The sequence below is a fragment of the Amphiura filiformis genome, chromosome 15 (assembly GCF_039555335.1).
Source record: "Amphiura filiformis chromosome 15, Afil_fr2py, whole genome shotgun sequence".
Lineage (NCBI taxonomy): Eukaryota > Metazoa > Echinodermata > Ophiuroidea > Amphilepidida > Amphiuridae > Amphiura > Amphiura filiformis.
The window spans coordinates 61939369-62009547 of NC_092642.1; the positions used below are offsets into that span (position 1 = coordinate 61939369).

General features: G+C 36.9%; 4 protein-coding genes and 2 pseudogenes across 4 annotated transcripts; all 6 read left to right on the forward strand.

Moving 5' to 3' along the window:
- The first annotated feature begins 1990 nt into the window (after positions 1-1990).
- Positions 1991-12741, forward strand: LOC140171925 (cytochrome P450 2J4-like; annotated as a pseudogene).
- Positions 12742-14190: 1449 nt separating this feature from the next.
- On the forward strand, positions 14191-24457 carry LOC140171092 (cytochrome P450 2J1-like). The gene is made up of 3 exons (XM_072194261.1): positions 14191-14545; positions 22930-23886; positions 24271-24457. Exons 1-3 carry the CDS (start codon positions 14191-14193, stop codon positions 24453-24455), a joined length of 1497 nt encoding a protein of 498 aa, XP_072050362.1. The 3' UTR covers positions 24456-24457.
- An 8677-nt stretch (positions 24458-33134) lies between these two features.
- On the forward strand, positions 33135-41060 carry LOC140171926 (cytochrome P450 2J4-like). The gene is made up of 3 exons (XM_072195272.1): positions 33135-33571; positions 38208-39167; positions 39696-41060. The coding sequence occupies exons 1-3, from the start codon at positions 33217-33219 to the stop codon at positions 39878-39880; spliced, it is 1500 nt and encodes a 499-aa protein (XP_072051373.1). The 5' UTR covers positions 33135-33216; the 3' UTR covers positions 39881-41060.
- A 4152-nt stretch (positions 41061-45212) lies between these two features.
- LOC140171093 (cytochrome P450 2J2-like) lies at positions 45213-51263 on the forward strand. The gene is given in 6 exon segments (XM_072194262.1): positions 45213-45633; positions 48004-48493; positions 48496-48962; positions 49449-49628; positions 50291-50602; positions 51070-51263. Coding segments are annotated over 6 exon segments (1989 nt in total). The 5' UTR covers positions 45213-45278; the 3' UTR covers positions 51255-51263.
- Positions 51264-52735: 1472 nt separating this feature from the next.
- Positions 52736-54568, forward strand: LOC140171094 (uncharacterized). Its single transcript, XM_072194263.1, has one exon. It carries the CDS (start codon positions 52736-52738, stop codon positions 54566-54568), a length of 1833 nt encoding a protein of 610 aa, XP_072050364.1.
- Positions 54569-57656: 3088 nt separating this feature from the next.
- Positions 57657-60496, forward strand: LOC140171927 (cytochrome P450 2J4-like; annotated as a pseudogene).
- The last annotated feature ends 9683 nt before the right edge of the window (positions 60497-70179 follow it).

The following is a 70179-nucleotide window of genomic DNA, read 5'->3' on the forward strand; positions in this document are numbered from 1 at the left end:
ATTTCAATTTTATATACGCCAAAATTTTTTTTTTTTTGTTCAAGAATAAGGATAGAAAAAACGTTGAAAATCCTATGTGAATATTACATTAGACCCGGCAAAAGATTACTGTTTCGTTTTTATGGTAATCTAATCTTTTATTTCGTGAAAAAACATTTGGGGTCTAAAATGGAATTTTTATGTAATTGATAAAAACATCGAACGTGTATACAAGAAAAATGGTAGGTTCCTCTATAGTATTTTACTGACCATGGAAATGTACTGACACCGTGAGAGCACGTGTCAAAATCGATATCATGTATTGTCCATATAGACGCGCATTTATCATGTTTATGGTCGGATTAACAACAATTGAGCGCTATTAATACACATTAATGTATTTAGGCAAATAAAATTCCAAAATATGGTACGTTTTCTGCTTTTGCTTGTCACGTGGTATGCCTATATTGAAGTTGCGATTATATCTTCAAATAAGTTTCAAATGAATTCCATGAAGACAAGTGGTCGAGTGGTCTAAGGCGCTAGGCTCATAGAGTATTATAAGCGGCGCCGTGAGTTCGAACCCCGCCTCTGCCAAATTTTAAAAGAAGCAGAATTTAAATTTTACTTTTTTAAATTTCATATTGGGGAAATGTGACTGGGAGAATTTATGTATGGCGTGGAGTGGTGTGCTTTCCGAGTACAAAAAATCAACAAATGATCACTCATGCCAATATTGACTGGCATATTTTGTTGCTGTTTGCTTTGTTATTACAAATGATGTGATCAATAGCACTAGAACTAGTTGAGGTGATCCTGGTTGGTTCACTTATCAAATTTTTGAGGTGAAACAATCCCAACATATCAAGATACTTTTTCAATAGACCATATGATTTAGGTGCTAATGTGTTAATGTTGAAGTTACCAAGGACCATTACCTCACAATCATATCTAATTTTAGAAATAATAAGCTCTAATCGATCAAGGAACCCACTGTCCTTGGGAGGGCGATAACAAACCCCAGCAATAATTGGTTTTGTTTTTGGCAAAAGTAAATCAATCCACACGGCTTCAACATTTGCATCAAGCAGATCAGCGTGACGTGTGTTTGTGGAACTCTTCCAGTCTATATAACCCAATCATATTTCTTAAATTTTAAGGGGCTGAGCAATAATTATGAGCCCTGGGGGAGGTTAAAATGGGGGGGCAAGAAATTCGTGGCGAGCCGAGGGGGGGCAAGCGATTTTTGGCACACATTCCCGTACGCAGGAGTTTTTTTTTTTGGTGCAGATTTTGAAAAAGTGGACTTTTTTTGAAGAGAGGGGGCGATAAAATTTGGACTTTTTTAACCCCAAAAAACGTAAAAAAACCCTAATTTTTTTGGATCGCTACGCTCGCAAATTGAGATTTTTTGGGACTTTTGTACCCCTCGCACCCCCCCCCTGCGTACGGGCCTGATTCCAATTCAATTCTTGATCCACTGAAATATTCTCAATTCAATTCCAGTTCAATTCATCGAAATGCAAAAATGACCAAAATCAATCTAAATTCAATTCTGATTCAAATGCATCGAAACCATTGGCTTTATATATAGGCTATAGGAAGATTTACATCATATTTGTGGGGCTGAAAATCGAAAAAAAATTGTGGGCCATCCTGGGGGTGCCCCCTCGGAGTCAGAAAATTTGCAAAATATAGGTCACAAACACCCATTTTTCCTCTATTTTATCTCGATTTTTTAACTTCACCTAGGTTTATTAAGGGGGCTGAAAGGTAGGCTATTCCAGCCCCCACACCAAAATTATTCAGAGGGCTGAGCCCCTCAAGCCCCCACCCTCGGTTCCTAAAATCTATGGAAACACATGAGTTTCAATTATATCTGTGATCGAAATACAACTATAAAATGCATTCACATTTGGCACACCCTGTATTAACTTGGCTTATTCATGCTACAAGTATTTCGAAGAAGAAGTGTCAAGGGGTCAGGTACGTGTAGGTATACAATGTCGTGGATAGGATTGCCATTATTTCCTATAGCATACATATAGTAATATGAAATCTGTGCTTTTTTAATAAACGTACCAACATGGGTTTCAGTATAGCTTCTCTCGACATTCAGACTGCACTGTTTTGTCTAGCTGCATTCCTTATCGTCTCTTGGTGGCTTCGAAGACCAAAGCATCTGCCACCAGGACCATGGGGTTGGCCACTGGTTGGATATCTACCAAATCTTGTGATATCTATCTATCGTACTGGACTGACAAACCATGAGTTTCTCGCTAAGTTAGCTCGCAAGTATGGCTCAGTGTTTAGCATGAACTTAGGTGGACACTTAGTGGTTGTTCTGGACAAGCATGATGCGGTGAAAGAGGCTTTCAACAATCCGGACTTGAGTGACAGACCCGAAGTAGCATTTTATAAGGATTTGGGATTAGGAGATGGTGGGTATCAGATTACGATATAATATAGCTCATTGATATTTAAGGTTATTAATTATTTTAAACTGTTGTGATTTGGTAGTTCACAGCATCTTACGAATGGTAGTGAGCTTTGGCAAAAACTGTATTGCTCAATTCATAGCGAGTGTGTTATCACATATATACTTTTATAGGTGTTGCGGTTCTTGAGTTACGTTGTAAAGAGGGCTGAAACAACAACACTTTTGTAAAACGTACATAACTCATTAACAACAATAAATTAAGCAAGTTTGCAAAGTATACGATTTGCAGAATGAATTTTTGCAAACCATCCAGGTGTTATTTTTCAATAATATATTGATCTACCCATAGCAAAAAGAAAAGTTTTCCGGTGACCACCCGATGACCATTCGGTGGTCATCAGAAACCTTTCGGGTACCTTTTCCAGAGTTATCCGAAAGTGCCCGCTAGCGGATACCTTGCGGATACCTAATTAAGTTATCCAAAAGTTTTCGGGTAGACATCCGGAAGTCTCCCAAAAACTCAAATATTTCAAATGAGTTACCCAGAAGGTTCCCAGAAACTTGATTCTTTGTAGGAGTTACCCGGTGGTTACCCGCTTTTAATTTGACCTTGAAAATAGCATTAAGCATCTTAAGAATGCATTGTGTGTGGGTGTATGGTCAAAGGTCACTGAATGAATTCAAAATGGAGAAGCTAGCTGTTGGCAGTTGAAATATATTTGTGCAGAATATTCAAGCTATTTGTGGTCCAAAATGTATGGATTTACATGTAGAACATTACAAGATGTTTACTAATTAATCTGGAACATGCTGTAGGAATTATAAAGCATTGAATGCTTGATTTCATATGACAATGCAGGTAGGAAAATTTGTATGAAATGATTTGTATTGATGCAGTCTTTATACACTATGTACCTAATATATGACACATTTGAATGTTTTAGTTTATATCTTTTCAAGTATATCATACATGATTTTGACAGTAAATTAACGTCACTTAAATTACTAATCATCAGCTAATGTAGCAATGTGTCAATTAACTGATAAGCTTTATGTTAAGCTATTGTTGTAAATAAATTATAATATTTGATATAAAAATTATAGGCTGTGTCAGTGATGTGATCACATTTAGGTGCTGTAATACATGTATATATACTTAGTATGCTAGATGTCATAATAATTTGGTTGTACATTAATTGAATGGTATGCCCATAAAGGTGTGAACCAAATTAAATCAGAAGAATATTTTTGTACAATAACTACAATTACATATTGTACACTTTCAAGTTTCTTATAGCAAGATAGCACACTGCCATGACTGCAGAGTTGTATTTCTCCAAAAACTTACTACAATTCAAATAATAAGCTAAATTGCGAATACATTTGTGCATGTACTCATGAATTTGTATTTCTGCATTCCCCAAAAGGTCAACAAGAAGTCTCCAAAGAGGTCACCAGGTATATCGTCACCAAAAGTTATCCGCTAGGTCCCCGAAAAGTTATCGGGTAGTTATCCGCTAGTTCCCCAAAAAAGTCATCGGGTGGTTACCCGCTAGTTTCCCGAAACAGTCATCGGGTAGGCATCCGGTACCTATTACCCGAAAGGTATCCACTATGGTTTCCCAAAAATTTATCGGGTAGTCACCCGCTACCTATCTAATTTGCATGTGAAATTTGCCGGTGTCTACCCGGTGACTATCGGGAAGTTATCCAAAAAGGTCTGATTTTTTGATATGGGTAGATAATGAAAATCGATTTTTAGGTTGCTTCGACCAACAACACCTCGTCTACCCTTAAAGCATGACCTATTTTGAGACGAAACTCCTCTGAGATATAATGGCAACTTATTCTTTGGTTTGACCTGAAACGTTCTTCCAAGCGTGAACAATTTGAGACTAATTTTTTATCAAAATCGGAGAATTTTAGATTTGTTTACGCCTGTGGAACCCAATATTTAGTATTTGACCTTTTTTTTACTCACTCAAGAACTGTAAATCGGAGATGTGTCAAACTATATTTTTTCTGAATACTTCAATAATGGATTAATAAAATGCCTCTTCAGGTGGCATTTTTAGACACAATATTGGAGGCTATTTTTATTATAAAACATGGAAGTATTTCAAGACTAACGGAAGCGTGTTCCTTGTGACCAAATACATTTAGTGTATATATGCCTATGCTATTTACACAATTGATTTCATGCACTCCTATATCTAAGCAGCCAATCAGAAAAGCGGTTAGAAAAGTACGCGGAGTGCATTGATTGTGTTTCATATACTTTTAGATAGCGAGAACCAATCAGAGCAAGCGTTAGAAAAAGGCAAATCATGCATTGATTATGTATGCACGGGCGCGCACTCCACTTGTTTGTCTGGGTACTACGCGCAGTGCTGTCGGACGCGTTCATTTGTCTTGTGGGTCGATGCATTTATATTTGCTTGTATTTTCTAACATTTAAGCGACAATTGTGTTCTAAAAACAGAAAAAATCACATGGTTTTTTTTCTTCTCGTGTATGAAATAGATGAACGCGTATACTAGGTAAGGCATAATCTTTATTTCCATAATAAAAAACAACAAAATACAAAGAAATTCAACATCATAAAAATAAAACAAGACAATTATGGAGGAGATGATCGAAAGGCCAATAAGGCCAGCATTGACCATCCCCTTTCAGAACTAAATTAATACAACAACAAACAAACATAGTATATTAAGCCTATCACACAAGAACAAAAACGGAGCTCCAAGAACTATAGTTGTAAAATGAGATTAGCTGTGTTTTATATTTGTTACGAAAATGTTTGACTGAGTTTGCTACTTTAAGGTTATCGTTCAGGGAATTCCATAACAGTGGGCCGGTAGTCCTGATTGAATGATCAGTGAATACTTTCTTGTTTCTTGTTTGATTATACTTATTACAGTTTCTTGTGTGATAGCTATGAATATCGGATCGTTTTAGAAAGAAACTGTCAAATGAACATGGCAGTTGTTTAATAGAATATTTATACATGTATACACCTAGTTCTAGTTTGAATATATCATATACATTGAGCATATTGAATTTATGAAATAGTGGTCCATAATGGCTTCGATAATGGCTATTTGAAATGGTTCTCATGGCCCATTTTTGGAGCAAATTTATTTTATCAAGATATGTTTTACATACATTCCCCCATGTAAGTATACCATAATTAATATAAGGCAGGACAAGCGTACAATAAAGCGTGTGCAAAACACGCCCAGGTATAAAAAATTTCAACTTGTTTATCATACCTATATTCCGTGAGATTGTTTTTGAGATTCCGTTGATATGATTTTTCCATGTGAGATTTTCATCGATAATTACACCTAAAAATTGGTTTCGGTTACCCTTTGCAAGTTTGTACCATCCAAAGTAATATCTCTGTATTACTTGTTGCTCGAGAAATTTGACACAGTAATGCACTTGCGCTGATGTTGATGCGTCTAATGCACTCCCCACTTCGGGGCTCGTACATTAGAAGCATCAACATCAGTGCGCGTGCATTATATTATTTTTGTCTAATTACTCACCCAACACGCAATACGAGTTCATTAACCTATAAATAATGCATTTTAATTCATATTCTACGGAAATTTTGGACACCATCTTGGCAGCCATCTTGAATTTCTAATATGCAAATAATTCCAACCTGGCATAAATGTTCCTTGTCACCAGAAGCATACATTCCGTTGCCTCTTAGCTCTTTCTAGCGCACTTCTGTAAAGCTGTTATTCAGTAGATTGTAGTTTAAGTCTCAAAAATAGATCAAAAATGACCCCACCCCTTACCACAATGAAAAATATTGTTGCAATCACATTTTTAGCAACTTCAGTAAACTACCAGTAAAAATACATATAACCCTAACTGAACACAAGGTTTTTTGCTATCGGAAGGGAAAGAAGAAACGGAAAAGGAGAGAAGATGAAGAAAGAAGTCACTTGGTACCCCCGGGATTCGAACCTCGGACCCCTCGTATGCCACGCAGAAGATCACTGACCTGTACGTAGCCACGGAGGTTACTCTGCCCCGGGCAGCGATTCCCTGGGTATATATGACTATGTTTTTGATGGGTCTAATGCAAGAGCCCCGAAAGGGGGATGCATTTGACGCATCAGTATCTCAGTACAAGTGTATTATTTTGTACAATTTCTCGAGCAACAAGTGATACGCATTTATTAAGGGCTGGGGTATGAGCGACCTTGAAGTTCCGGTATCTGGAGAGGGGAAGCAATGAGTTACCCGCCGAGTGCTAATATATATTTATTTTGGAAGGTTCGTGTTTGTTTTAAATTTTGGGGCGTTTTTCCAAAATTTGATATTTTGGTCATATTTCAAAAAGCGAGAATGAAAGACAACTCTTTGGGCACATAGTTTGTTATTGTTATTGCAGTTCTTTTTCTGGAAACCGGGTCTGGTACTGATTTTGGGACAGCCAATAGACTTCAGCGCCGTATCAAATCTCATAAAAACCACACGACTGACGACTATGTGTTTATGTTTCCCGCACGAAAGCTTGTGTCTACATCTATTACTATACTTCTTTGGAAACGTTGACCTTTGACCATTCTTTGTATAACGCCCTGATATGACCTTGATATGTTCGCTTGATTGGGTACGTTATAGCATCCATTTCATTGAGGTGTTAGGACTTGGTCAGTAGATAATACTTGCAGGGATACAATAGTTTAACATGGTGTGTGAGCATGGTGAAAGACTCATTATTGATTAGGCGCGGACATATTAAAGGCACAGGTCCTTTGCGTGTATAGCAGAAAATTATAATAGAATGTGTGAATAGAATGTTTGGAATTTTGCAACTAAAATACTAACTGCATTCTGCATTATGTATTTATTTATTTATTTAGGCCTATGCCTATTTATTTATTTACTGACTTATTTATTTATTTTATTTATTTGGTATATTAGTTAGTAGGCCTAGTTAGTAATATTCCATGATAGGCCTACGTCGGTTTATTATTGATTGTTGATAACTTGACAACTTGATTGATTGATCGATTGATAGTCATTTCACATTATATTCCTAGTTTATAGGCCAATTTGAATAACATCGTACATTAGATAAATAGACCTATCAGTATTGATTTATTCTATTCAGCAATATCAAGGATTACTATCAAACTTCTCATAGCTGATTGTCTGTTGGCTCAGTGGTAACGCAGTAGGTTTTACAACACCGAGGTCCCGGGTTCGATTCCCACCTCTGCCTATTTTTTGCAAGGCTGAGAAAAAAATGAAATTTCTGGACTGCAAACTTATTTGGCGCGCGATCTGAGCTGGTCCTTTTCTGGTGGCTGTGTCTGTTACAGGCACACTCCTCTGCATCCAAACCAGGTTCACGCTCATTACACCTCCCTTAACCTATTTCATATACGGCTGAAAAATCCCGTGATTTTTCATATTTTTATAACAAATTTGTCACTAAAACTGTTGGAAAGTACAACCAAAAATAAATGCATCAACCCGCAAGAAAATTGAACGCGTCCAACAGCACTGTGCGTAGTACGTTGAGTGCGCGCCCGTGCATATTATACACAATGCATGGTTTGCCTTTTTCTAACGCTGGCTCTGATTGGTTCTCGCTATCTAAGAGTGTATGAATCCAAAATAATGTGCATCGCAATGAATTCAAAACTTGGTTTTAAGCTTCACTTTTACAAGAATTAATTTCGCATTATGCACACAGAGTTGCCTAGCATCATATCAATTTGTAAGCGCTCTTTAGCAAAGTCATAGTTCATTGAATTTACAACCGACAAGATTGCTCATTCTAATGTAGCTAGTATATGGCCAATATAAGTGTGCTCTTAATAATGACATAACATTTGAAAAGTATTGTAAGGAACGCTTGAGGTTTTGATTTCACGTATATACCTATATCCAATATTGTTATCTTTGTTGTGTTAATTGTTATAGGTTTAATACAAGCATCAGGGGAGCCGTGGAAGCACCAAAGACGTTTTGCACTCACCACGTTACGTTCTTTTGGCGTTGGAAAAAGAAGCTTTGAAGAAAATATTGCAGAAGAAGCGAAACATCTATCACAAGAGGTCACCCTTTTAGAAGGGACATCTTTTGATCCACAGTGTTATTTATCCAATGCTACAGCTAATGTAATATGCTGTGTTGTTTTTGGTCAACGCTTTGAGTACACCGATTCTACGTTCAAAGGTTTGTTGCACAGTATTCATGAGATCTTCAAGCTATCTGGATCGGCTGGATTGCAAGCATTTTTCCCTGTGGCCAAGTACTTTCAGCCAACTATTTATACATGTTTAAAGCAGAACGTAGACACTGTCTTGGGGTTTATTGATAAAGCAATCGAGGAGCACCAGCAAGAATTTGATGCTGAAAATCTCAATGACTATATCGATGTTTACCTCAAGGAAATCCAAATGGCCAAAAAAATGAATGTGGAATCCTTCATTGATCGTCATAACTTAGTAACGGTAATTGGCGATCTTTTTGGAGCAGGGACCGATACAATTTCCACTACACTGCATTGGGCAATTCTTTACATGATGGCCTATCCTGAAATACAGGAAAGGGTTCAAAAGGAGCTCGATTCAGTTATTGGTAGAAACCGTCTACCAAGACTAGCTGACAAGACTGAATTACCCTTTACGTGTGCAACCCTTTTGAAGTTCAACGTATTGGATCAGTTGTTCCTTTAGGAGTTATTCATTACAGTAGAAATGACACCACTCTTGCAGGATACAATATCCCTAAAGGCAGCGTGGTTATATCAAACCTGTGGGGCGTTCATCGTGACCCGGAAACATGGCCGAATCCAGACCAGTTCAACCCAGAAAGATTTCTGGACGAATATGGTGACGTCATGGATAGGGAGGAATTAATTCCGTTTTCTATAGGTACAGGAACCATTCTGTATTTTTTTACGTTTTAAAGAATGGGTTTTTTTGCAAGGATTTAGGGGCGGCCAACAAGTGCATGAAAATAGTGTAGCTTTGATCTTGCTCTAATAAATTAAAGGTCGTGTTCGACAAGTTTTTTGTATGTACCTACAATTTGAAAGGATTGTAGGTATATAATAATAAAGGTCTCAGGGTTGAACCTTGTGGCACTCCGCATGTTATATGTCTATACTGATAAGATATACACGAATTGTAACACACATAATTATATTTTCTGTTTATATTAATGTTCAAATCCACGTTTCTAATTATGTAGTAAAATACTGTGATCAGTAGTGTCAAAGACTTTTGACAAGTGTAACAATATGCCAACTGCTGTGTCAATGTTTTTGACCGAATTACTTAATTTTATCAATAAATTTCTAATATTGGCCATAAAGGTAGATATAATGTTAAACAACGGCTGTTCTATTTTGATAATAGATGTCCTAATGTATCATTTATATTTACATTTCTTGCAGGTCGGCGGGTTTGCATAGGCGAGCATCTTGCCAAGATGGAGCTCTTCATCTTTTTTACGCATCTTCTTCATAAATTCACATTCAAGAAACCAGACAATGCCCCACCACTTTCCTTTGAAGGAGTCAACAGTGTTGTCCATTCTCCTCAACCGTTCTTGACTCATGTCTCAAGGCGCGAATAAGATGGTTGCATGCATGCAGTAGTACTATTAGCACCATCTTTCTTTACGTATTTTTCAACAGATCACATTTAAGTAGATATTACTCTTTTAGCATTAATGTGAATTTCACTACAGCTGATGTGCTGCCGAGAAACACAAATACCAGGCGGCAGCTAAATGGCCAAAGAAGACCTCTGGATAAACTTTGACGTCAGCCTTTATTGTATTACTGGGACGTTATTTGCCCTACTCAATTTCGGCATATAAGACTTAATGTTGTGATTGTCGGAGACTTCCTTTAAGTAGATATTACTCTTTAGCATCAATTAAAATTTCACTAGAGCTTCTGTGCTCAAAGAAATATCAGGCAGCAGCTAATGATAAAGTAGACTTCTGGATGACCTTGACCTCACTCAGTGTAAACAATATTATACAACTCTTGTAGGTTTCTGGCCACAATTGATAAATAGATAACCAGGGTAATTTGAACAGATGACCTCTAGACGACCTATGCCACCCCCCCATAATTGATAATAATTGCACCTTATAAATAAAGATGTTTTTAGAAAATATATCAAATAGGTTAAAGCATCAGGAAAGTTAAAATCCAGCCAAGATTAGTAGCAATAGTGTTATGACAGCCTTTATACAACCCCATTACCAATCCAAAATATAATTATGTCGACATCAGGCTGCAATTGGGTTATTCTATTTGAAATCCATATACCCTCTATGGAAGACATGACCTTAATCTTCCACAAAGGGAGTGTGAATTTCAAATGGGGTTACCTGAATGAGTAACTCCATTTGCAATCTACATCCCCTGTGCGGGAGATTAAGGTCATGTCTTCCATTGGGTGTATGGATTTCAACTGGAATAGCCAATTACTCCAACAAGTCAACATGAAAACAACCATCCTAACAACAGCACAATGTCAAATACAAAACCACAAATGTTTGATGAAACTAACACTGATTGCACTGTAGAACTACGTCTGATAGCGCTGTGGATGAAGTAGCACTACCTCTGGTAGCACTATGGATGAAGCTTAATGAAGTAAACCTGCATCTGATAGCGCTGCTTCTGATAGCACTGTGGATGAAGTAGAACTACCTCTGATAGCATGTGGATGAAGTAGAACTACTTCTGATAGCACTGTGGATGAAGTAGCACTACTTCTGGTAGCACTATGGATGAAGCTTAATGAAGTAAACCTGCATCTGATAGCGCTGCCTCTGATAGCACTGTGGATGAAGTAGAACTACCTCTGATAGCATGGTGGATGAAGTAGAACTACTTCTGATAGCACTGTGGATGAAGTAGCACTACCTCTGGTAGCACTATGGATGAAGCTTAATGAAGTAAACCTGCATCTGATAGCGCTGTGGGTGAAGACGAGATACTTCTGATACCACTGTGGATGAAGTAGAACTACCTCTGATAGCATGGTGGATGAAGTAGAACTACTTCTGATAGCACTGTGGATGAAGTAGCACTACCTCTGGTAGCACTGTGGAAGAAGCTTAATGAAGTAAACCTGCATCTGATAGCGCTATGGGTGAAGACGAGCTACTTCTGATACCACTGTGGATGAAGTAGAACTACCTCTGATAGCATGGTGGATGAAGTAGAACTACCTATGATAGCACTGTGGATGAAGTAGAACTACCTCTGATAGCATGTGGATGAAGTAGAACTACCTCTGATACTACTGTGGATGAAGTAGAACTACCTCTGATACTACTGTGGATGAAGTAGAACTACCTCTGATAGTACTGTGGATGAAGTAGAACTACCTCTGATAGAATTGTGTATGAAGTAGAACTCATACCTTCCACTGATTGGACTCTGTATGAAGTTCAACTACTTCTGATAGCGCTGTGGATGAAGTATTAATATTATACCTCTGATAGTACTGTGGATAAAGTCAAACTACCTCTGATAGTGCCAATGGTACTACCATGTATCATCCAATTACACTATAACGTGCTATTTTGTACATTGAGCCGTGTAATTAACGATCCTGCGGCTCAAAATTTCATCTTTCGGAATGCAATCATGCATTGTGAAAAGAAAAATAGTTTCTCTGGCTTCCATGGGACTCGATCCAGCGTTGTTACTTTCATCCTCCATGATTATAAGTCCGGCGCCTTACCGACTGTCCAAACTAGCAGAACTAGGCAGTTGAAAAAGCAAATTAGAATATAGAACATAAACTTTTTTTTTCTTTTGTTTGCATGAAAATAACAAATTTGGTAAATATAGATCGGGATTTTACGTATGAATAGCACGGATGTTTGCAGAAGACATGAAACAAAATAGACATTGATACGATGATGACATTGCACATGTTGCATAAGACCTAAAATCTCTGCGTCGTAACGTTTTGTGCAAGTTGCATGGAAGTTGGCCGGAAAATAGACTATTGTCCGAAGGTCTAATATTATCACTTTGAAAAAAAAATATGGCTACATTATTAGAGTGTTAGAAAATGTATCCGAAATAACATCAACAATGGGTAGTTGGTTCATAGTAAAAACGGTATTGATAAAAAAAAAGATCATGAAATTATCTTTGAATCGTTTTTATGAACTTGGGCTAAAATAATTTGCTCTTTCAAAATTTATTGATTTTTATTCAGAAAAAAGCAGAAATTAAGACAATTAACAACAAATCACACACAAAACAAAAACAAAACAAAAAAAAGAGTAGCAAAAATAGTTATACACATTATGCAGTCACTTCTACCCAGACACAGCTATAACATGCGTATATGCACAAGGTCACAAAATAATCCAGAAACATAGTCTACAAAATTTTATAAATAAAACAAAATTACCAGAAATCTAAATGTCAAATCTCCATTTACGAAAGTGGCATGAGAGTTTGTTTTTCTTTTTAGCAATGAAGTACTCTGAATCTCTGTTTATTTTAATAAAAGCCTTTATGTATTGGGAGTTTTGTTTTGAAATTTACACACATAGATATAGTATTTGACACTCAAGAAGAAGTATGTCAAAAACATATCATCGGGCACCCCAAAAATTTTATCAAAAGTTGAAATGTCAAAATCAATATCATCTTTATTTCTAATAGTTTTAACAATACTTGGGCTAAATTTAAAAATTATATAGGAAATTAATACTCCCCCAGTGGAAGATATTTCCAAAAACCTCCACAGGGGTAGGCCTAGTGTGGATTTTAAATGGAATAGCCCACTATTTAGTCCAAGACGTCTTTCGTGATTTCTTTTTTTTTTATTATGATAAAGTGAATCCTCCTTCCCTCTACACTGTACTCAAAAAGAGTAATCCACAACCTCGTCTCCACTTCGAAAACAGTTTTTTACCACCAGAAACCTCTGGCTATAAAATGTTTATGTGCAAAATATTTCTTGCAGATTCTTGCGCTTGGCAATAATAACGCCAAATTTAATTTACGATTTGATAACACCGCCGCGGCCCATTCAAAATTGGGGTACATTCGTGGAATGTTTCAAACATTTTACCTACAGATCTCATTTGAAGTATATCATCCTCCTGAGCATTTGACACCTTATTTTTTGGTATGAAAATCAATAAAAATTTCTTGAACTCAAGAGACAGTGTTTTCAAATCCATGCTGCACGTCAATGATCAAACCACTTTTTGGGGTACCCCAGTATATACCAGGACCTCAAGCGATACCGGGATATGTACACATTTTGATTTTAAATAACACGCTCTAAAAAGGCTTGGAAAAGCAGTACAGAAACGTTGAAATGATATGAAACATTTCCTTTTCGCTACGCTCACATTATTTAGACTATCATGTAGGCCTATAAAAGGCGCGAGGAGCTGGGAGGCAAAGATTTGTGGAAGGCCAAGGGGCGGCAAGCAATTTTGGCAGGCCGAAGTGGAGTAAGCAATTTTTGGCAGGCCGTTTGGACCCCCCGGCTGATAATAATATTAATTATTATTGCACAGCCCAGAGAGGAAGTTTCTGTGAATAAATTGTACCTTTTGGCACCCCCTGCATAAACTAAACTTGGCCTTTCTCAGTTTATTTTATTATTCTGCAGCTCAGCTTAGAGTCAGCTTGGGGTCAACGTAAACACTGCCGTATGCGGAATGCTATATACTAATATTATAATATTCTTTATCCGTGCTTTTAAAAATAGATATAAAAAATGATGGCTGTTGGTATAGCTTCCCTCGACATTCAGACTGCACTGTTTTGTCTAGCTGCATTCCTTATCGTCTCTTGGTGGCTTCGAAGACCCAAGCATTTGCCACCAGGACCATGGGGTTGGCCACTGGTCGGAAATCTACCAAATCTTGTGATATCTATCTGGCGTACTGGACTGTCAAACCATGAGTTACTCGCGAAGTTATCTCGTAAGTACGGCTCAGTCTTCAGCATGTACTTGGTTGGAAAATTGGTGGTTGTTCTGGACAAGCATGATGCGGTGAAAGAGGCTTTCAACAAACCGGACTTGAGTGACAGACCCAAAGTAGCTCTTTATAAGGAGGTGGGATTGGGAGATGGTGAGATATATCAGATAGAGATATTTTGATATGTCAGTTTGCTCGAGCCCCAAACACATCATTTAATTAAATCATAATTTCTCGGGTTTGCATCGTTTATTTCCGATCCTCGCATATATTAATTTGTGTCTCACATTGTCTTACGCCCTGCTAGGGTGAAGCATATAGGCCGCCTCCTTCTTCAATATTAAATAAAACTCGTGAACACTTGATATTTAAAGCATACATGACTTATTTTGTGACGAAACGCCTGAGATATGGCAAACTATTCTCTGGTTTATAGGCCAAAAATCTTCTTCCAAGTGGAACAATTTGAGACCAATTTGATTTTTTAATCCCGATACCAAAATTTTGCATTTCGTCAGCCTACTACGATTTTTTTTTATCTTTTGACATAGTATGTCAGGCAAAATGCCTTTTATTCACATTAAATACACTATAAATATTATAACAACAAAAGTTATTGCACTGCACATAATCCATATATAATAGTAGATGTTATGAAACAAATTTACATACATGTATATAATAAGAAAATCAAAGAAATAATTTAAGCAAAATGACAGAGCCAAGAACAGACACGGAAGTCATCCAAGTAACTGTTCATCTGCGATCAACTAGCTAAAGTCATCGCAGACCAAACCTCTCATACGAAGTTCCTGCCTAAAGAGGAACAGAAGACAAGGATGATCCCCGTATCTGTATTTGCCAATGCACATTTTGCCAACACATACAGGGTGTAACAATAAAATTTATACAATTGCATTTTGACTTCGCAGGAAAAAACTAAAAGAGTTATGGCACAAATGTTATATGCAACACAATCAGTAATATCTTGGCTAAAAGAAGACGTTTAGTTGGTTTCTTTACTACCTTGGGTTCAAAAGTTATGTCCGATTAATTAAAACGTCCAGAAATTGGGCCACTTTTGCCATGTTTGCGCACATCAAGTTTGTACCGCGTAGATATGCTTATCGTGCATTAAGGGGTTGTTTGGAATGACAGGTGAGTCAGGGGTCAAAAACAAATTTTTTACCTTTTTGACCTCAGCACATGTGTATGTATGATCTGCCATACAAAAATTAAAAAACAATACCTCAAAGTATCATTTTTTAATGTTTTTGTCATAATCACGCTTTTCTACAAATTTCATCTGTTTGTACCGGGGGCGTGTCTGTTGCCAGGTAGGCCTACATGACAGCATAGACACACGTTACAACCTTGAATAATAATACAGAATGACGTTATATTCTTCTTAACCTATCTTAGAACTGCCTATTATTTCAATTGTTATACTGTTCTGGTTGGTTTATTGCATATACTGTATAGAAATTATGCAATATGACGTCGAGCATGACAGAGTCATCTTCATTCAAATAAAATTCAGGTACCCGTAAGGTACCACGGAGCAATTCGCACGATAATACAATAAAACAGATGAAAGGTATGAATGGTTGTGGAATCGAATTGCAGACCTGTCCCTCTGTCACCTTAGAACTGCATCTCGTAGGCAATGGTAGGTAATAAACCAACCGGAACGATATAACAATTGAAATAACAGCATGTCTTGGTCTCAATTCAAGATGTGCAATTTGGACACACCTACTCGTTGGCTGATTTATACTTCAACAGTTCCTCAAAGTGATATCAGAAAAGCCACTATCTCATTGTTCATTGGCCCGCAGTATGCATGCTCGCCCCGGGGCACTCAACTTTAGAATTGATGGGTATATGTGCCTACATTTTGTACAAGCGTCGCGAAGTAGGCGCATATCAGTACAAAACGTTGGGGTTTTTTTTAAAAAAAAAGGGTCAATTATGTACAATCAAAATGAAAAAGGGGTCATTGGGTATAATATTTTGAAAACTGAAGGTGCCTGGTCATCGGGTATAGTCGGCTTCAAAAGAGGGGCATATATTGACAGGCACATACCGTCACCTCTAAAGTTGATGCCCCCGGTGCTCGCATTATATTTTGTTCATGGCTCGGCTTTTAAAACTCCCACACATCACAATAAGGCTATTGAAAAGTGTATAGAATAGCTAATGATAGACTGGTCCCTGCGATTAGTCGCGGACCCGAGCGACAATATAGTAAACACATCGAGTTTATAACACAAGTGACAGTAGTCGTGAATTATGGAGGGTTTCATTGAACTTCTACCAGCAAAATATGGAATAATACTAACACAAGACACCAATCGAGATGATGATACCAGCCATAATGGAAGGCTTGTATTTGACCTTCTTATGAATCCAATTTCGTGGCGAGAAGTTAAAAGGTAATGTATATTTCAAGAAATTTGGGTTCAAAAATTCCGTATCAGCTCGTATCATCAATTCCGTAAATATGGCGTATAGAGGCACAACTTGACAATAAACTGAACTATTTAAACGTAAAGGACGCACTGGATACACATAAATTTGTGTTTCCTTGCTGGCGGAATAGTTGTAAAACTCTTTTTGTCAAAAAAGTTGGACAATTTATGAATTATGATTGGCAAAATAGCGAAAGGAAATAGACTTTTCCAACCATGTAAAACTACACTGGGTTGTTGACATGGTCGACATACATTAAGACATACGCATGTTCCTAAAGTAGGAGGTAAGTACTATAATTAATTGTTTAAAGTGCTCAACATACCAGCAAAAAGTCATAGGGTCATCAGAGTACAGGGACTTTGTGAAATACTGGGTACAAAAATAAAGTGCGTGAGCCGATATGCAACATCAAATATAAAAGCCGATTTACATAATTTCCCATGACCTTACAGAAGTGATCGTGCTCAAATATAAAACTATAGAGTTTGGTCCTTGATATGCACCATCAATTGTGTACTTGTGATCAATATTGCTAGGCAAACAATCACAGCAAACATGCCAAAATCCTCCCATTTCTCCTCCATTTACACACATATAAACCCATCCCTTAAACATCAAAGAACTGACACAAAAGAATTATAAGTCGTGTTTCTTCATATAATTAACATGAACTTAATGATGATATGATCTTTCTTTAAAATCTATAAATGAAGTTATGACATTTCTTTCAAATTATCTTATAAATAAAGTAATTTCTCATATCCCTGAGATATCGTTGGTAAAACTGAGAACAGTTTTTGCATCCATAAGTACAAAACAATATGATTTTGAAATTAAGTTCAGCTTGGCTTATAGCTTCTTCTGGGGCGACCACTATTGCCAGCATTTCTGTTAACAAATTCCACATAGGCCTACTTCTCATAGTTATATATAATTGTATGCCTTGATGGAAGACATGAGTTTGGATAATGAGCTATAAACAATCTTATGGTTTCTGCTTGACTCCATGTGCTACCGAATGTCACAATCATAAAAATACGCTCTTCCAACGTGAATTGGGGTTGAAGTGGTTGAGCTGCAGCCACGATTTCTAGTAAATGAGGTTGTTATGTCAGTGATTAGTTGTGACTTTATGTAATCATTTCTACCACTTCGAATACCCCATTGTTTAAAACTACCTATCATAAGAGCATCGTCCATGGTTCCAACTCTATTCAGTCACTTTTGTAACAGTTTAGACAAAAGTGGCCCAAGCGGTTTTAAGACTAGGTTACATAATTGGCCATATCTTCCCTTTTATACCGTCGTTTTAATTGAAACAAAGCTTAGCTGGTGGCTAAAGAAATTATCTTGATAGACATATAAATATCAAACCACAACATAGGCGGCATACTTATGTCATTCTATTTTCAAAATTGTACAAATTTTATTGTTACACCCTGTATAACATAATTGATATATTTTGACCGATCAATGGTAATGTCATTATGATAATTAAATAAAACATTTTCAACAGAAAGCCTAAAGTTTTTACCAAGCCTTTGTGTAATAACCCTGTTAGCAAATTCCCAAATAGGAGTGGTCTTATTACAATGAAAAAAGAAGTGCTCTGGATGATCAACAGCATTACAGGAATTGCACAAATTGGTATCTTCTTTCCCCATTTTACATAATAAAACTTTTGTAGGATAAATGTTATGAATAATTTTCCAATTAAGTGAAATAAGTCTGGCCTCACTGGTACAACATGGTATTGAACCCCAAATCTTTTCCCAATCAAAATTATAATTGGGGAATCTTCTACACCAATAGTTCATACAAATTGGTGGAACATAAATCTTATCAACCATGGCATGTCTAAAAAACTTTGAAGAACAGGCTTCTATAGGGACTGCATTAAAGACAATTGATTCAGTCCTAATTTGGTATAGAATTGGTGCATTCTTCCAATCATTCGGCAGAGCATTGCAAAGAGCGAAGTACTGAAAAAGAATGTTGCCAGTGCGTGGAATGCGGTGTCTAAAATACTCAAGTGAGTAGATTGAACCATCATCATCAAAAAGATCTTTTATAAAAATAAAGCCAGCTTCAATCCAGTCTCTATAGAAAAGTGTTTTCTTGTTAACAGTTACAGCATCATTGTTCCAAATGATTTGATTGTAGTAATCAGATATGTCAGCTTTATTTGAAGTACATTTAGTATTGAACCAGACTTTAAACATGTTGTTATAAAAAACAGAAAATTAAACACATTCATACCCAAACCAAACTTGTTGACATAGTAAAGTGGAATGTTCTTCCAGCAAGCAGGACTAGAATTGTTTAGTTTTTTGATCCAAGACATCTTTAAAGCATTGAAAAACATCTCAACCTGAAATATGTTTATACCACCTCTTTCATAATCTGCAATAATGGTGTTCCGCTTCACCGCTTCCACTCTATTCCAAATAAATTTAAAAAACATAGTGTTTAATTTCTTTACAACTCTCTCAGGAAGGTCTACAACTGGAGCAATGTATGAAAGTTGTGAAGCCAACAATGTTTTCACGATCAAGTTTCTACCAACCATTGATAGGCCTCGCATCTTCCATGCACGGATTGAACACTCGATCTTATTCATTTTATCCTCCCAATTACAAGACAAATGATTTATTGAGATACTTGGGAGAAATACACACCAAGGATTTTAACAGTGTTATTTGGCGCTAATTTCCAGTTAACATTTCCGATGCCGAAATTATTATTTTTCAAGGACCCAATCCATACGGCATCACTTTTGGCATGATTTACTGAAAGACCAGATAATCTTGAAAAGTTATCAAATACATCCATAACCGTTTTAACACATTCAGGGTCTTTTACAAAAATGGTAGTATCATCTGCAAAAGTAGAGATGCGAATTTCTTTACGCTCATACTTCTACCCTGGATTTGCTTGGATTGACGAATTTTACAAGCGAGCAACTCCACACTAAGGACGAAGATCAAAGGCGAAATCTGACAACCCTGACGTACGCCACAATTTACATCAAAGGAACTTGAGATGTGACCATTATTAATAATACAATTAGTGGTATTGGAAAAAATAACTGAAATCCATTTTCTGAACATTGAACCAAAATTCAATTTTCTGAGCGCATAAAATATAAAGTCACGTTCTATACTGTCGAATGCTTTTTAAAATCAATACACATCATAACACCAGGTAAATTATTATTATCAACATATCTTAAAACATCTTCAATAAGGCGGATATTTTCGTGTATACTTCTACCCTTAACAAAACCATTCTGATCAGTATTCACAACAGACTGAAGAATGTTTTTAATACGAGCAGCCAATGCTTTAGTGGCTATCTTATAATCAATATTCAACAAAGCAATTGGACGCCAGTTATTAAGGGAGTCCCGGGGAAGCCCTTTACCTTTATGAATGAGGGAGATTATGCCACGATTCTGACAGGTGGTAAGTGACCCAGAAAGATACGCATCATTAAGCACCGTAACAACAATGGGACCAATCTTTGGCCAAAAGTGCTGATAGAACTCTACCGTGAGACCATCATAGCCAGGGCTTTTATTTTTTGCCATAGAATTGAGCGCACCTACACATTCTTCTGCTGTCAAGATACCCTCACAGCTTTCACTCTGTTCATTAGTCAGAGTAGGAAAAATTGTATCTCGAAAAAACTCATCCAATTCTATTTCAGACACATCAACTTTGCTTTTAAACAAATCAGAAAAATAGACAACCTCTTCATTTAAAATAACAGATTGATCAGTTGTCATCACACCATTACTACACTGAAGTTTGTTGATTGACTTCTTAGAAGCATTTTTTTTCTCCAAATTCAGAAAATATTTAATACATTTCTCACCTTCTTCAATCCATTTCTCTTTAGATCTTATTTGTAACCCTTTCATATAATGACTGTACATAACTTCATACTCCAGTTTACAAGCATTATACTGCAATTTCAGGTTCTCATCATCCGTCTGATTGATGCAATTTTCATAAAGCTTTTGTAGTTTACATTCAATTTGCTTTAGCGCACTCATCCTCTGCTTTTGTGAGCCTTTTGCAAAATCAATTGTAAAACACCGGATTTTAGTTTTACATAAGTCCCAGAAATGTTTAGGGGACAATACATCACCATAATCAACAACACATTCATCAATAAGTTTGTTAATGCCATGGTCGTAATCAGAATTTTGTAACCATGTGTTGTTCAGTTTCCAATAACCATTACCTTTCACAATATCATTGTGACAAATAGTTAAAAATACAGCTAAATGGTCTGATCTAGGTGCAGATATGATATCAATTTTTCTCACTGTGTGCTCAATAGCATTAGGAATAAACCAATAGTCAAGTGTGCACTTAACTGGAGGAGATTTTTGTGCCCAGGTGAATCTTTTTTATCACCATTTCTTAGCCTCCAAATATCATTTAACTCATAATCATCCAACATTGTTTTAATAATATCAGAACAAGCACGATTTGGAATATTACCACCTATTTTGTCTAACAGTGGGTTCAGGACAGTGTTGAAATCACCACCCAAAATTGTGTGACCCCCCTACACTGTATTTATCAATAATATTGCGCACATGCTCAAAGAATAATTTTCTATCTGGAATATCATTAGGTGCATACACATTCCACAAATTGTAATTGACATCATTAATAGAAAGTTTTATACCAAGTATTCTACCTTCATTATCAGCATAGATTTTTTCAACATCAGTTGGTAAATCAAATTTATTAGAAATACCAATCAAAATACCTTTACTATGATTTGTACCTGTACTACTATAAAAGGTACCATTGTATTCTTTTTCCCAGGTATCAATATCATTTTGACAGCAATAGACTTCCTACTACGATTGCTAAATGGTCAATTTTTGATAATTTTGAGAATAAATTAAAAAATATGGTTCAAGAATGTATTTAAACACATTTATTCACCAATCTTTTTACAATAACAAAATGAAAATAAGACAAAATGATTAAGGGAATAATCATAAGTAATTAGGTGATTACGCTACTGGTGCATGCTTGATCTTCGTTAAATGATGGAATGCATTAAAATGCATCTTCGAACGGCAATTTTGGCCATAATATTGGCAGCCATCTTTATTTTAAAACATGCAAGTATTTCAAGACCAACGGAAGTGTACCCTCTTAAAAAACGATTTTGAATAGAAACTTGTCAAATTTGACAACGGAAACTTTTCAGATGAATCGGATATTCTCATCAAAATTACAAGAAACTCATCAAGTTTGATCATGTGATTGCCTTGTCATTTATAAAATGAATAGGTTCTTGTTAAAAATGACCCAACTGATCAAATATGAGTAGTTTGTCTTGTCAAAAATGACCAGGAAATTAAATTTGGTATACCTGGCTCGAATCTTACAAAATTTGAATAGTTTTGTCTAATCTTGTCAAAATGAAATGGGTAATCTTGTCAAATAATGAGTTGGAGATTTTGTCAATTTGAATAGTTACTTGTTAGACTAATACGGAAACTATTCATTTTAATAAGATTGTCGGTTCAAAGTGATAGTAATTATACCTAATGAAAATGAACAATATATCTCATCAAATCGAATAGTTATGGGATCAAAAATAAATGAATAGGGATTCTATTTAAGAAATGAATAGTACGAAATCATAGTGTGTTCATTACTTCCTTGAGACCAAATACAAACCAGTCATTTCAGGTACTAGTGTATGCCTATGCTATTTACATATTGATATCATAGATTTTAACTTAGAAACTCTACTTCTGGCGGCCATTTTGGACACCGTATTGGGAGCCATCTTAAATTTCTAACCTGCAAATAATTCCAAACCGGAATGTACATGTCACCAGATGCATACTGCACACACCGGCATACATTTTCTTTGCTTTTTGTTCATTTTAATATCACATATTATAATGGGGGTCATTTAAAACATTTTAATACCATTTATGGCAATTTTCTGCACCTCTAGCTACCTCTGGCATGCTGTGATTTTTCCTTTCGCTAATATTGTTATCTTTATTGTGTCAATAGGTTTAATACAAGCATCAGGGGAGCCGTGGAAGCACCAAAGACGTTTTACACTCACCACGTTACGTTCTTTTGGCGTTGGTAAAAGAAATTTCGAAGAAAATATTGCCGAAGAAGCGAAACACCTATCACACGAGGTCACCCTTTTAGAAGGGACATCATTTGATCCACAGTGTTATTTATCCAATGCTACAGCTAATGTAATATGCTGTGTTGTTTTTGGTCAACGATTTGAGTACGACGATTCTACGTTCAGACTTCTGCTGCACAGTCTCCAAGAGGCCATCAAACTATCTGGATCGGCTGGATTGCAAGGATTTTTCCCTGTGGCCAAGTACTTTCAGCCAACTATTTATACATGTTTGAAGCAGAACTTAAACACTGTCTTGGGATTTGTTGATAAAGCAATTGAGGAGCATCAACACGAATTTGATGCGGAAAATCTCAATGATTATATCGATGTTTATCTTAAAGAGATCCAAATGGCCAAACAATTGAATGTGGAATCCTTCATTGATCGTCATAATTTGGCAGCCGTCATTGTTGATCTTTTTGCAGCAGGGACAGATACCACTTCCACAACATTGATTTGGGGAATACTCTTCATGATGGCCTATCCTGAAATACAGGAACGGGTTCAAAAAGAGCTCGATTCAGTTGTTGGTAGAAACCGCCTACCAAGACTTGCTGACAAGACTGAATTACCCTTCACGTGTGCAACCCTTCTTGAGATTCAGCGTGTTGGATCCATTGTCCCTTTAGGAATTATTCATTACAGTAGTAACGACACCACTCTAACAGGATACAATATCCCTAAAGGCAGCGTGGTTATATCAAATCTGTGGAGCGTTCATCATGACCCGGAAACATGGCCGAATCCAGACCAGTTCAACCCGGAAGGATTTCTGGACGAATATGGTGACGTCATGGATAGGGAGGAATTGACTCCATTTTCTATAGGTACAGGAATTATTTTGTCAATCTTCATACTTTTTTTTTTCTTCATTTTTTTTAAAGTTTTAAGATGAGTTTTCTGCTAAATTTTAGGTTATTTCGGGTGGAAGCAGAATTTTTTGAATGACCGTCATAATTTATGTAATAAATAATGTGCCTGTGATCAATAGTGTCAAATGCTTTTGACAACGTAAGAATATCACAAAAGTTGTTGACAGGTGTAAAAATATCACAACAGTTGATTATTTTTCGACCCAGACTTATTTTATTAATAAATTCCAATATTGCCCATATAGGTAACTACATGTAAAATCTAAAGACAGAGCCAGCCTTACATCATTTTCTTGGTACGATGTATGTCTTAATTGGTCATTATTTCATTTCACACAGGTCGTCGGGTTTGTATTGGTGAGCATCTTGCCAAGATGGAACTCTTCATCTTCTTTACGCATCTTCTTCATCAATTCACATTCAAGAAACCAGACGACTCACCACCACTTTCCTTTGAAGGAATCAACACTAGTGTCATCTACTCACCTCAACCTTTCTTGACTCGTGCCTCAAGACGAGAATAAAAGACGACACAAAAAGGGACAATTCTACAACACTTCGCACCGAATAATACCACGAATACGGGTAATACGTGTACAATAGACAGCAACGGTACAGCACAAGGCGCTATGGCGGGTAATACGAACAATGAACAGGCCGCCGTGTTAAATTCAGAACTCAAGGACATAATGTTACGCATGGAGTCAAATTTGACAAAGCGAATGGACGATTTTCAAAAAGAAATGAGTGACATGAATAAGAAAGTAGAAGAAAACAAGAACGATATTACAGATTTGAAGACATCGGTGGAAAACAACGCAGATGAAGTACATGACATTGTGAATAATGTCATACCACAACTAAAAAAACACATGAAGAATTTGTTGCCAAGCTTGACAAGGAAAACAAGCTCAAGGAACTACACGACAGAAAAATGAATCTGCTGTTTTATGGTGTGCCGCAAAATCCCGGAGAGACAGTGGAGGAGCTAGGAGATAAGATGAGGGATATCTTTCGTACAGACTTTGGTGTATCGGAAGAGCAGATTGATTACATATACTTTGTTGCGGTACATAGGATACCACGAAAGCATGGGGAAGGTGAAGATAACCGAAGTCATCAACCAGATCCTGTGATCATCCGATTCGGATCTATGTTCGACAGGGATGGGATCTTGCTTCAACAGCGAATCAGGCCCTTTTTTAAGGATAGGAAACCGGTTATGGCTTACACGGATCTTCCAAGAAGTATGAAGCAAGACCAGTAGCGTAGCCAGCAGGGGGCAGGGGGGCAGAGTGCCCCCCTGACAAAAAATGAAAGAAAAAAAAAGTGCCCCTCTGACAAAAAATGAAAGAGAAAATCAAGAGGGCAAAGGAAAAGAAAAAGGACAAGGAGCCCCTTTTCTAGCAAAATTCAGGGCCAAAATAGTGTAAAATACAAAATTTTTCCGCGCTACGCGCGCACATTGTAACAATAAAGCCTTTTTTAGCCGGATAATGGGCGAAAATAGTGTCAAATACCATTTTTTTCGCGCTACGCGCGCACATCATCCCAATACGGCCCTTTTCGGGAAGCTCGAAGACAGACAATCTCTATGTATTGTATGATGCAACTGTAATTTTTTTCGTCTGTGCCCCCAAAATTTTATTTTGCCCCCCCTGACCAAGAAAGCTGGCTACGCCCCTGAGCAAGACAGAGGTAAGCTGGTCCAACATGGAAAGACTTTACGACGAGAAGGGAATCTTACACGTATTCGAACCATCGGACTGGATGTGATCCTGGAATTCAAGGACAAGGGAAACAGAAGAGGAGATTGGAAGAGATTTAACCCTAACAACTAAATGAAGGAAACTTTCAAACTTAGGTTTTCAGCTTAATATAAGACTTTTCTACAAGAGGCAGTTGAAACTCAGTCATGTGAATATAATGGTCTAAACTTGTGATCAATTTACTTCGTTTTGTTATACTCCTATGATGTCTGCGATATGAATTATTGCCTTGATGTGCTTTTGGTTTCTTATTTTGATGTCATATTTGCTGTAATATAAAGTTATGTAAACGCAAAAGCTACCCATGTAATCATATTGTTTTTGAAGCTCTTTTGATTTAATTCGTTTTGAATAGATAATTTTTGGGAATATGCATGCGTGCCTATAGAGGATTTTTAAAAAAAGAAAAGAAAAAAGGGGATACAAAAATTGAAGATGATCAAAACGTTTTTCTCACACTTTGATGCAATTTGATATGTATGAATATTAGATGTTTACATGTAATGCTTTATTAACAGTCGCTTATAGCTATAATATAAAGGTATGTTAAACGCAAAAGCTACCCATGTAATCATATTGTTTTTGAAGCTCTTTTAATCACGTTTTGAATATATAATTTTTGGGTATATGCATGCGTGCCTATAGAGGATTAAAAAAAAAGGAAAAAAGGGGATACAAAAAATTGAAGATGATCAAAAACGTTTTTCTCATATTTTGATGCAATTTTGATATGCATGAATTAGATGTTTACATGTAATGCTTTATTAACAGTCGCTTAGAGGCGACAATTTTTGTGTACGCTCATATTGACGGTCATACTTTCCTTGACAATTGAATATATGAATACAAAAGCCACCTAAGTCCATACTTTGGCCAAATTGAGTTAAGCATGGGAAATTGTTGCTATACATAGGCCTGTCATATGCATGAAAGAACAACTCAAATTCATTCTCTGTGTCTATTAAGCATGTGAAAAATAGCATGTATGAAAGAATCACCCAATTCCATGATTTGAGTCTTGTAACACATTGATTGAAATCCATTATGTATAAAAGTCCACTTGTAACACATTCATTGCTAGAGAGTGACTTTTGAACAAAAAATGGGTTTAATAAAGGAAAGTGTGTGGTTTATATTACATGGCAGAATGCTTATCAACATTATACATACCTGTGTGCTTTATTTTGTATTATCTTACTAGTGGTAATCTCATTCTAACATTGTTGTCTTTGTATATGATTCAAAAAACCACCCAAGTCCAAAATTTAAAATGAACCCCACGAAGTCCCTGAAATGCTAATCGTCATACCTAATACAGGTTAATCCACTCATTTGCACGTAAAACTTACCATATTGACCAGGTAAATCTAACTGAAGGAATTAAAATGATACACAGGTTTTTCTCTCAAAATCACTTCCTATGGACTTAGGTGGCTTTTGTATTCATGTATTCAATTGTCAGTTGATTTTGGGTTCAATTTTTGTTTTGACCTACCTTTTGGTTTTTGTATTTTGACTTTGTCCTTTAATTTATTTTGTTTTTTTTTGTTTTTTCTCTGGTATCAGAAAGCGACAGCTTAATTTATATGAAATGTACTATACGCAGTTTTGGCTTCTTATACATGATCAGTCTAAATTAAATAAATGTTTTGCATATGGATAGCTCAGTTAAAATATGTTCTGTAAATTGCAGGGGATTGAATGATAAAGTCAAGAGACGTGATGTTTTTAATTATCTAAGGAAAAAGAAATTTTCGATATATTGTCTTCAGGATATACATTGGGATCAAAAATTTGAAAATATGGTCAGGTCTGAATGGGGTTATGAGATTTATATACCAGGTCACACTACGAACTCAAGAGGTGTGGCAGTTTTGATGAACAATAATTTTGATTTTAAGGTGCGGAATATACAGCGTGATCATGTTGGAAATTGGATTGTGCTCGATATTACTTTGTTATCTATAGATATCACTTTATGTTGTTTATATGGGCCAAATGATGATCAGCCATATTTCTATAGTCGTGTAAAAGAGGTTGTAGAAACTTTTGGAAACCCTTACTCTATTATATGCGGAGACTTTAATTTAGTCCAGAATCAAGAAATGGATACTTTCAATTATGTAAATATTAATAACCCGAAAGCAAAAGAAATGGTTCTTAATATAAAAGAAGACATGGAAATATGCGATCCATGGAGAGTTCTGAATCCAAATATTAGACGTTTTACTTGCAGAAAAAATGATCCAATAAAACAAGCCAGATTAGATTTCTTTTTGATTTCATCTGAATTGCTAAATTTGATCGATTTTGCTGATATAACACCTGGTTACAGAACTGACCATTCTATGGTGATCATTGGCCTAAGTAAAGGTAATAATATTAAAAATGGTCGGGGATCTTGGAAATTGAATAATGAATTGCTTAAAGAAGAGGAATATGTAAATATTGTTAAAGATTCGATTACTAAGGTGTAGAAAATATATGCGGCCTCTCCTTATGATAGAGAATATATAAATGATATTAATCCGACGACGTTAGTTCTTACTATCGATGACCAGCTGTTCTTCGAAACATTATTATTGGAAATTAGAGGTGCTACTTTGGCTTTTTTCATCCAAAAGAAAGAAAGACTTAGATAAAACAGAAGAAACACTTGACAATTTGATACAGCATCTGGAGAAGATATGTGAAGAAACGGCTTTAAATAACCAAAACGTCGATTCAGAAATGAGGGAACTTAATGCCGCTAAACAAAAGCTTGAAGAGCTGCGTACTAGAAAAATTAAAGGTTGTTTTGTTCGATCAAAAGCTAAATGGATAGAAGAAGGGAGAAACCGTCCAAATATTTTCTTAACCTTGAAAAAGAAACTTCGTAAATAAACAAATATGTAAAATTACTAAGAAAGATAACACAGAGGCAACATCTCAGGAGGAGATTGAAAAAGAAATTTTGTTATTTTACAAAACTTTGTACAAAGAAAAGGAAGAAAAAAACAATGTCAATATTGATGATCTAAGTTTATGTTTCAATAAATTAACGCAAATGCAGTCAAATAATTTAGAAGGTGAGCTGGATTTGTCTGAGCTCTCAATTGCTTTGAAAAATATGAAAAATAACAAAACTCCTGGCCCAGATGGTTTTACAGTAGAATTTTATAAAATGTTTTGGGACGACATTTCCATTTTTCTTCTTCGGTCGTTAAATGAAGGTTTTAGGAAAGGTTCTCTTACAAAAGAACAAAAATTGGTCATGTTACTCTTCTACTAAAGGGGATAAACCTCGTCATTTCCTAAAGAACTGGAGGCCTATATCACTCTTAAATGTTTCCTATAAGTTAGCATCTGCTTGTATTGCTAACCGCGTAAAATCAGTTTTAAACCATCTAATTTCGGAAGACCAGAATGGTTTTGTTCCAAACAGATTTATAGGCGAAAATATTCGCCTTCTCTATGACTTGTTAAATTATACAGATATTCATAAAATACCTGGTCTGCTATTACTCATAGATTTTGAAAAAGCATTTGACACGGTATCACATGATTTTATATTTAAAACTCTAAAAGCTTTTAATTTTGGGACAGATATTTGTAGATGGTTTGAAACCCTATATAAAAAATGCTTCTTCGTCAGTAATAATAAATGGGAATATTTCAAAACCGTTTCAAATTCAGCGTAGTTGTAGACAGGGCGATCCGCTTTCGCCATATATTTTTGTTTTATGTGCGGAAATTTTAGCTTTAATGATAAAAGAAAATAAGAATATAAAAGGAATAAAAGTAAAGGACATGAATTTTAAAATTACACAATACGCAGACGACACAACCTTGATATTAGATGGCACAGAAAAGTCGCTAAAAAGCGCATTTGATACTTTGAATATTTTTCGTGAAATTTCTGGTTTGAAAATTAATACTGATAAAACAGTGGCAGTATGGATAGGATCATATAAAATAGAATCACAAAAATTTGTAAAAATAAAAACTAACTTGGAATTTTGAGGGCAATTTTGATTTTTTAGGAATTTCTTTCAATACTGATTTGGTGCAAATGGTTAAACAGAACTATGAAAAATCACTTGTACTGATGAAAAAGATGATTTCCAATTGAAAAAAAAAAGGAATCTTACTGTATTGGGTCGAGTTGTAGTGGTAAAATCGTTGGTTCTTCCTAAGATCAGTTATATTGCGCAGATGCTTCCAAATCCGAGCAAAGATTTTATCAAAACAGTTAATGACATCATTTTTAAATATGTTTGGAATGGGAAGCCGGACAAAAAAAAGATCTCAGTTTGTACAAGATTATGAGAATGGAGGAGTTAAAATGCCAGATGTCGAATCTCATATAAATGCACTAAAAATAAATTGGACTCGCAGGGTTATTCAAGGTGACAAAAAATGGATAAAATTGTCAAAGTTATGTTTGAATGTGAACACTAACGATATTTGCTGTACAGGTCTACTCCGATTTAATGCAACGAAAAATAAGGTAGACAATAAGTTCTGGTATGACGTATTTTTTCTTGGTCCTCTTTGATAAATATTGTTAATTATGGTGAATTAGATTTCAATCGTATTGCAAAGCAGTATCTGTGGTGGAATGATAAAATCAAAATTGGTGGTAATTCAATTCATTATGTTCATTGGAAGGAAAAGGGGGTTCTTTTTATAAATGATTTACTGTCAGAAAATGGGACTTTTATTTCAAAAGATGACTTTGGAGAAATGTATAATGTGAAAACAAACTTCCTTGAATACAATGGTATTATAAGAGCAATTCAGTCAAATTTCAATATTAACAAGTTAAAAGGGACAAAATTAGTTTCACCTTTTAGATCGAGTAATATGGACTTATTGTTTAAATATCGTAAAGGTTGTAAGTTATTCTACGATGTCTTTGTAGGGGCTAAGAGAATGAAACAATCAGGTAATAAGTGGAAAATAGATGTTGATATAGAAAATGAGGAGTGGAAACAATTATGTCTTTTAAATTTCAAGTTTTCTGTTGATTCGAAGTATAGATGGTTCCAATATAGAATTAACCAAAGGATTTTAGGAATAAATAGTCTGTTGCTGAAATTTAATGTAAGGGAGGATGATTTATGTACATTTTGTAAGGGGAACCCGGAAACAATTAAACATCTTTTTGTAAATTGTCAGGTCTCCCAAATATTTTGGAATACCATTAAATTATGGATAAAAGAACAAACTAATGTGGAATTGGAAATGTCTACTTTGACAATTCTATTTGGTTCTAAATTTGATTTGACTTTAACCCTTATAATGACAATGGCAAAATTCCACATCTATAGAGCAAAGATGATGGAACAATACCCAGATTTAAAAGCTTTTAAACAAGAAATTAAACATTATTATAATATCCTGAAATATCAAGCAGCATGTAATTTAGAGCGTAACAAGTTTTCGAAAAAATGGCAACTATGGCGAAGTCTCTGCACTGGTTAATTGGTTTAAAAAAAATCCTTTGTTAATCTTTTTTGTTAATCATTTAAGTAAAACATGTGTAATAATTATAGTATAGGCCCTATTTAAAGGTTTTATATGTATAACTATATAATATATAATAATATATAACAATTATAGTCTTTGCTGTCAGGAAAGTTTTGTGAAGGGTCCGGTGGTTATTTTGTATGTTTTCTTCCCCCCACCGGACTCAAGTACAGGGAATAAACCATAGACAGTAACACCATGGCTGTCAAAAAAAAAAAAAAATGCAAAACACTTCGCATCACCACCAAAAGAAACCCGGTAATTCATACTCGATGGCTACAGATTACCTTGAAACCGTGAAACACCTCCCATATTTCGAATCGAAGTGACTCATAAACTCAAATGGGCTGAACACATTAATAATATTGCAACTAAGGCCAACAAAGCTCTCTGGTTTGTAAGACGTAACCTCTGGCGATGCCCTTCATCAATCAAGCAACAAATGTATTTCAGTTTCAGTTTCAGTTTTATTTACCAAAAATCATATAAATCAAAACATACGCTATTACAATAGAGGGATGACCAAAAAAAAGAGCACAAGGCCGTATACAGTATACTTCTATGTGATCGCAGCCTTAGGGGATGTGCAATAATTACTATAATTATAATGAGCCCGCCCCGGGGGTAAAATTGTAAAATTTGGCCCGCCAAAAATCGCTTGCCCCCTCTTGGCCTGCCAAAAATTCTTTGCCCCCCCCCTGCGCATGCAAAATTTTTGGGATCCCAATTTACAAACCTTAAATGGTCTAGATGTTGCGAGCGCAGCGAGCAGGAAAATTTGCATATAAGCGTTTCCGTACTGTATCCTATTCATTTTAAGATCGTTTTATTTAAACGGCGCCCCATGAATATGTGCCAAAAATCGTTTGCCCCCCCTCCCGGCTTGCCAAATATTGCTTGCACCCCCCTCCCCTTTCGGCTAGCCAACAATATCTCCCCCCCCCCAGTTTTACCCTCCCCAGGGCTCATAATTATTGCACAGCCCCTTACTAAAACATTTAACGGTGTTAGGCCTAGAGTTATTGAGATCAATAACATTCCAACTTAATGGGCCTTGTCTTTTTTTAATTGTGTTATTTGTAAGATCTGTTCTGAAGTTGTGAGGTCTATACAGTTCAGCTGACCTGGTTCCATAGGAATGGAAGGTATTACTCTTCTTAAACTAATCAGTGAAAATATTTGGGAGTAAACCAATTTTGAATATATACATAAAGAGGGAAATTTGTAATTTGTAAATATCAATGTCATATATGTGCTAACTTAGTCTGCTAGTGGTCCAGCCAAAAACCGTGTATTTAAAAAAACAAGGTCTTTACATGAATCTGCAAATGACAATTTGAATGACATATCCTTCACTTTTTAGCCTTGGTCAAGGCTTCCTCCTTACTTTTTCTCTATTCATGCTCTTCATAGGACACATGTACATGTATAATCAGTGGTAGAAGTATTATTATACTGGACTCTCTCAAATTTTCAGTCAGGTCAGATTTTTTGTGTAGGTAGCTTGCAGGTTATTAAACAATTTTTTTACACTTGTGCTGGGATCACTGAATGGGCAAACTTGCAAGTTGCAACTATTTGTAGCCAACTGAATTGAATTGGAATCGAAATGTACTAAAATTATTTGATACCAATTCGATTCTCTGTTGATTATTTTTATGCTATTCCAATCAACTTTTCAAGTTATTTTGATTTGATTCCAATTTAATTCTTGATCCACTAACATATTTTCAATTCAATTCTAATTCAATGCATCGAAATGCACAAATGATCAAATCAATTTAAATTCAATTCTTATTCCAATGTGTCAAAATAGCACTAGAATGAAGTCACATTTGGCACACCTGTATAAACTTGACCTTTCTCCGTTTATTATTTCGCAGAATAAGGGTCAAGAGGTCATGTACTTGTAGCTATACAATGTCGTGGAAAGGAATGCCATGCATGATTTCCTAGTCGTCTATTTAGCATAGTAATCCGTGCTTTTTAAAAGAAATAAACCACCATGGGTTTCAGTATAGCTTCTCTCGACATTCAGACTGCACTGTTTTGTCTAGCTGCATTCCTTATCGTCTCTTGGTGGCTTCGAAGGCCAAAGCATCTGCCACCAGGACCATGGGGTTGGCCACTGGTTGGATATCTACCAAATCTTGTGATATCTATCTATCGTACTGGAATGACAAACCATGAGTTTCTCGCTAAGTTAGCTCGCAAATATGGCTCAGTGTTCAGCATGAACTTAGGTGGAAACTTAGTGGTTGTTCTGGACAAGCATGATGCGGTGAAAGAGGCTTTCAATAATCCGGACATTAGTGATAGACCCAAAGTAGCACTTTGGGAGGAGATGGGCTTAGGAGATGGTGAGTATCAGATAAAGATAAATTATATTAATTAAATAAAGCTAGTCAACACTTGATATTTAAAGACCTATTTTGTGACGAATTCATAAAAGAATATTATAAATATAATAAAGTATATTTCCCCACCCGGGGTGAAATTCATGATAAGACAGGGCAGGGGTCAATATTCATATTTGGAGTCCTTTTCGTATAAGGGGTGGTGCAATAATTATGTGTACCCCGGTCTGGTGAATTATAGGGGGGCAAAGATTTTTGGCAGGCCAAAGGGGGTGGGGGCAAGCATTTTTTGGCAGGTCGAAGGGGGGGGCAAGCGATTTTGGCACAGCTATTTTAGATACCATTTCGTCGGTCTCAACACATAGTGGCGTACGTGAAGGACAAAATACGTCTCCGAGCAAAACGTTTTTGAAGGATATATGCTACTAGTAACTGAGTCGATACTCGTCCATTGTTATCTCTCAGTGGCCCGATTCCATTTGAAATTGAAGTTTAAGGTTCAAACTATTACACTGTATCTTTAATAGTAAATAAAAATAACTATTACAGGATTATAACCCTAAACCTGTACGCCACTATGTGAAACGGAAAGTTTGAAAAATCACTCTACGCCACTATATGTGTTGCGACCGACTATTTCTATATTACGCCCTAAAAAGGTGTAGGAAAACGTTAGGAACACATTCATGAAGCATGAGACACTGAAAAACACTTGGATCATCACCATGAGAATATTAGAGAGCTCAAATTGGCCAGGAAACCCTATAGTACTGTCATAATTCGGACATGGTGTTAGCTAGAGAAATGTAATTGAACCAAATGATACTTTTAACATTAATTTTGTTTTGTTTTTTCAATTAAAAAAAACGGGTTTGAAATAAACATGATAAAGTTTTTCCTATTTTTCTATGACTTATATTATAAAAATACAACTAGCATAATCATATGTAGGCATGAATCTGACAAGCTTGTACATAGACAATTGAATGGTCTATGGTTTATATTAGGTCTAACGATCTTATCTTTTGTCATGTTTGTTTTAAAATAATGTTCCTACATTGCTCTCTTTCCTTTTGAAATAATGCTCGAGGGGCACCTAACTAAATGGCCATACGGATATATAAGAGAAACCCCAGCTTTTGGACAGCGCAGTTCCCACAGACCCCTGAATTAAAAAAAAAACAGCGCGCTGAAAGACTCTTAATTTCAGCTCTAAAAGATCCCTAAATTGATCTAATGCGATCAGTTATAGCTATTTATAAACTATAAAAGTCACAGTCTACTTCTTAAACATGTTTAATACTATTAAACATTGATAAAAGATAGAAAATACATTTAACATTAATACTATATTAAACTTTAGTAAAAGACAAAAAATGAAAAGACAAAAAAGTTTGGAGTTATAAATTAGAGACAGAAACTTTTAGGATAAGAGTTTATGTTTGATTTGTTGTTGAAGGGTGCATGTCCCATTATTGATGACCTTTTGGACTGTCATGGTAGATAAAATCGTGAAAATGTCATAGATTGTCGTGAAACTTTACTTGATGTTATTTACAATCGGAGCGCCCACAATCTAAAGTCATGTCAAGGTCATGTGGTTAATTGAGCATTTCATGAAATGTGGTGGATGTGATCACCATGAAGCGCCAAACATATTCAAGGTCATGTCAAGGTCATCTGATGTCTGCTGTTGGATTGTTGGACGGTAATGAAACTTGGTGGGTGTTATCATCTTTCAATGGGGAACATTTTCCAGGTTATCTGAGGTCAACTGAATATTGATTGTTGGATTGTCAGGAAACTTGCTTGGATTGATATGCATGGAGATTTTTGTTATACAATTCTGAATTAGATATGCTAACATTAATACTATATTAAACATTAGTAAAAGACCAAAAATTAAAAGACAAAAAGTTTGGAGTTATAAATTAGAGAGTTGACAGAAACATTTAGGATAGGAGTTTATGTTTGCTTTTTTGTTGTTGAAGGGTGCATGTACCATTATTGATGACCTTTTGGACTGTCATGAAATATGGTAGATGAAATCGCGAAAAATGTCATAGATTGTCGTGAAACTTTACTTGATGTTATTTACAATCGGAGCGCCCACAATCTAAAGTCATGTCAAGGTCATATGTGGTTAATTGAGCATTTCATGAAATGTGGTTGATGTGATCACCATGAAGCGCCAAACATATTCAAGGTCATGTCAAGGTCATGTCAAGGTCATCTGAGGTCTGCTGTTGGATTGTTGGACGGTAATGAAACTTGGTGGGTGTTATCATCTTTCAATGGGGAAAATTTTCCAGGTTATCTGAGGTCAACTGAATATTGATTGTCGGATTGTCAGGAAACTTGCTTGGATTGATATGCATGGAGAATTTTGAATTAGATATGCTTAGCACACATTTTAAGAATAAAATTGTATTTCTTATATCCTTGGTGGTATTTACCAATAAATACCCATATGTCCCATCCGGAAATTAATTTACACATAAAACAAATTACCAGCATATCATGGACTATCAATGCAAATTATGAAACATGGTCTTCATCCGTGGCATTGTCTTTTTAAAGACATTTCTTGTTTCCTTTTTAAAGCAATAGTGGTGTATCATTCATGTATTAGTTATGCATCAAATGGAGATAAAAAATATTGGAGTTTAAATGCAAACCTGCCTTGCCGAATTCGGTATACTTTGAATGAAATTGCATGTGAGATTGATCTTAACACGTGATCGATATTGGACCCCAAAATATTTGGACGGGCAGTTTCTGAATCCTTGCTAACACTCGTATTCGGTCGGATCCTTTAATTTCTTTTAAAGTAGTGTAAAATGGGGTAGTTTTAACAAGTAATACACATATAGGGGTCACTTAAAACATTTAAGGGATCTGGAATGAGCGTTTCGACAGTATTTTTGTGGGACATGAGAGCACATCAGACATATCGAATTGTATTCTGAATACGAAGAATGTCTTTCTGATATCAAATAATTTTCATTTTTTGAAATTCACGATATAATACAAATTTTATGACAGATCATTAAAATTTGATATTTTCACATTTTGATATATAACAGTCCTCGAAGTAAATTTTATAAATCTAATGATATATTCTTAAAGTGTATGTAGCTGGGAGGAAAAGCCGACGATCAATTGAAAATTTGGATTTGTTTCCCCCAAAAGACCTCATTTTGTTGGTGTTTTGGGAAAAAAATCCATATCTTCAATACGAAAGGTCAAAATTTTCAATTGATCATCGGCTTTTCATCCCATCTACATAGACTTTAAGTATAAATCATCAGATATATAAAGTTTACTTCGAGTACTGTTAAATATCAAAAATACCAATTTTTAATCATTTGCCATAAAATGTGTATTACATCGCGAATTTCAAAAAATCTAAATTATTTGATATCAGAAGGACATTCTTCGTATTCAGAATGCAATTCGATATGTCAGATGTGCTCTAATGTCCCACAATAAATACTGTCCAAACGTTCATACCCCATCCCTTAAGGAAATGTTCATAAATACTTTTTAGAACCCCATTCTTAATGGACTTAAAACTTTTTTGACCCCCATTTATATACACCCAAACTTGTGTACACCACCCCCTCAAAACACACACCCACCCGCACATTTAATGAATTTATACTTAAAATACCCTGCTAATGTTTCCACTATAGGTAATGGACGGTTTATTTTACTAGTGGATTAAACTTATTTACAAATGCACATTTGGAGAAAACCTTCTGTTAATAAAATACTATGAGCCACCAGCCTGGGTGGCTCACGCTTCAGTAATTTCAGATGATTGACCTCAGTAATACATCAAAGAATGTCTTCCAATTCATGAAAACAAATAGATAATATCAGCTTATCGGATTAAAAGCTTAGAGGGAAGGTCTTGCTGCTCAGCGAGTGTTTGAAATTATCAGAAAGTTTTCTCCAAATTCATTCTCTAATGAGTTTCAACTTTGTTACAAATTCAAAGAAAAACAGATCTCCAACACCCTTATCAATTATCAGTGTCACTCTTACAGGCCTTATGTCTATAATAGGCCTAAATTGTCCATAAGTTCATGACATCATAGAAAATATCGCTTTCGAACCAGGTCTCATAAGTGCAGGAATTTATCAGGGGCGTGGCCAACTTTCTTGGTCGGGGGTAAAATAAAATTTCGGTGTCACAGACGAAAAACAATTGCAGTTTCAAAAAATGGCTTAAATTTTATATTTTACACTATTTTCACCCATGATCGGGATGAAAAGGGCTTTATTGTGATCGACAATGTGCTCGCGTAGCACGCAAAAAAAAAATTTATTTTACAATTTCGGCCAATGGAATTGATATTTAAAAAACAAAACCTTTTTGACCCCCCTTATGGGTGTCAAAAACTTTCTTGACCCTTACCCCTTTTGCCACGTCAACTTTTTTGACCTCCCCCTTGTGGAAGGTCAAAACTTTTTTAGACCAGCCTGAAATTTTCCAGCCTCCTCCTTCCCCCTGCCCCCCCCCACCAAGGTATTTATGAACGTTCCTTTATTGCCATTTATGGCAATTTCCTGCACCTCCGGCATGCTGCGATTTTGACTTTCTCCAATATTGTTATCTTTATTGTGTCAATAGGTTTAGTACAAGCATCAGGGGAGCCGTGGAAGCACCAAAGACGTTTTACGCTCACCACGTTACGTTCTTTTGGCGTTGGAAAAAGAAATTTCGAAGAAAATATTGCAGAAGAAGTGAAACATCTATCACAAGAGATCAGCCTTTTAGAAGGGACATCTTTTGATCCACAGTGTTATTTATCCAACGCTACAGCTAATGTAATATGCTGTGTTGTTTTTGGTCAACGCTTTGAGTACACCGATTCTACGTTCAGAAGTTTGTTGCACAGTCTAGATGAGGTCCTCAAGCTATCTGGATCGGGTGGATTACAAGCATTTTTTCCACTGGCCAAGTACTTTCAGCCAACTATTTATACATGTTTAAAGCAGAACATAAAAAATGTCAAGGGGTTTGTTGATAAAGCAATCGAGGAGCACCAGCAAGAATTTAATGCGGAAAATGATCCCAATGATTATATCGATGTTTATCTTAAAGAGATCCAAATGGCCAAAAAAATGAATGTGAAATCCTTCATAGATCTTCATAATTTGGCAGCCGTCATTGTTGATCTTTTTGGAGCAGGGACTGATACAACTTCCACTACACTGCGTTGGGCAACACTCTACATGATGGCCTATCCTGTAATACAGGAACGGGTTCAAAAGGAGCTCGATTCAGTTATTGGTAGAAACCGCCTACCAAGACTTGCAGACAAGACTGAATTACCCTTCACGTGTGCAACCCTTCTTGAGATTCAGCGTATTGGATCCATTGCTCCTTTAGGAGTTATCCATTACAGTAGTAACGACACCACTCTTGCAGGATACAATATCCCTAAAGGCAGCGTGGTTATATCAAATCTGTGGGGCGTTCATCATGACCCGGAAACATGGCCGAATCCGGACCAGTTCCACCCGGAAAGATTTCTGGACGAATATGGTGACGTCATGGATAGGGAGGAATTGACTCCATTTTCTATAGGTACAGGAATCATTTTGTCAATCTTCATATTTTTTTTCTTCATTTTTGTTAAAGATGAGCTTTCTGCAAACATTTTAGGTTACTTTTCGCTAAGAAAAGTTCTTGTCGAGAGTTCTTAAAACATATTGACAGACAATGCAACTTATTATTGCACATTGCAATATCTGAGGTAATATGCCGGCCAAAAAGGGTCAAGAGAAAAGTTCACGAAGCTTTGATTGTACTCCAAAGAATACCGGAAAGGTCCTGTTTGACAATATGCTTACCGGTATGCACCTTATTTTAAAATATCTGTATAGGTACATGCAAATCCATAATGCCCTTAGGATTGAACCTTGGGGCATTCCACATATGTCATATGTTAATATTAATTTTTACAGGAATTATAACACACGTATTATTTCCGTTTATACATTATTGTCCATATAGGTAGCTACAGGTAGAATGTTATTAAACATGTTAAACAAAGACTGAGCCGTATTCATTTTCTTGGTACGTTCTAACTGGTCATTATTTCTATTCACACAGGTCGTCGGGTTTGTATTGGTGAGCATCTTGCTAAGATGGAACTCTTCATCTTCTTTACGCATCTTCTTCATCAATTCACATTCAAGAAACCAGACGACTCATCACCACTTTCCTTTGAAGGAATCAACAGCAGTGTCATCTACTCACCTCAACCGTTCATGACTCATGCCACAAGACGAGAATAAAAGATGACTGCATGCAGTAGTCCTATATTCCAGGGGCGTAGCCGTGTAGCCAGCTTTTTTTTGGTGGGGGATCAAACTTTCGAGGTAAAGACGATTCTTGGTTGTATCATTTTGACTCGATATTATCGGTGGGATAATAACATAACAAATGACAAGTATTTATATGCGCCTTTGCCTAGGGATTCAAAGCGCAAGAGAAAAAAATACAAGAATACAGAAAGCAATGGCAGCAAAAATTATGGAAATAAGTGAGTTTTGATCAATGAGTCCATCCTGATGGCAGTCACTGAAAAGGCTCTATCCAATTCCTGGTGCGAGGAATGATAAAATTAACACTCTTACTAGTACTCATAGTATATTATGGAGCTCTTGACCGTGAGACAGTTGGAAATGTACTGAGGAGAGTGTCCATTCGCGGACTTGTACACAAGCGTGAGTGTCTTGAACTTGATTCTCTCATGAACTGGTAGCCAATGAAGATGTGGGCTCACATGATCAGACTTGGGCTTACGATATATCAGCTTGGCACATTTGTTCTGTAATTTCTGTAGTCTGGAGATGTCTTTGTGATATTCCATGGAGCAAAATGTTACAGTTATCAAGACGTGAGAGAATGAGGGTTCCGACAGTATTTTGACATAGTTTTTTACATAGTTGGATGATGTGAGATGACATACATATTTTGATAGTGTACATAATTATTATTCGGCATAGCCTAAAACAGCCTGGAAAAGGGGATGATGTTTCAGAAACCTTAGGGGATGGTCTTATTTTAAGCCTCTCATCCTCCTGAGCTAATATTACCATGTAAAATTCACTTTTGGTCAAAATTTAACCAAATCACCGAAATAATATGCATTTCCCCTCAAATATTTTATCAAAAATATAAAGATGCAATTTGTTTTGTTAACGAATATTGGATATTCATGTGACATGTATTCTCCAAAGCTAACACTTTAATCTTTGGGGTTGTGCAATAATTATGAGCTGGGGGGGAGGTAAATTGCTTCCCACCTCGTCCTGCCCAAAATCTTTGCCCCCCCCTTTGCACATGCCATTTGCAAACTTTAAATGGCCTAGGAAAATTTGCATATCAAGCGTTTCCGTACTGTTTTCCTTAGCCTTTTTAAAGCGTTATATATAAAAGGCGCCCCCCGCCCCGCGGCTTGTCAAAAATTGTGCCCCCCCCCCTTTCGGCTCGCCAACAAATTTTGCCCCCCATTTTACCTTCCCACCAGGGCTCATAATTATTGCACAGTCCCTTAAATCATAGACTTGTTAGGCCAAAAAAAAAGTATGTCTCAGACACATTTGGTAAAAAAGCTAAATGCTATGCGTTTTTTTTTAAAGAAAATGAGCTATGCGATATGCGATTTTTTTTATTACAGTCAAGGCACGATATTTATGTAGTTTTTGATATTTAAATACAGAAACATAGTAATATACATACACAATGAATGGTTTTGTTTGTCTCTTTTACAATCATGGCGAAATGTGTACAAAAATTAACACCAAACAGCAAAACAAGACAAAATTGGATCGCTATACGATACTGAAAAATATCAAACAAACAAACAAAAAAAACACATGGGCAAAAAAAAAAAAAAATCGGCGCTAAATCAGATTTCTCATAGCAATGCGCGCGGGTATCTATAGACATACATACTTTTTCTCTTGGCCTAATAGCCGCCTTCCTGTTTTATAGGTCTACAATGCATTTATAATTATGTATAAAAGTGGAAAAATCCAAATAAAATGTATTTCATGTTGAAATGGCCCATGGTTTTCTGGAGGTTATAGGTCAAAAACTATGGGTCACAGAAATATATCACTTTCAACTTTTTCAATTCAAACATCCAGCTCAATACATTGATATACATTTCTTGTCAAATAAATGAATTTTTGCAACAAAAAGATGGCGTAAAATGGGCATTTTTTTTAAAATATGATAAAAATCATGAAAAAGGCATGTTTAACCCAAACTTTGCCTCAATATGGTATGATGGGATACTTTTGTTCACGGAACTGTAAACATATATGCTCTCTATTATTCAGAGCAAAAATTGAAGAGGATGTAAGATGAATGAAAGTTTTCCAGATCTGGATTGTTCAAAGCTTGTTCTGTGCCAGTTTATATATTCAATGGTGTTAAGTGTTATTCCTTGAAAAAACATTCTTTTTCTTATTTTTATTTTATTTTTCTATCAAAAGAAAAAACAATCTATATATTGGCTTGCTTCTGGACATGTTCAACTGTCAATATCAAGCACAAACATACATTACATTTGAATAAGGGTTAATCCCAACACTGCCACCAAGTGACTAAATTTGGTCAGACTAACTAAATTCAGTCACTTGGGGGCAGTGTTGATGTCAACCCGAATTCAAATAAATGTATGTTTGTGCTTTAATATAGACAGTTGAAAGATGTCTAAGTTGAAACACTATGACCATTTAACAAGCCAAATATATAAAAATTAATAACAATGAAAGAAGTTAACAAAATCACAAAAGAAATAGTGAAAAATAGCATATTTTACAATAAATACCACTTAACACCGTGGAATATATATATTTGACAGTGAACAAGTATTGCAAGCGCTTTTGATCTGGATCTGGTGCATATGACCTCTGTGTCGAAAGCGCCACCAAACTCTACAAAAAACAGAAACAGATCTGGATCTAATCCGCTTTAACCGCTTTAATCCGCTTCAACTTTTTCAATTCAAACATCCAGCTCAATACATTGATATACATTTCTTGTCAAATAAATGAATTTTTGCAACAAAAAGATGGCGTAAAATGGGCATTTTTTTTAAAATATGATAAAAATCATGAAAAAGGCATGTTTAACCCAAACTTTGCCTCAATATGGTATGATGGGATACTTTTGTTCACGGAACTGTAAACATATATGCTCTCTATTATTCAGAGCAAAAATTGAAGAGGATGTAAGATGAATGAAAGTTTTCCAGATCTGGATTGTTCAAAGCTTGTTCTGTGCCAGTTTATATATTCAATGTTGTTAAGTGTTATTCATTGGAAAAAACATTCTTTTTCTTATTTTTATTTTATTTTTCTATCAAAAGAAAAAAAACAATCTATATATTGGCTTGCTTCTGGACATGTTCAACTGTCAATATCAAGCACAAACATACATTACATTTGAATAAGGGTTAATCCCAACACTGCCACCAAGTGACTAAATTTGGTCAGACTAACTAAATTCAGTCACTTGGGGCAGTGTTGATGTCAACCTGAATTCAAATAAATGTATGTTTGTGCTTTAATATAGACAGTTGAAAGATGTCTAAGTTGAAACACTATGACCATTTAACAAGCCAAATATATAAAAATTAATAACAATGAAAGAAGTTAACAAAATCACAAAAGAAATAGTGAAAAATAGCATATTTTACAATAAATACCACTTAACACCGTGGAATATATATATTTTGACAGTGAACAAGTATTGCAAGCGCTTTTGATCTGGATCTGGTGCATATGACCTCTGTGTCGAAAGCGCCACCAAACTCTACAAAAACAGAAACAGATCTGGATCTAATCCGCTTTAACCCATTTAAAAATCATCATTAAGGTTACAGTGAATTTTCTTTTGAAGATATGGCTACTTTGACATTTGACATTTTTGGGTAAAAATTGGGGGAAAAGTCACAAAAAATAAATTTTTCAACCAAAATATCTCAGTCCACATCGCTTTTTAGAATTGCCATCCGGGTTAAATTGGAATATTGGAATGTCATCTTTTCCTGACCAGACCACGGTCAGAGCCTGGGTAACATGAGTAAGTTTCTTTCACCTTGAAGGCAAGGATAGTCTTGCAAATATGGGCTAACTTTCCCCTAGGCCATCCAATATGCCATTAATTAGTAGGACTACTGGTCAGTTTATACTCCTATTTCCACATCTGTTCTTTATTAAAGACTTTAAGCAGACGATAACGATTATTGTAACCCGGCTGGCACCTTTTATCAAACCAAGCAACTATTCAGTTGATAACATATAGCCTATGTACAAGAGACAGCATTTTACCTCTTACCGGAACCTCTTACCAGTATACAGTATCTGTATCATAATTTACTATTCAAACAAGTGTAACAAATAGAGGATGTGCTGAAAACTGGTACTGCAAGGATATTTTGATCAGTGTAGCCGTCATATCAGTTATAATTCCTGCGGAACAAAACCCAGGTAACTTGCCAAATCACACCCAAAAAATATCGTCCAAATGATATAAATAATTGACTCTAACTTTAACCAATATACTGTTTCTGCCCTGGTTTCTGTGAATGCCGCAAACTTCGCCTTCCTGTTATTCAGCAATTAAAGGGGCACTTCGTGATCCACAGCCTCATCCCCACTTTTCTCAAAAAAAGTTGAGATTTTTATATCACTGGAAACCTCTGGCTACATAATGTTTATGTACAAAATATTTCTTGCAGATTAATTCGTTTAGCAAAGATATCGTGAAATTTGAATTTCGTTCTGGTGCACCAGAACGAAATTACAACGTAATGTCTATGGAGCAGTGTAATACACATAATCATGCATAACTCGCAAACGCAATATCGGAATCAACTGAAATTTTGGGAATATGCTTTTTTCGTGGATATGTACTGAAAAATGTCATAAAAACAGGATGCTAGGATCACGAAATACTCCTTTAACATGGTAAAGAGCCAACTTCCTGGCGTCGAGTACAAAGTACTGAACATTGCATGTACAAGCTCAGAGCTAGCACAAAGTTCAGTTTGCGAAGTGTTGTGAAAACATAAACCGTTAATAACGCATGACATATAGTTCCTTGCTGCCCACGCTCACTGACCTGTATTAAAGCCATATTATAACATTTGCTGAGGATGATTATATTGTACTTTATTAAAATAATAATAACATACCCTGCAAAAAATAAGACAATTGGTGCTCTAGTTTTGTCAAAATCCGAGATATTGAATAAAACGCAGGAACCGTCGTTTTATTATTACGATGGAAATATTAGTCGAACGTACACACGATGTTCATAACACAGCTACGTTCATGGCGTGCGGGACGGATACACATCAAAGGACAGTACCGTACAACCGACGGAGTGATACACATTGGCGACATCGGCGCTGGTAGTAAATTCCAATTTACTTTGCTTTTACTTTTTAAGTTGTTGGCTCAAAATTAAAAGGGGGCATATCTGATAATAAAAGCTATCATTTTGTGGCAAATAAATACTAATCTATTTTGTATTGAAATGTTATAATATGGCTTTAAAGGTCAGTGTCCATGCCTAAATGCACATATATAATCAATTTCTAGGGTCTATTATCGGGTCCATGATATAATCATGATAACAGCCATCCGTGCTTAAAAAGAAATATAAACCAACATGGCTTTCGGTATAGCTTCTCTCGACATTCAGACTGCCCTGTTTTGTCTAGCTGCATTCCTTATCGTCTCTTGGTGGCTTCGACGACCAAAGCATCTGCCACCAGGACCATGGGGTTGGCCACTGGTTGGATATCTACCAAATCTTGTGATATCTATCTATCGTACTGGACTGACAAACCATGAGTTTCTCGCTAAGTTAGCTCGCAAGTATGGCTCGGTGTTCAGCATGTACTTAGGTGGAAACTTAGTGGTTGTTCTGGACAAGCATGATGCGGTGAAAGAGGCTTTCAACAATCCGGACTTGAGTGATAGACCCGAAGTAGCAATTTATAAGGATTTGGGATTAGGCGAAGGTGAGTATCGGATAAAGATATAATAAAGCTCGTCAACTTAACCTATTTTGTGATGTTACCCAGGCATTAAAACCCCTAAGATCACATGATTCTTTGGTAAAAATTAGTCCAAGCGGAACAATTTGAGACCAATTTGATCACAATCGGAGTCATTTTGGATTTGTGTACCCCTTTGGCGACCAACATTTTGCATTTGACCTATTTGCTTGTAACTGTAGATGGGTCAAACTATACTTTTTCTGATACTTTTTTTTACAAATACGTTGTTCAGGATAAGAGAGTGCTTAAAAGATCAGGAGCGTACTGGCCAGCGAATGCAATTTGTCCAAATCATGGACTTGGACTTATTGCTTTCCTCCCTCGGATCCTGGAGGGAACCTTGGAGCTAGCAGCACCATGGAAGTTCATATGCCTCCGTTTGTGATACTCCTTGCGTTGTAAATTGATGTAATCCCAAGTTCTTTGCAGCTGCTTTTTATGTTGTCAAGCCAGCGTTTTGGAGGTCTACCTGTGTCCTGCTATACTACCTACTAGGGCATTTTTAGGGTATCGGTCCTTTGGCATCCGTACGATGTGTCCAAAGTAGAAGAGTTGTTAGGCTTTGATTTTGTCTATGATTGTGACCTGGCTATTTGTTGTCTCTCTGATTGATCATAAGTCGATCTCTTCTAGAGACTCCCATTATCTTAAACAAGACATCTCGAACACCAATAATCTCCTATCATCTCTTTTCTTGAGCGGCCAAGTTTCTGAGCCATATGTTGCTATTGACAAGATTAACACCTGGTAGAGTTCCATTTTTGTGTCTGTACTGATTTCTTTTGACTTCCATGTTGTGGTTGCATGCTACCCATTGCCAGTCCAATCCTCCATTTGATGTCTTCCGGCCGTACTGGTTGAGTTCTCTGTAATAATTCCTCCCAAGTAGGTGAAGGTTTGAACTTGTTTCAGTTGGTCTCTTCCTATAAAAAAATGGACATTGGGTGGCTGACTTTGTTGATTATCTGAACTTCAGTTTTCACCTTGTTTATAGTGAAGCCAACGTTCTTGCTTTGAGTGCGGACTAGAGTTACAAGTGATTGTAGATCTTTCTCGGCATCTGCCATTAACACAATGTCATCGGCAAACCGCAGGTTGTTGAGGGTTCTGGATCCGCAGGTCCTGGATTACTAAGCTGGTGACTAACTCGAGCAGCATGTTAAACTGTGGCAGTAGGATGCAACTTTGTCTTACTCCTGTGGCGGTCCTGAACCACTGTGATATCTTTATCAACCCTCACTGCACTTGTCGATGTACCGTATGGGGCTAAGAGTCATACTATCTTGTCCAGGTTACCTAGGTGCCTCATTGCTGCCCATGGTCCCTCTTACCACATGGTGTCAAAGGCCTTCTGGTAGACTTGTTCAATATTGGGTATGTCTGGCTTTGTGCCAAATGCTATGAATAAAATATAAGTGATTATCGCTCACATTTAGCAGTGAAATTGAGAATAGAAAATACGAATCGAACATACGTGTCTTGCATGGATACTTAGATTGCATATCACTGGGCATAAGCTGTAAATAATTGAGAAAAAATAGGCATGATAAAGGCATCATAATGATTGAAGGCCATGTGTACTCTTTGACTTTAAAATCCAACCAAGGTGGCTCTTGCTTTATTTCAGCTTTGCTACTGGTGAAATCTTATAAAGTCAAACTTGACTCTTAAGGCGTGGGGTATGGGCGAACTTGAAGTACAGGTATCTGGAGAGGGGAAGCAACGAGTTACCCCAAATCACGGGCCAAATCACAGCGGCAGGTAGTCACAGGGCCGCCGAGTGCGAATATCCATTTATTTTACTCGTGTTTGTTTCAAGTTTTGGGGCGTTTTTCCCAAATTTGATATTTTTGGTGATATTTCAAAAAAGCGACATGCCAAAGACAACTCTTTGGGCACATAGTTTGTTATTGCAGTTCTTTTCCACATACCTACGTTACCATTTGCTTTGGTGATTTACTAATATTATATATTTTGTGACTGCAATTTGGCGTTTCAATGCGTTTTAAGCTTATCATGAAATTAACGCGAATATATAGTCACGCTGCTTTTAGAATTTTTACCTGATCGTCGACGTTTGCAGGCAACATAATGCAGATTGGCTCACGATAGATTCCTCTTTGTAGGTCACTTGATGATAAAATTACTTTGAATTCCTTGTAACAACATACAAATTTGCGTAATTGCTAATACGTAGGGTCATTTTAAAATGTTGGCACATAGGGGTCATTTTTAAAATATTTCACTATTTTATGTTAAATTTCGGCACCTCTGGCATGCTGTGCGTTCGAGTTTCTCTAATATTATTATTTTTATTTTGTCAATTGTTAGGTTTAGTACAAGCATCAGGGGAGCCGTGGAAGCACCAAAGACGTTTTACACTCACCACGTTACGTTCTTTTGGCGTTGGAAAAAGAAGCTTTGAAGAAAATATTGCCGAAGAAGCGAAACACCTATCACAAGAGGTTACCCTTTTAGAAGGGCTGTCTTTTGATCCACAGAGCTATTTAACCAACGCTACAGCTAATGTAATATGCTGTGTTGTTTTTGGTCAACGCTTTGAGTACACCGATTCTACGTTCAGATGTTTGTTGAATACCCTACGTGAGGTTATGGAACTAGCTGGATCGGGTGCTTTGCATATGTTTTTCCCCATAGCCAAGTACTTTCAGCCAACTATTTATAAACGTTTAAAACAGTGCTTGAGCACGTATCATGAGTTTATTGATAATGAAATCGAGAAGCATGAACAAGAGTTTGATGCGGAAAATGATCATAATGATTATATCGATGTTTACCTTAAAGAGATCCAAATGGCTAAAAATTGAATACGGAATCCTTCATTGATCGTCATAACTTAGCGCCTGTAATTGGCGATCTTTTTGGAGCAGGGACTGGCACCACTTCCACCACGCTGCGTTGGGCAATACTCTATATGATGGCCTATCCTGAAATACAGGAAAGGGTTCAAAAGGAGCTCGATTCAGTTGTTGGTAGAAACCGCCTACCAAGACTTGCAGACAAGACCGAATTACCCTTCACGTGTGCAACCCTTCTTGAGATTCAGCGTGTTGGGTCCATTGTCCCTTTAGGAGTTATTCATTACAGTAGAAACGACACCACTCTTGCAGGATACAATATCCCTAAAGGCAGCGTGGTTATATCAAATCTATGGAGCGTTCATCATGACCCGGAAACATGGCCGAATCCGGACCAGTTTAACCCAGAAAGATTTCTGGACGAATATGGTGACGTCATGGACAGGGAGGAATTGACTCCATTTTCTATAGGTACAGCCACCTTTTTGTCAATCTTCATACACTTTCCTTCCTTAATGTTTTGATAGGAATCATGTGAGCGGAGCAAGTAGGAAATTTGCATATTTGTGCATCATTTCTACACCTTTTACAACGTAATATCTCACCATGCAGTGGGGTTTTCCACTTTAAATTTAAAACTTTTGCAAAATGATATATTAAATTTCACCCGTAAGCTATTAAAATGCTATAGACCCTATACTTTGGTGTGCTATATACCCTACTACTTTGGTGTACCATATTAATGATAAGATTTTGAATATTGTGATTTAAAAAATAGTATTTTGGGGCAAGATTAAGGTTATAGGGATTATAATTAGAGGATGCGAGGCATATCCCTTAGGGATTTTTTTATTATCAATACATTCCAATATTGGCCATATCATAGGTAGAGCTAGGTAGGTAGAATGTTTGATAATAAATGTCTTATTTTATTATTTCTATTTAAATTTCCTGCAGGGCGTCGGATTTGTATTGGTGAGCATCTTGCCAAGATGGCGCTCTTCATCTTTTTTACGCATCTTTTTCATCATTTCACATTCAAGAAACCAGACGGTTCCCCGCCATTTTCCTTTGAAGGAATCAATGGCATTGTCTATTCTCCTCAACCGTTCTTGACTCATGCCTCAAGACGTGAATAACCCAGCAAACACAAAACGTTTTTAAAACATTTGATACAGGTTCTATTTTGGTTTTGGTAAAAACGTTTTAATAACATTAAAATTAATATCGGGTTATAATGGTCATGAAAACGTTTCAAAACTTTTAGAATGAAAACACACTACAAAATTGTTGGTAAAATGTTTAAAAAATGTTTGCAGTAAGTTATCATAAAAGGTTTTTGAATGCTATGAAAACGTTTATGAACAGTCTTATCAGTTACTAATTGCTGGAATGCAGTGGCGACGCCACGGGAGGGGGCATAGGGGGGAAATCTCCCCAGTCAGAACTCTTTCCCCCCTGTTGCCCCAGGTAAAAACCCAAAAATGTCCTTTGCATCAATTTTGCGCAAAATTTGTTGATTTTGCCCCCTCCTGAAATCACTTTTCCCCCTCAATGCCGCGACTGCTTGGAATGACAGTGTATCTAAATGTACATGTAGATACCAATAGTGTAATGGGGGAGGGGGTACTCGAGTACAAATAACCATATGGGGATTGGGAATGGGCGGCAAACATTGGTCGCATTTTTGGTATATCTATGACGTAATAACTCTTCTAGACTAATTTTGTTATATGGATATGGGTCATCTTTCCTAAATTGTCGCTGGGCGGAAAAAACATTTTCACTGTTACTGTAAAATTTTGGTAGAAACCGCCTACCAAGACTTGCAGACAAGACCGAATTACCCTTCACGTGTACAACCCTTCTTGAGATTCAGCGTGTTGGGTCCATTGTCCCTTTAGGCATGTTAGGAGTTATTCATTACAGTAGAAACGACACCACTCTTGCAGGATACAATATCCCTAAAGGCAGCGTGGTTATATCAAATCCCTGGAGCGTTCATCATGACTCAGAAACATGGCCGAATCCGGACCAGTTCAACCCGGAAAGATTTCTGGATGAATATGGTGACGTCATGGATAGGGAGGAATTGACTCCATTTTCTACAGGTATATGAACCATTTTCTCACCATCTTCATACTTTTTTTCTGCAAAATTGTAGGTTAATTATCAACAAAAGTTCTTGTCGAGAGTTCTTGAAACATATCGACAGACATTGTAACTTACTATTGCACATTGCAAATATCTGAGGTAATATACCGACCAAAAAGGGTCAAGAGAAAAGTGCACAGATCTTTTATTGTACTCCAAAGAATACCGGAAAGGTCCAGTTTGACAAGATACTTTAAAAGTATCTGTATAGGTACATGCAAATTCATAATGGTCTTAGGATTGAACCTTGGGGCATTTCACGTCTGATATATTAATATTTATTTCACGTCTGATATATTAATATTTATTTTTACAATATTCGCGTATTATTTCTGTTATTACAGGTAGGAAGTTATTAAACAAAGACTGAGTCTTATTTATTTTCTTGGTATATCCTAATTGGTCATTATTTAAATTTACACAGGTCGTCGGGTTTGTATTGGTGAGCATCTTGCTAAGATGGAACTCTTCATCTTCTTTACGCATCTTCTTCATCAATACACATTCAAGAAACCAGACGACTCACCACCACTTTCTTTTGAAGGAATCAACAGCAGTGTCATCTACTCACCTCAACCGTTCATGACTCATGCCTCAAGACGAGAATAAAAGATGACTGCTTGCTTCTCCGTAGTCCACTTGCCCATTGTGCATACTCTGGCTACTGCATTTAAGCTTAAAGCTCCGATTTAATTAATTTGTGCACAATTGATAGATTATCACTTCTGATCTTAGTCACCGTACACCTTTGTTCCATAACCATTAAGGTATAGGACATTTTTTTTTTTTGCTATAGCCCCCGAATGAAATGTATTTTATTATGTTTGTACTCACTCAGGTAGCATTGTGTGTGAATTTTACATTCAAACTAAGTGCAAATTTTTATGGGCATTTTAGTGTCTAAAATGGCCCAAAATTAGGGTTTTTCAATATTGCCGTCCATTTCTAATCGTCACCCCCATAGGCTTTACATGTAAAATAAAAAGGCTCATAAAAATTTAATAGCACCTAGTTCGGACGTAAAATTCACACAAAATACCTTTTGAGTGATTACAAATATGATTAAATACTTTTCATTCGGGGGCTATGTGGATTGTTTTTAATGTATTCCTTGTACAATGAAATTTCACTATAAAATGTCCATTGGAAACAAAGGTGCGTGCTCCCTCTGTTTGTTAGCTTCCCAAGTGGACTACTTACTTTGGATTGCGGTTAACATGCTTATTAACACAGTTGTCAATGGATGAGATTGTCGGATTTCTGGCCTACTAAAATTGGCCATGATGTAATGCATCCTTAAATGGATATGGCTTGTGATTGGTCGCCCAGAACTATGCTACCCTTTGTGCTACATGGTACACAACTATGCCGCCTTTTGTGTTGGCGGGAACATGAAACTCTCAGTAGGTGTATGAACGCGTCTTGTATTCCCAGGATTTGTGCTTGCGGTTAAATTGCATTGACAAACAAGTATGATTGACAGTGTGTGTGTTAGGGACTTTGCCCGTTCAAAGTCCCGTTTGAAATGCAATGTACATAGTCGATTTTTAACTCGGGCTTTCGCGATTAATTAACTGGCAGATCCTACAATCAGATTTGTTCAGTATTGAAGTGCCACGGGTGGTAGAATAGACTATATGATGCGCCAACTTCAACCTCCTGCTTTGCTCCTATTCCTTCTCCCTTTTTCCTACTGCACGCTCTTAACCTCCTTCTGCATGCTTCCTTCCCTCTTTGCTTGCTTTGCTATTTCTTACTATAGGATAAAGGTTGTAGGTACAGGTGGCATTACCATCAGCCCACCTGTCCCTAATCGCCTCTCTGTAGTTACCCAACCCCACGTTCTCGAAGATTGCATGTCAATCGCGTATCACCTGTTACGGCTCAGAACTTTTTCTGAGTTAACAGACGGGGCTCTGGGGGCAGTGGACTGTAGCCTGATAGGTTATTGGAGTAGCCTAGATGACTGCAGGACACTGCTTTGTCTGCATCCATCGTGAGACTAAGGGTGAGGTAACCCGGACTTCAACCTCTACTGACAACTCGCCCAGCCAGCGTGTCAGTATATGGCTAAAACCCAAAGAATCAATATGGAAGTGAAAGTAAAAAGAGGCCGTAATGCCCGAGGCCAATACGGGCGCAACCACCAGAGAAAAGATGGTTGCAGATTGCCCAGTCATGACTCGGAAGCCAACACTTCGTATGACGTTTTGCAGCCAAAGCCGAAAGGACGCTGCAAGATTGATGAGAGCCATATGAGTGGGCAAAGAAGTATTAATATATGTACATATAATACCAGAACTTTAAGGACCGAAGAATCTCTGGAATCACTTATAGATGAACTGAGAGATCTCAAGTGGGACATTATAGGACTGTCAGAGACAAAGCGTGCTGGAGAGGGCATTGAAGAATTGAAAGGAGGAGCATGGCTTTATAGTCATGGGAAAACTGAGGACAACAGGAATGCGAAAGGAATTGGATTCATGATCCATCCAAAATTCAAAGACTATATCAAAGAAATAAAATACTACTCAAATAGAGTTGTTTCACTTAATGTACAACTGACAGCAAACAATCACCTATGTGTAGTGCAAGTGTATGCACCTACCAGCGAATATGAGGATGAAGCAGTAGAAGAAATGTATGAGGATGTGAGTAAGGCGATGGAAGAAAGTAGAGCAACCTACACCATAGTAATGGGAGATTTCAACGCCAAGATAGGTAGACGTCAATCCGGAGAGGAATCAATCATGGGAAGGTATGGAATTGGCGAAAGAAACAGAAGAGGAGAGATGCTACTTGTATATGCTACACAACAAAACCTGGTTATTGCCAACACTTTCTTCAAAAAGAAAGAAAACAGATACTGGACATGGGAAAGCCCAGGAGGAAAGATCAGGAATCAGACTGATTTTGTACTAAGTAGCCAGAGAGGCATACTACAGAATTGTGAAGTGATCACGAATGTGGACATTGGCAGCGATCACAGGATGATTAGAGCTAAGATACTACTGAACAAGAAACTGGCAAGACTCAAATTCATCAAGAATTCTAAAAAGACCAAACTAAATATAATGCGGCTGAAAGAAAGGAGGGAAGAATTTCAACTAACACTCAAGAATCGATTCACAGCACTGGATATGGAAGATATGGATATGGACTCGAGATCTACACTTATATCCAGCATAGTGACAGAGGCTGCTGAAGAGATAGCACCACAAGAAAGAACAAAGAAACAAAAAACCAAAGAAGATATTGAGATTGAGGAGCTAGATATTAAAAGAAAGATACTCAGAGAAATCATAGACAAAACTACTACTCAGAAAGTAGAGTACAAGGAAACTGTGAAGGAAGTTAGAAAGAAGAGACGTCAGAGAAGTAGAAGAAAACGAAGAGAACACATTGAGTCCATCCTAGAAAGTGGTAAAGGACCAAAACAGATGTCCAAAATGAACAGTAAGAAAACTAGAATCAGCCAGATGAAAGACAAAAATGGTATTCCTACATCTAGTAGAGAAGAAATACTCAATATCTGTGCAGAGTTTTACCAAGACCTATATAGCTCTCATTCTAACCAAAGTAAACCAAACTTCCTGTCTCCAGATCAAACAGACATACCAAATGTAACTGTTAGAGAAGTAGAGACAGCAGTAAAACAAATGAAAGACAACAAAACACCTGGCACTGATGATATATCCAGTGACGTGTATAAGATAGGAGGTGCGGAAATCATCACTCAATTGACAAGACTTTACAACCAAATATTGACAGAAAAGAAGATACCAGCCGCCTGGAAGGAAGCCAAGATTATTCTTCTACATAAGAAAGGAGATAAAGAGGATATCAAAACTACCGACCTATTAGTCTGCTTTCACATGCATATAAAATCTTCACACGACTCATTCAGAATAGAATCAAGATAATATTGGATGAGAATCAACCTAGAGAGCAGGCAGGTTTCAGAGAGGGCTTTTCAACAACTGATCATCTGCATGCTTTGAACCAACTGATTGAGAAAGCAAATGAGTATCAGCTGAAGCTTTGTATAGGCTATATAGATTATGAGAAAGCTTTTGATTCGGTGGAACATAGTGATCTATTTGCAGCCTTAAGGAGGATTGGAGTTAACGAAGGGTATGTTAAGATTCTAGAAGAGATCTACACAAACGCCACAGCTACAATCCACATAGATAAGGATGTCTCCAAGCCTATCCACATACAGAGGGAGTACGGCAAGGGGACACAATCTCTCCAAAAATATTCACAACTGCAATGGAGCAAATTTTCAAACAACTAGATTTAGAAGAAAGAGGCATCAACATTGATGGAGAATGGTTAACTGACCTGAGGTTTGCAGATGATGTAGCCCTTACATCACCATCAGTCAAAGAATTAGAAGTTCAGCTAAATAGTTTGAACACTGAGAGCAGGAAAATTGGACTAAAAATGCACAAAGGGAAAACGAAATACATGACCAACTTTGACACTAGAGAGTCCATTGAAATTGACAACGAACCGATTGAGAAAGTAGATAGTTACAAGTATCTGGGCAAGACAGTCAAAATGGAGGACAACACAAGAGAGGAAGTTTTATTGAGAATCAAGGCTGGCTGGTGTTGTTTTGGCAGGTACAAAGACATCCTTTGTGACAAAAAGCTACCAATGACATTGAGGAGGCGTATGTACGATCAATGTGTGTTACCAACCATGACTTACGGCGCTGAAACCTGGTCGACTACCAAAGATCTGGAACAAAAACTCACCACGTATGTTAAACATAACTTTACGTGACAAAATCAGAAACAGTGACATAAGAAGTAAAACGGGAGTCAAAGACATCATGCAAAGGATTGGGGAAGCAAAATGGAGATGGGCGGGACATGTGGCAAGAAAAACGACAACAGATGGACAAAAAGAGTCACCGAGTGGCAACCAAGAACAGGAAAGCGTAGAAGAGGAAGGCAAAGACGAAGATGGCGAGACGACTTAACAGCATATAGAGGCACCACTTGGGCAAGGGATGCGCAAGACAGACAGAAATGGAAGATTCTTGAAGAGGGCTTCATACTACAGAGGATGAAACAGCCTAGGTGAGGTGAAGTGCCATTATAGTTATGCCATTATGATTTGTTGCATTCATTAATATAAGCCTACGTATACTTTACTTCTGTCACTAATATAATTATATAAACTTTTTCATAACAATTTTATACAAGTATTTTGATGTAATAAATATCAGTATAATTTCAAGTTCAACTGAATGCGTTCATCATGATTAATAACGTGTTTTTATGTATCAAAAATCGACTATGGCATAGTCTAATATTCCTTGGGCGTAACCAGCATTTTGGTGGTGGTGGGGGTCAAAATTTCGGGGTTGAAGACATTTTTCCGGTTGTATCATTTTGACTCGGTAGTATATACCGTACAGAATTAAAGAATTTTTTCTCTTTCTTATAGAGAGACTACATGTAAATAAGTCGTCGAGCTTCCAAAAAGGGCTTTATTGGGACAATGTACGCGCGCACTACGCAAAAATTTGGTATTTTACACTATTTTGGCCCATGCTCGGTATGAATTTTGGTGGGAAAGAAACGAGCTCCCTTTTCTTTTCCTTCGGCTTTCCGATTTTCTCTTTAATTTTTGTCAGGGGCACTTTTAGCAGTATTGTCAGGGGAACTCTACCCCACCCACTCTCCGGCTGGGTACGCTAGCACGCTACTATTATATACATATTCTTATTACTACACGTGATAAATAAATCGTATATTACTCGTCAATTAATCGTAAACCATCAAGATCAAGGTTTGTGTTTAGTTAGGGCACTAGCCAAAGTGTTCATAGTACAAGGCTATGGGCTTGATATTTTATATTCCTACATTAGTGGAACCAATGTTTTTTGGTATCCTTAAACCGGAAATGATAAAAATTTGATTGGTTTCATTTTTTCTATGCCCCCTTGTGGTTCCCACGAGGGGTAAAAAGTCAATTGTCATATTTTTCTACGGTGCTTATTTCAGCAATAATAGGTCAATGTCAAAAACTTCATAGTTCAGGGATCAAAATAAAAAAAATGGTCCGTTGAAACTGGTCTCAAATTACTCCACTTAACATAAGAAATCTCAAACATATTAACATTTGATATTTTTAAATTTTTTGATATTTAACAGTCCTGAAAGTAAACTTTCTAAATCTAATGATATGTACTTAAATTAAAGTGTCTGTAGCTGCGATGAAATGCCGACGATCAATTGAAAATTTTGACCTTTCGTATTGAAGATTTGTGTCCCAAAACAATAAAATAAATTAGGTCATTTTGGGAAAAAAATCCATATCATGATAATGATAAAACCAAGCAACTATAGAGTACAAGAGACAGCATTTTACCTCTTACCAATATCTATATTTATATCAGTGTACACTTATAAGTTATCATAAGGAGGGCGAGTTAGCGCCAGCGGTAATTCCCTCGCTTTGCACCACCCGGCGCGGCCCAAGGACTCACATGCACTTGGTTTATCCCGATTCCATGCTCGCTCTCGCAGGTTTTCTCCGGGATCTCCGGTTTCCTCCTGTATTGCAAAAATCGGTGATTAGTTGTTTGGTTATCAAAAACTTCCTTCACCCAATGGAATTTGGGGAGCTGCACAGATAATTGGTGTTACAATCTAAATGCGGATAGGTGCGCGCCGTTCGGCAGCAACCTAGTTGATGCGATCTGATTGTGATGATTCACCATTGCAGCGAAATTACAGCGCAGGCTCTAAGTTCGGGAAAAAGGCGCTTTATAAATCCAAAATTTATTATTATTATTTATTATATTTAATAATATAGTTCCTGCGGAACAAACCACTAACTTGTCCAACCATACCAGCAAAATATCGTCTGGATGAAGTCCAAATGATATAATTAATTGACTCTAACTTAAACCAATATACTGTTTCTGTGAATGCCGCAAACTTCGCCTTCCTTTATAGTTTATTATTCAGCAATTAACATGGTAAAGAGTACAAAGTACTGAACTTTGTATCACACTTTGTATGTACTAGTACAAAGTTCAATTTGCGAAGTAGAGTGTTGTGAAAACACTGATTAACGACATCGCATAATACTCTCTTGTTGTCCATGCCCACTGACCTGTAAGGTCAGTATCCATGCCTAAATGCACATAATATAACATAGCCATCCGTGCTTAAAAAGAAATAAGCTGAAATATAAACCAACATGGCTTTCGATATAGCTTCCCTCGACATTCAGACTGCACTCTTTTGTCTAGCTGCATTCCTTATCGTCTCTTGGTGGCTTCGAAGACCAAAGCATCTGCCACCAGGACCATGGGGTTGGCCACTGGTTGGATATCTACCAAATCTTGTGATATCTATCTATCGTACTGGACTGACAAACCATGAGTTTCTCGCTAAGTTAGCTCGCAAGTATGGCTCAGTGTTCAGCATGAACTTAGGTGGAAACTTAGTGGTTGTTCTGGACAAGCATGATGCGGTGAAAGAGGCTTTCAACAATCCAGACTTGAGTGACAGACCTGAAGTAGCAATGTATAAGGATTTGGGGTTAGGCGAAGGTGAGTATCAGATATATAATAAAGCTCGTCAACATAATCATAACCTATGTTACCCAGGTATTAAACCAAACACCTGAGATCATTCTTTGATTAAAATGTTAATCAAAATCAGAGTATTTTTGATTTGTTTACCCCTGTGGAGCTCGAGTCCAAAATTGTCTGCATTTGACCCATTTGCCTATAACTCAAGAACCGTATATCGGAGATGGGTCAACTCAAACTATAATTTTCCTGAATCCTTATGAGAGGAATACATCCAGATTTAGACATTTGAGCCCTGCTTAAAAGCGACCTGTTTTGTTTTATGTCAATCAGCATTTCATTCTATATACTACCTTTGTCTACTTTTTTGATATATATGTTGTCCAGGATACGAGGGTGCTAGACCAGGGGCGTAAGAGGCCAAATCAAATCGGCTGCCCTTTCGACTTTCTTCATTGATATATTTTTATTTTGTCAATTGTTATAGGTTTAATACAAGCATCGGGGGAGCCGTGGAAGCACCAAAGACGTTTTACACTCACCACGTTACGTTCTTTTGGCGTTGGAAAAAGAAGCTTTGAAGAAAATATTGCCGAAGAAGCAAAACATCTATCGCAAGAGGTCACTCTTTTAGAAGGGACATCTTTTGATCCACAGAGTTATTTAACCAACGCTACAGCTAATGTAATATGCTGTGTTGTTTTTGGTCAACGCTTTGAGTACACCGATTCTACGTTCAGATATTTGTTGCACACTCTACGTGAGGGCATGGAACTAGCTGGATCAGGTGCTTTGCACATGTTTTTCCCAATAGCCAAGTACTTTCAGCCAACTATTTATAAACGTTTAAAACAGTGCTTGAGCACGTATCATGAGTTTATTGATAATGAAATCGAGAAACATCAACAAGAATTTGATACGGAAAATGATTCCAATGATTATATCGATGTTTATCTTAAAGAGATCCAAATGGCTAAAAAATTGAATGTGAAGTCCTTCATTGATCGTCATAACCTAGCACCTGTAATTGGCGATCTTTTTTGGAGCAGGGACTGATACCACTTCCACTACATTGCGTTGGGCAATACTCTTCATGATGGCCTATCCTGAAATACAGGAAAGGGTTCAAAAGGAGCTCGATTCAGTTGTCGGCAGAGACCGTCTACCAAGACTTGTTGACAAGACCGAATTACCCTTCACGTGTGCAACCCTTCTTGAGGTTCAGCGTGTTGGGTCCATTGTCCCTTTAGGAGTTATTCATTACAGTAGAAACGACACCACTCTTGCAGGATATAATATTCCTAAAGGCAGCGTAGTTATATCAAATCTATGGAGCGTTCATCATGACCCGGAAACATGGCCGAATCCGGACCAATTCAACCCGGAAAGATTTCTGGACGAATATGGTGACATCATGGATAGGGAGGAATTGACTCCATTTTCTATAGGTATAGGAATCATTTTGTCAATCTTCATACGTTTTCTTAATCTTTTGATTTCTGCATGTACATTTTTCTACACCTTTTACAACGTAATATCGAAAAGGTGCCCAAACAATCTGTGCAAATTTCCGCTGATTTTTTATTATCAATAAATTCCTATATTGGTCAGGGGCGTAGCCTGCTTTCTTGGTTTGGGGGTGGGGATAAAATGTTCGGTGCACAGACGAAAAACATGAAAAAATTGCAGTTGCATCAAACAATACATTTACCGGTTTTGTTTTTAAGAGAGATGATGTGTGCACGTAGCGCGCAAAAAATATATTTTACACTATTTTTGCCCCTGGTCGAGATGGAAAGGGCTTTACTGTGACAATGTGCGCGCGCAAAAATTGTGTATTTTACACTATTTTGGCCCATGATCATGGTGAATATTGGTGAAAAAGGGACTCCTTTTTTTGCCCCTTTTCTTTTCCTTAGCCCTCCAGATTTTCTCTTTCATTTCTTGTCACGGGGCACTCTGCCCTCCCGCTGGCAACGCTACCGATATTAGCCATATATCATAGCTAGACAGGTAGAATGTTTAATAATGACTGATCTAGATCTATTTTATCATTCTTATTTAAATTTTCTGCAGGCCGTCGGGTTTGCATAGGTGAGCATCTTGCCAAGATGGAGCTCTTCATCTTTTTTACGCATCTTCTTCATAAATTCACATTCAAGAAACCAGACGATGCCCCGCCACTTTCGTTTGAAGGAATCAATGGTGTTGTCTATTCTCCTCAACCGTTCTTGACCCATGCCTCAAGACGCGAATAAGACATGCATACATGCAGTAGTACGTATACCAGTAGTACGTATACCAGTAGCACCACCTTTCTGTACGGTATTATATTGTTCAACATATCACAAAGAAGAATTACGCATCGCACACTAGCACAATTAAAGAGGAAGCCCCGCCAGAGCAGTTCTTCTGGGGTGAACCAAATCTTCCTGGTTATTAAATTAATCATTGACATTATATTGATGCAATAACATTAAAACATCAATTAGCTCCTGTCAAATTCAGAGAAAATCAGCTTATCACGGATTAATTTGATAAGACAGGTTTGATTCACCCCAGAAGAACTGCTCTTTAAACATGAAATTACAAGACACCTATCATGCATAGGCAGATATGCCAGAGCAAAAACTCCGGACATACCTGCCTGTGCGGGGACTTGAACCCCAGACCTCTCGCTTGTCGGGCGAACGCTCTTACCACTGAGCTACACAAACTGTCCCTGATAAACAGGACTCGAGTCTGGTACTTATGGATATGAGCAGTTAGGGTAGTACAAACAACACATTACATACCAGTGTACGAGATCAATAAATGCTTATCCGCCAGCCTAATATAATCACACTTATAAAATATTTTAAAATATGTTTGCAAAAAATGCGTGAAAAAAACTTGTGCCTAATGCATTTAAACGTGTTAATTGGCCTTGGATCAATCTATGGTGGAAAGTCCGGTGGAAAGTACAGAAATGAAACTACGGGAAGTGAAATTGCGTTTTACAAAACTAACGTCCATTTCTTCGAACCTATGAGTTTTACCTCGTAAATAATTTTTCACTTATAGAGCTTTGTTTGATGGGATCATTTATTAATTTTTCTAACAAAACATTATAATGTTCAATTCTAGACCTGAATTAATTACATTAATAATATCACATTAATAAACTGTATAATACACGTATATTTTGTAGCAATTTTTAACATAGATTTTCGTTTCTATATCAAATTATTAATCTTTTTCTGCTTTTTTGTGGTAATTTTAATTCTATAAACTATACATTTGTGTACAAATATTTTTTTAATTTAAACTAGCCAAATAATATGAGTTATACCTTACATTTCATGATAAAGAGTTTTTTGAAAATTCCTTTGTCATTTTTTTACCTGTTTGCTGATGTTTTAATACAATTTTACAAGTTATCTACCCCTTGTAAAGATTTTAGGATTTTAGATAAATAGCGCCATCATTGTTCAACTTTTCTTTAAAATTACTCAGTTTTACATGTCATCAAACAATTATAGGTGGGTAAAATTATCTCGAAAAAAGAAAGAAACCGGAAAGGTTTAATATGACCGTGTCCGCATTTGGCTCGATTTGAAAGTCGTGACTGTAATAATCGAAAATATACTAATATATTAGAGTCAAGCGGTAGCATGACCAGCAAGTTTTAAAAAAAACGACTGATAAAGAAGAATAAACAGATGCACCGCGAGACTATATTTACACGGAACAAAACGCTATTGTTCTATGATATTTTTCGCTGGGTATAAAATATATCTAAAACCATGCTAAATCTTATTTACTGTCCAAAGTGTCATATTTCAATAACTCATTATTTCAAAAAGTTACACCAATCTTACAGTCAATCCGATTGTTTGATAATAAACAAACATTCTTGCTTTATTTCACGCGGTATTTCATAGCCAAAATTAGTGGCAAATCATAGCTAATCACACTGATATCCACAATCTTTCGTCACTGCTACAGCCATACCTGGCTGTCACTGTCGCACTACTTTTTCAGATTCACTTTCAAATATACCCTAGCATTTTCCTGGATACCCTACATACAAATTCTGGATCCCATTCGCCAACAAATCAAGTTTTTCACAATTCTTTTATTCTTTCCGGACCACAGCATGCATTCATATTAATAAATACTCCACTTTCACAACTCGTTATATCGGGACGTTCCTGTGGCGAAGCGGTTAAGGCCATGGACTTCTAATCCATTAATGATTTTTTGCTCAAGTTCGAAACTTCCCACCACTTTTTTTTAAATGTTTTATTAACCAATTTATTGTCATAAATCAAGAATAACACCATTTCGAACATCCATTGCTATTATGATATTATATTTTTTTCATCAAACAAACATGTTTGATTTTTTATTCACATTTAGGCCTAGGCCTAGGGCCTACTTTCACCATCCAGATACTTTCAACATGCCTGACTATCAGGACATCTTCGTCATTTAAAACACATTTATCAGTGTCTCTGTTCACAGCTCAGATTGAAATTATATTTGGAATAAATATTATAAATTGTCACAAATTAAAATCACAAACCGCGAAAGATCGCCAACAACTGCCGCTGAATATTGATATTGAGAACCACAAACCGCGAAATTTGGATATCCAACCAGATTGCCCGCTGGCCTATCGATTATAAAGAACAACAAACCGCAAAATATGGATATCTAACAAATTAAGACTTCAAACCGCGAAAGATCGCCAACAACTGCCGCTCAATATTAATATCCAACTAGATTGCCCCGCAGGGCTATAAAGAACCACAAACCACGAAATATGGATATCCAACAAGCTTAAACTATAAATTAGCTCCCGATAGAGGGCATGGTTTGATGAGGGAAATTAAAACCACAAACCACGAAAGATCGCCAATAACCGCCGCTTAATAGGGATATCCAACTAGATTGCCCCGCAGGGCTACAAAGAACCACAAACCGCGAAATGTGGATATCCAACTAGATTGCCCGCAGGCCTATCGATTAAAAATAACCACAAAACCGCGAAATATGGATACCCAACAAATTAAGACCACAAACCGCGAAAGATCAACAACAACTGCCACTCAATATTGATATCCAACTAGATTGCCTCGCAGGGCTATAAAGAACCACAAACCGCGAAATTTGGATATCCAGCTAGATTGCCCCCGCAGGGCTACAAAAGAATTACACACCACGAAATATGGATATCCAACAAGCTTAAACTATAAATTAGCTCCCGATAGAGGGCAGGGCTTGATAAGGGAAATTAAAATCACAAACCGCGAAAGATCGCCGACAACCGCCGCTTAATATGGATATCCAACTAGATTGCCCCGCAGGACTCCAAAGAACCACAAACCGCAAAATTTGGATATCCAAGAAGATTGCCCGCAGATTGCCTATCTATATAAAGAACCCCAAACCGCGAAATTTGGATATGCAACAATTGCCCCACAGGGCTTCAAAGAACCATAAACCACGAAATATGGATATCCAACAAGCTTAAACTATAAATTAGCTCCCGATAGAGGGCAGGGCTTGATGAGGGAAATTAAAACCACAAACCACGAAAGATCGCCGATAACCACCGCTTAATAGGGATATCCAACTAGATAGCCCCGCAGTGCTACAAAGAACCACAAACCGCGAAATTTGGATATCCAACTAGATTGCCTGCAGGCCTATCCGATTATAAAGAACCACAAACCGCGAAATATGGATATCTAACAAATTAAGACCACAAACCGCGAAAGATCAACAACAACTGCCGCTCAATATTGATATCCAACTAGATTGCCCCGCAGGGCTATAAAGAACCACAAACCGCGAAATTTGGATCTGCAACTAGATTGCCCCACAGGGCTACAAAGAACCACAAACCACGAAATATGGATATCCAACAAGCTTAAACTATAAATTAGCTCCCGATAGATGGCAAGGCTTGATGAAAACCAATATCCATTGCCCGGAAGGGCTACAAAGAACCACAAACCGCGAAATTCGGATAGCCAAGTAGATTGCCCCGCAGGGCTACAAAGAACCACAAACATTAAAACACGATTATCTTACCTAGTCGGGACATTTAGACGCTTATGCGCATTTACCAGTTCCGACTTGAAGTAGGCCTAAATCGGACTTACTCTCTGTGTCTCTCTGGCATTGTCAACATTGGGTGTGTGTTGTTCATATTTACATTTTCTTTACATATTTACGTTGCCTTAAATAATTAAAGTATATTAAAATGTATCATTGTTTACGCCTCCATTAGAGTCACGCGTGACGAGCAAGTTTTAAAAATAAACGACTGATAAAGTTTTGTTCAATTATTTATTGTCATGAATCAAGAATAGCAACTTCAAACATCTATTTTTCGTTTTATTCGTTTTATCATGGAGCACTTTGTAACCTGATGACTTTCCAAGCTTGAAGCTGCTTGGCTACATTCATAAAAAGAAAAGAAATCTACCAAAAAACGTTGACAACGTAAAGAAATCAGCAAGTTTAAAAAACCCACCTCGGCTCACTTTTTGAAACTTGGTCCCATTTTGAACACCAACAGCAAATCAGTGTTTTTATCTTATTTCAACAGAATACAGCGTTTTCAACAAGATTACAAGCCTACTTGTTATTCGTTTAATTCAATCATTAATCATGATTATTATAAAACAAAACACAATAGGACACTGGCTTACCATGCAAGAACAAGATAATAACCTTTCAGGTCGTTCCAGAAAGCTTACAAATTAATATCGCATCTGCACATTAAAGATACATAACAGTTCTGGAAATGTTTTAGATTTATATAAATGTGATAAAGTTTAAATCAGTACCTTTTACAAATGGGACCAAGTTTCAAAAAGTGAGCCGAGGTGGGTTTTTTTAAACTTGTTGATTTCTTTACGTTGTCAACGTTTTTTTGGTAGATTATATATACATCATATATCAAAATTTTAATAGCATTTTTAAAATTTAAATTTAAGACATGATAAAATGTACTTTTGTCCTACTCGTCTGAAATTATCAAGTCTGTAGCTTATACTTTTAAGATACAAAAAACACGATCATTCTTGGAAAAGTTGATAATAAATTGTGTGTGACTTCTTGAAGTGAACGATTTTACGGGCTCCGCGCTTTATTGAACAGCGTTTCTATGAATATTAATGACGCAAATTTAGCCTTCCTTCAGCAGTGAAGGCTGGAGTGAAGGCTGCTCCGGTAGTTGAATGAACAAAAGTATATAGTTTTGAAACTTTCAACGGAAACTAATCATGCTAATGAAGGGCATTTTTAGGGTATCGGTCCTTTGGCATCCGTACGATGTGTCCAAAGTAGAAGAGTTGTTAGGCTTTGATTTTGTCTATGATTGTGACCTGGCTATTTGTTGTCTCTCTGATTGATGTGTTCATAAGTCGATCTCTTCTAGAGACTCCCATTATCTTAAACAAGACATCTCGAACACCAATAATCTCCTATCATCTCTTTTCTTGAGCGGCCATGCTTCTGAGCCATATGTTGCTATTGACAAGATTAACACCTGGTAGAGTTCCATTTTTGTGTCTGTACTGATTTCTTTTGACTTCCATATTGTGGTTGCATGCTACCCATTGCCAGTCCAATCCTCCATTTGATGTCTTCCGGCCGTACTGGTTGAGTTCTCTGTAATAATTCTTCCCAAGTAGGTGAAGGTTTGAACTTGTTTCAGTTGGTCTCTTCCTATAAAAATGGACATTGGGTAGCTGACTTTGTTGATTATCTGAAGTTCAGTTTTCACCTTGTTTATAGTGAAGCCAGCTTTCTTGCTTTGAGTGTGAGTTACAAGTGATTGTAGATCTTCCTCGGCATCTGCCATTAACACAAAAAGAGCTCGATTCAGTTGTTGGTAGAAACCGCCTACCAAGACTTGCTGACAAGACCGAATTACCCTTCACGTGTGCAACCCTTCTTGAGGTTCAGCGTGTTGGGTCCATTGTCCCTTTAGGGGTTATTCATTACAGTAGAAACGACACCACTCTTGCGGGATATAATATCCCTAAAGGCAGCGTGGTTATATCAAATTTATGGAGCGTTCATCATGACCCGGAAACATGGCCGAATCCGGACCAGTTCAACCCGGAAAGATTTCTGGACGAATATGGTGACGTCATGGACAGGGAGGAATTGACTCCATTTTCTATAGGTACATGAATCATTTTGTCAATCTTCATACGCTTTCTTAATCTTTTGATTTTTGCATGTACATTTTTCTACACCTTTTACAACGTAATATCGAAAAGGTGCCCAAACAATCTGTTCAAATTTCCACTGATTTTTTATTATCAATAAATTCCAATATTGGCCAGGAGCTTTCATGGTTGGAGGGGGGGGATAAAATATTGGGTGCCAGACGAAAAAATTGCAGTTGCATCATACTATACATTTACCTGTTTTGTTTTTAAGAGAGATGATGTGTGCACGTAGCGCGAAAAATTGTATTTTACACTATCTTTGCCCCTGATCGAGATGAATTTGTATTTTAACAATATTTTGGCCCATGATCATGGTGAATATTGGTGAAAAAGGGGCTCCTTGCCCCTTTTCTTTTCCTTTGCCCTCCAGCTTTTCTCTTTCATTTTTTGTCACGGGGCACTCTACCCCCCTCCCGCTGGCAACGCTACCGATATTAGGCATATCATAGGTAGAGCTAGGCAGGTAGAATGTTTAATAATGACTGATCTATTTTATCATTCTTATTTAAATTTCCTGCAGGTCGTCGGGTTTGCATAGGTGAGCATCTTGCTATTAAGATGGAACTCTTCATCTTTTTTACACATCTTCTTCATAAATTCACATTCAAGAAACCAGACGATGCCCCACCACTTTCCTTTGAAGGAATCAATGGCATTGTCTATTCTCCTCAACCGTTCTTGACTCATGCCTCAAGACGTGAATAAGACGGCTGCATACATGCAGTAGTACGTATACCAGTAGCACCACCTTTCTGTACGGTATTATATTGTTCAACATATCACAAAGAAGAATTACGCATCGCACACTAGCACAATTAAAGAGGAAGCCCCGCCAGAGCAGTTCTTCTGGGGTGAACCAAATCTTCCTGGTTATCAAATTAATCATTGACATTATATTGATGCAATAACATTAAAACATCAATTAGCACCTGTCAAATTCAGAGAAAATCAGCTTATCACGGATTAATTTGATAACCAGGCAGGTTTGATTCACCCCAGAAGAATGCTCTTTAAACATGAAATTACAAGAAACCTAACATGCATAGGTAGATATGCCAGAGCAAAAACTCCGGACATACCTGCATGTGCGGGGACTTAAACCCCAGACCTCTCGCTTGTCGGGCGAACGCTCTAACCACTGAGCTACACAAACTGTCCCTGATAAACAGGACTCGAGTCTGGTACTTATGGATATGAGCAGTTAGGGTAGTACAAACAACACATTACATACCAGTGTACGAGATCAATTAATGCTTATCCGCCAGCCTAATATAATCACACATATAAAATATTTAAAAATATGTTTGCAAAAAATGCGTGAAAAAAACTTGTGCCTAATGCATAAACGTGTTATTTGGCCTTGGATCAATCTATGGTGGAAAGTCCGGTGGAAAGTACAGAAATGAAACTACGGGAAGTGAAATTGCGTGTTACAAAACTAACGTCCATTTCTTCGAACCTATGAGTTTTACCTTGTAAATAATTTTTCACTTATAGAGCTTTGTTTGATGGGATAATTTATTAATTTTTCTAACAAAACATTATTATAATGTTCAATTCTAGACCTGAATAATACCAACACATCACATTAATAATATCACATTAATAAACTGTATAATACACGTATATTTTGTAGCAATTTTTAACATAGATTTTCGTTTCTATATCAAATTATTAAGATCTTTTTCTGCTTTTTTGTGGTAATTTTAATTCTATAAACTATACATTTGTGTACAAATTGAGGGCGCTATTTGCATATATTTTTAATTTAAACTAGCCAAATAATAGGAGTTATACCTTACATTTCACGATAAAGAGTTTTTTGAAAATAATTCCTTTGTAATTTATTAGCCTCTTTGTTGATGCCCGGGGGGGCACTCCAACTTTGGAGGTGACGCGTATGTAGGGCTGTTAAGACCCCCTTTTTCAGCATCGCTGTCACCCAAAGACCCCATATTTTTTTATGAACACATGCTCTGTCACCCGAAGACCCCTTATTTTTCCATTTGATCTGTCACCCAAAGACCCTTACAAGTTCAATTTGAACAGCAACTTTCATTTATCATTGATTTTGTTCCTTATTTTGAAAAATCAATGAAATTTGAAGCCATTTGGAACTAGAAATTCGATTTTCGAGGTTTTTGCGGCGCTGTTTCGGCTCTTACCCAAAGATTCCATTTACAAAAAGGTCATGTTCTCACCCAATGACCCCATATTTTTTACATTTGCTCTCACCGAATGCCAAAAATCATGCTCTCACCCAATGACCCCATATATTTTTTACATTTTGCTCTCACCGAATGCCCCTTAGTGCGAAAGTGCCAGCCCTACACCTATATCCATTTCATATTGAAGTGCCCCCCAGGTGTTGATGTGCTAATACAATTTTACAAGTTATCTACCCCTTGAAAGATGCAAACAAGATTTTAGATAAATAGCGCCATCAGTTTTACATGTCATCAAACAATTATAGGTGGGTAAAATTATCTCGAAAATAAAATATATAAACGGAAAGGTTTAATATGACTGTGTCCGCATTTGGCTCGATTTGAAAGTCGTGACTGTAATAATCGAAAATATACTAATATATTATACAGGGTGTATCAAAATTAAGTATACAGTTTGAAAAATGTCGCTAGATTAAAAAGTATGAAGACTGTGGTCAAAATTCTCTAGTTTATAACTTAATTAATATCTTGTCCTGTTATAGCTGCAAAATCACTGGCGTGTGACCAATTATAAGGATTTGGTAGCTACTTTTGTGAACGGAGTACAAAAAGCAGTTGCGCGAAGTTAATAAATATCAAAACAACATACAAATTACAAAAAAAGTCTCACCACTTTCTTTACTGTTTACAGTTATTGACAGTTTTAGTCTTGGTCTTCCATATGCTCACGATTCTTCTGTATGCAGATTTCGGCTCTTCTCAACATGTCGTTTACACCACGTCTAATGAGAGGTCTGTCCTACCTGAGAATGTCAACATGTGTAATTATGCGTCTCTGAAGTTCATCAAGGTCTGCAGGAGGACTTGTGAAAACATTTGATGCAAACTCGGGTTCATCGCCAATGATGAAATCTTCCAGGAAACGTAGGGGACGGGCAAGAAGCCACTGACAGAACACAGTGCGACGTCGGTGATCTGCTTGCTGAAGTTGATGTCTCCTTATCGTCTGATAGAGATGAAATCGGAAGTCATAAACTAGTTATTCTGTTAAAGGTTGGAGATGGTATTCCAAGTCCATTTCGATGGCAGCTAATTTGACCTCCTGCCTGCCCCACCTGCAAAGTGTTACGAACTTATTGGATATTAGCAGAAGATTTTCCAGTTCGGAGCCAACCACAATGTTCTCTGTTCAGATTACGACTCGTTCCAGTTATCTGATACTTCGCAACATTTTTGTAAATAGCGCCACGTGAAGGGGGACGTACATTCGAGTATTGCTGATGGAATCTCCGAAGCACTTCTGCTGGACTCTGGGCGCGATGGTACACTGCAACAAGGAAGGCCCTTTGCTCTGGCGTGTACTGTGAAGTATCCATTTTAATGTTGCCATTCTTCTTGTCAAGTAAAACCTAGCATAATGTAAGGAGATAGTTGCCCAGATTTACCAAAAGTCACGTGTTATGTAACCCACACATGCACAGGATTGGAACCCTAACAATGAGGACAATTAATGATCTGTACACCTCGCGCAACTGCTTTTTGTACTCGGCTCACAAAAGTAGCCACCA

What these genes read in the sequence shown, in the direction of transcription:
- LOC140171092 (XM_072194261.1), top strand. Translation starts at nt 14,191, where the DNA reads ATGGCTGTTGGTATAGCTTCCCTCGACATTCAGACTGCACTGTTTTGT. An exon ending in GGAGGTGGGATTGGGAGATG is followed by an intron (nt 14,546 to 22,929) that starts GTGAGATATATC and finishes TTGTGTCAATAG; the next exon opens with GTTTAATACAAGCATCAGGG. An exon ending in ATTGACTCCATTTTCTATAG is followed by an intron (nt 23,887 to 24,270) that starts GTACAGGAATTA and finishes CATTTCACACAG; the next exon opens with GTCGTCGGGTTTGTATTGGT.
- LOC140171926 (XM_072195272.1), top strand. Translation starts at nt 33,217, where the DNA reads ATGGGTTTCAGTATAGCTTCTCTCGACATTCAGACTGCACTGTTTTGT. An exon ending in GGAGATGGGCTTAGGAGATG is followed by an intron (nt 33,572 to 38,207) that starts GTGAGTATCAGA and finishes TTGTGTCAATAG; the next exon opens with GTTTAGTACAAGCATCAGGG. An exon ending in ATTGACTCCATTTTCTATAG is followed by an intron (nt 39,168 to 39,695) that starts GTACAGGAATCA and finishes CTATTCACACAG; the next exon opens with GTCGTCGGGTTTGTATTGGT.
- LOC140171094 (XM_072194263.1), top strand. Translation starts at nt 52,736, where the DNA reads ATGGAAGTGAAAGTAAAAAGAGGCCGTAATGCCCGAGGCCAATACGGG.